Source organism: Mustela lutreola, chromosome 8 (genome assembly GCF_030435805.1).
Source record: "Mustela lutreola isolate mMusLut2 chromosome 8, mMusLut2.pri, whole genome shotgun sequence".
Taxonomy (NCBI): Eukaryota; Metazoa; Chordata; class Mammalia; order Carnivora; family Mustelidae; genus Mustela; species Mustela lutreola.
Genome location: NC_081297.1, coordinates 139,421,669 through 139,491,619, shown reverse-complemented (window position 1 = coordinate 139,491,619; position 69,951 = coordinate 139,421,669). Strand labels below are relative to the sequence as shown.

Below are 69,951 nucleotides of genomic sequence, written 5' to 3'. Positions count from 1 at the left end.
ATGCGAGGCTGAAACCCCACGACACACTGGGAGAAAATGCCACACGTGTCACAGACAAGAGACCAAACGTTCCTAAATTAAAGAAAGACAGGATAGGCCCCGAATGGAGTCAGTGGCGCTAAGCCCCGTGTCGGCAATCCAAGGCTAAGGTCTGACCTAGTTTCAGTTTCTGCCTCTTCCAGGAATGTTACCTTTGCCTAATAGGTCTGGAGTCCCTCTGGGAGGAGCAGTGAGGTGACCAGCCAGGTAGACCCTTGCCACCGTGACTTTGCCTGAAACAATCCAGGCCTCGTTTCACTGCCTTTCCCTCATCCTGCCTATAAAAACCCTCAGGGCACGTTTATGTTTGCTAGCTGGGATGCTGCCCGACCCCCAAGTCACTGGATAAAGCCAATTGGATCTTGAAATGTACTCAGGTGAATTTTGCTTTTTAACAGGCATAAAAGATCTCCCCAAAGCAGTAGGACAAATAGTCACCAGGAAATGCTAACATTTCATTCACAGTGCCTATTATCAGCCTCCTGAGAGGCCTCGGGAGCCAATGGCGGGTTCCAACCTGCCCACGGAACACCTTTCTGCTCGTTATCTCCTTCACTCCTCTGGCCCTGGATTTTGCAGATAAGGCGACGGTGACCACATCACCTATCTCTGGTCAACACCCTTCAGTAGCTCCCACCGCCCTTGGGATAACATACAAGTTCCTTCACCTGGCACACCTGGCCCTCCGCCCTCGGCCCTGGCCACCTGTCCAGCAGGAGTGCCTCACCCCACCTCTTCCCTCACACCTTGCATTGCCACTCTCAGAAATACCCCCTCCTGACCAACCAGGCACACATCCCTCTGGCCCTTGGCTCAGGGTGGTCCCTCCCTCCTCGAACACACAACCCCTTCTTCCCGCGCTCCTTTGCCAAGCCATTCACTTTTCAAGACCCAGCCCGGAACAGATTACAGACCTCAGTGAAAGAGGGAAGTCTATACGAATACAGAATGTATCATAAAGGAAGATCTCAGGGACCTTAGATTTGGCAGATTTCTCAAATACGACACCAAAAAGCACAAAATGTAAAAGAAAAAATATTAATCAGTGGGACCTTATCAAAATGGACTTTTGCTCTTTCCAACGACACTGTTATAAAACAGAAGAGGCAAGCTAGAGATTAGGAGAAAGGATTTGCAAACATATATCCAACAAAGGACGTGTCTCATGTCTCGTGTCTCTAGAATACGTAAAGAACATATGATTCGATATTAAGAAGGCAAATAAGGTGGCTCCATGGGTTAAGCCTCTGCTTTAGGCTCAGGTCATGATCTCGGGGTCCTGGAATCGAGTCCCACTTCGGGATCTCTGCTCAGCGGGGAGCCTGCTTCCCTCTGTCTCTTGCCTGTCGCTCTGCCTACTTGTGATCTCTCTTTAGGTCAAATAAATAAATAAAATCTTAAAAAAAAAAGAAGAAGGCAAATGATTTTTTAAAAAATTTTTTAAAGATTTTATTTATTTGACAGAGAGAGAGATCATAAGTAGGCAGAGAGGCAGGCAGAGAGGGAGAGGGAAGCAGGCTCCCCCCTGAGCAGAGAGTCCGATGCGGGACTCCATTCCAGGACGCTGAGATCATGACCTGAGCCAAAGGCAGAGGCTTTAACCCACTGAGCCACCCAGGCGCCCCAATAAGTTAATTTTTAAAATGGGCTAAAAAGTTTGAAGGGACAATTCATCAAAGGAAATATATGAGTGCTAAGTGCATGGCAAGGTGTTCAAGTTTATCTAGCATAGGGGAAATTTAAATTATGATGAGATAGCACTACACACCTATTTGAATGACTGAAAATAAAAAGCAGGACTTCCCCCAACTTGCTGCAAGTATAAAGCAACCAGAACTTTTACTTTCGGCTGGGGGGTAGGGAGGGTACCTTAAAATGATACCATAGGGGTCAGAATTTACCACTTTGCATAAGGGTTATTTTGAGCTAAAGAAAAACAGCGAATGCCAAAAAAGCACTATCTGCCTTCTGCCTTATTTGCCTAAAAGCAGGCTTAGACTCATAATTAGCCGAGAAGAATCCAGACTCTTAACAGCTTAGAGATGGCACCCAGAGGAATCAAAACAATAAGGCTTTGTGTATTAACCCTTCTGTTCCCTAAATTTCCCTCAAGTATTCACCCACACCTGCTGTTTGCTGCGCCGAGAAACCTCAAGCGTTTTCCTTTGTCTGCTCGCTTCTCTGCAAAGGTACTGGAAGGTTGACCTTGAACCACACGGGCTGGAACTGTGCAGGTCCACATATACGGGGATTTTTTTCCATGATAAACACGGTACAGTACTGTAGATGTATTTTCTCTTCGTTATGGTTTTCTTTCTTTTTCTTTTTTAAAAAGATTTTATTTATTTATTTGACAGAGACAGAGAGGGACAGAGAGAGAGGAAACACAAGCAGGGGGAGTGTGAGAGGGAGAAGCAGGCTTCCCACCGAGCAGGGAGCCCAATGTGGGGCTTGATCCCAGAACCCTGGGATCATGACCCAAACCGAAGGCAGACACTCAACCAACTGAGCCACCCAGGCGTCCTGAGAGTTGGCAATTTCTTAAGAAACCAAAGGGACACCTGCTGTACAACCCAGCCATTCCACCCCTAGGTATTTATCCATAAGAAATAAAAGCGTATTTCCGCACAAAGACTTGTACACCCATGTTCACGGTGGCTTTATCGCTAGTAGTCCCAAACTGGGAAACAACCCGTATGTCCATCAGCAGGTGAGTGGAGAAACAGTCATGATATAAACGTACACTGGATTCCCAGCAATGAAGGGAAAGAAACATTGTTCCACGCAACAGGACCCTTCGGGAAGCTTGAAATAATAATCTTGACTGACAGAAGCCAGATCAAAAGAAAAAAATTCTTACTAATTACATTTTTAATCAATTTTTTTGAGAAATCAACTAACATAAATCAACTAACATCAACTAACAACTCAGGTTTGTGTATATTCATAGTAGGTGAAGGCTGTTATTTATGTTAATTAATTAATGTGTTAATTAATATATTAATTAATTAATTAATTATGTTAACAGCCTGGGATGCCCTGGGATCATGACCTGAGTCGAAGGCAGACGCTTAACAACGGAGCCACTCAGGCGCCCCACAAATTTAATTTTGTACACAAGAAAGCCTATAAAAATATGGGACTCAAAGAAATGATGAAATCAGGCAGCTTTTATATCTTTCAGACAAAGAAACAATAGTTTTGTGAACAATTGACAAGCCAAGGAAGTCTGGGTTTGGAGTAGTGACTTAGGGGAAGTAACAAGCTTTATTTATGCAGTTTTCTCCGCCTCCAGTGCCCTATCTCTGGCGATAAGGCTGCCTTCTGCCCTCCTGGTACCGGGAGGGCACCTTTCACATGGGAGATTTATTTCCTGCTTTCAGGGGGACAAAGGAGATTCCGAGTGTCCTTGGCACTGGCTGCTTCTTAAGTAACTTCAATTCAAAATAATCATTATGCTGAGGGGATGCATTTTGGGGTGACATATTTTGCTCCCCTTCACCTTCAAGCACACTCAAGTTCTAGAGCAAGCCGCTGTCTGGCAGCCCTGGCCCCCTGGGGCAGTGAAGGATATAGAAAGAGCGACATCTTTCTTAGGCCCTGTCCAGCTTCTATTTGCCCAGATCCAGTGACTGAAGACGGGTGGCCAGACCAGGCAGCCGTCTGGACTCTGGAGAGCTCAGGCTTCGAGGACAGCCTGGCCAGTATGGAGCCTGACTCTGGCTCTAAGGCCTGGTTTGACCTCGTTCAACGCGATCAAGGCACTGCTAGGCGGCGGAGACAGATTCAAGCAATGAACTTGAAAAACAAATTGCTTCAAGCCCAGGATCTTGACTTAGCACACATGGGGACATGTCAACCCTCTAAGCTTTATTTCTGCATATGACTAATTGATAAGTAATAACAGCGTTAGCTCCAGGGGATGTGGTCAGGATTAAATTAGTTTAACCTATGTAAGAGCCTCAGAATGCGGCCTGGCAAAGAGGAAGCCCTCACTAAGCATTCCTCGTTCTATTTGATTCGGCAGTGGCATGGAGTTCCCCTTTCAGGATCCACCCCCAGAGCCATTTTCCTACTTAGAAACTTCTGGGAGGTTCTGAGAAGGTTGGGGTCACTAAAATCTCACAAACCTTATTCTCATTTGGGAGTTCAGAACCTCAGGGTCCTTGAGGGGCCTGGGTGGCTCAGTCGGTTAAGCACCTGACACTTGGGGCGCCTGGATGGCTCACTGGGTTAAAGCCTCTGCCTTCAGCTCGGGTCATGATCTCAGCGTTCTGGGACTGAGCCCCGTGTCGGGCTCTCTGCTCAGAGAGCCTGGTCCTCCTCTCTCTCTGCCTGCCTCTCGGCCTACTTGTAATCTCTGTCAAATAAATAAATAAATCTTTAAAAAAAAAAAAAAAAAGCACCTGACTCTTGATTTCAGCTCCAGTCACGATCTCTGGACTGTGAGATGGAGCCCCGCGTGGGGCTTTGTGCTCAGCTCCAATCCTAGCTCCGCTTGAGATTCTCTATCTCCCTCTCCCTCCACTCCTACCTGCTGCTCCCTCTCTCAAAAACAAACAAAACCCCACCAGAACGTCAGGGTCCTCATCTTAATTTCTTTCCCCTCAATAAGTAAACCTTGAAATCATTTCAAATGTCCAGAAAAGTTGCAAGGAGTAATACACAGATTGGTCACCTGTTCACATTTTGTTACATTGGCTTTATCAGTCATTCTCTCTCTCTTGATTCTAGATGCACACACACATACTCTCTTTTACATACATACCTAAATATATTTTTGGCTTATTAGAGAGTAAGTTGCAGACATCATACCCCTTTGCCCCCCGATTCTTTAGCACGTATTATGCCTCCGAACAGCCTCTTATAACCACAGTACAATTAGTACGATTGTAAGCATCGGGGACTCTAACTTCTGCACAAATACATTACAGAAAGCTTCAGTTCAAACGTCATCAGCTGCCCCCTAACTGTTCTTCCCACAGCCTGCGTTCTAGTCCAGACCCTTCGTTGCTTGAGCTGTCCTGCTGCTCTCCTGTCCACAGCCCTGGTGCTTCTGGAGAGAGCAAGATGGAGTCACTCATGTCCAGCAGGGGCCTGTGTCTGGCAATGATGCAAACCACTAAGGGTATGGCAGCTTCGAGATGTCCGGAGGCCAGATCAGCTGACACCCCAGAACTGATAACAGGCAGAAAAGCAGCGGGTCTGCAGTGGCCCAGGACTGCTGAAATCCCTCTAAAGAGGGAGGAGGGCCCCCCACCCCACCCCAAAGCCTCTTCAGGATTGAGCTCTGAGCACAGCTGACATCCTCTGCTGCTTGAGGGGCATACCCGGCAGGTGTCCTGGACTGACCCAGACGCCACCCAGGCCTTATCTCTCCTGCGAGCCCACAGAGTGACTTCATGTTTGCTGCATCTACTTCCCAGCCACTCTGTTATCTTGCCTAGCGTGTGACTTGTCTTGTGTTCTGCTTTGTGTGCGCAGAGAGAAGGCAAGTCAATCACGTCCCCCAGTGCCACTGAGTTTGGAATCCCGAACCTGCTTTCTAATGGTGTTACTCTCGCTTGATGACAGAGCAAAGCTGACATGGTAGGAGGACACAGCTGGAGTCTTTCCTAGCACGCGGGTAACCATGAGCTTGTTGTGGCTGCGACCATAGGAAGGGGCTGTTTTGCCCTGGAGCCCGTTTCAGTAGATCTGCGACTCTAGGTGGGATCACACGGGCACCCCGCGGGGCTCTCGGAGGAGCTGAGCAGGTCCGGTCGCTAAAGTGAGGCTGGGGAGGCCGGCGAGGGCCCACGGAGCACGGGGGACGGGGGGGGCGGGGGACGGTCAGGACGCGGGCTCTGCGGGCACTCGCACGGCTGCTGGCCCCGGAGTCACCGCCTCCTCCCCACCGCCTCCGCCGCCGCTGCCGCCCAGACTTCCCCCTCCTCCCCCCAGCCTCGGGGAGGCAGGCAGAGCATCCGCACCATGACTCAGCGAAAGAGGACCTCGGACCGTGACTCAGCGAAAACAGACCTCGGGACCGTGACTTAGCAAAAAGAGGCCGCGATCGTGACTCCGCGCACAGCCGGCCAGCGTGACTCAGCAGGGAAGGGCGGCCGCGTTGCCGTTGCCGGGGACAGGGTTACTCAGCGGGAGGCCGTCCCCTCCTCCCGCCCCCTGTCCCCTCCCCCCCGCACCCCAGGCTTCAGGGAGCCGGGGAGTGGCAGGCACCTGGGCTACCTGAGCAGGTGACCTAGAGCCGGTGACTCAGCCACTCCCCGCGTCGTCGAGGGCAGCATGGGGATGGCTGCAGCTGCCTGGGAGGGTCCCCGGGACCGTGGAGTGATCCCACCGGCTCCTTCGCCCCGCTCAGCCAATGCTGGGCTGTCTCAGTGTCCCCATCTTTAAACTGAGGGGCAGAGAGAGGCTCCCTTCCCTCCATGGCATTCCGTGGGTGTATGTTTTTATTTTATTATTTTTTTTATAATAATTCTCAGTAAGAACTGAATTTTTTTAAAAAGATTTTATTTATTTATTTGACAGAGATCACTAGTAGGCAGAGAGGCAGGGGTGGAGGTGCAGGAGCCTGCTCCTGCAGAGCAGAGAGCCCTGTTGAGGGGGTGGGGCTTGATCCCAAAACCCTGAGACCATGACCTGAGCCGAAGGCAGAGGCTCAACCCACTGAGCCACCTGGGCGCCCCTGTGCTTTTATTTTAAATAATCCCTTTTTCTCCCCTAGTTAGAATATGCTGCTGGGCACCCTACGCCACTGAAGTCTATGGTCCCCATCCTGCAGACAACCACTGTTGATGTTCTAGTGTATTTCTGAGGATTAGAAAAATAATCAGCTCTATCAGTCCACAGAGGAGTATATATATGAAGTATGATTTTGTGTAAGGAACAATAATACCAGGAATGTAGCTTATAAAGTAGCTGTTCCTCTTTTTCTATACAAATTCTATGTGATTGTGATCATAATGTCTACTGTATACCTTTGTCTTCCTTTGGCTTAATTAACATAACTTTTTCCCCAAATTAACAAGGCCCTCCTAAGCATTATCTCAATGGCGTCACAAAAATCCATCAGGAGACATATTCTTTCATTCAACACGGTATCCTGAGTGCCGGTCGCCTACTGTTAAAACCTTCGGGTTGCTTCCTATTTATTTTTTTCCTATTGAAGGAGAAAGATAAGGAGTATTTGAAACAATCTCAATGGCTTTCCCATACTATGGGAAGGGTGTTTTTCACATCAGAGGATTGTCTTTTTTTTTTTTTTTTTTAAACATATGTTTCTGGCTTCCCCCTGTTCCCCAAAATCTGGATGGAAAGGTAAAAACAGAGGAGAAAAAAGGTGGATGGTAAGGGATTTCTGAGACCTCAGCCTTCAACAGGTGCTGGAAAGCAGGTAAGTTACTTCTCCCTGAGGCTTACCTAAGGCTCACCATACTTCAGAGGCCTACAAACATGTTTAATGCTAATCTCTTTTAAAATCAGAAGGAACAGGAGTGCTGGTGTGTTTCAGTCGGTGGAGTATCTGACTCTTGATTGTGGCCCAGGTCATGATTTCAGGGTCCTGGGATGGAGCCCAGTGTTGGGTTCCTTGGTCAGCGGGGAGTCTGCTCCTCCCCCCCCCCTCTGCACCCGTATGTGCGTTCTCTCTTTCTCTCAAATAAATAAAATCTTTAAAAAATAATAATAAGGGGCTCCTGGGTGGCTCAGTGGGTTAAGCCTCTGCCTTTGGCTCAGGTCATGATCTCAGGGTCCTGGGATTGAGCCCCTCATCACATCGGGCTCTCTGCTCAGCAGGGAGCCTGCCCCCCCTCCCGCCTACTTGTGATCTCTCTCTGTCCAATAAATAAATAAAATCTTAAAAAAAATAATAATAATAAAATAAAATCAGAAGAAAATAAAGCACATAATAATCATAAATATAAAATAATGAATCCAGTCTGCATTGTAATCATCTTTATATTACCGTAGTTCTACAATGCAACTTTTTTAATTTAATTATTTATTTAATTATTATTACTTTTTTTAATGAGGGAGAGGGTCCTCAAAGACAAAGGTGCCTTGAGCCCAGGAAGGTCAGAATGCATCCTTGCTGGCAAGCTGGGGTTTAGGATGAGAAAGTGAGCAGTAAGAAATTGCCAGAGGTGAGAAATGGCCCGTGGGCGTGCCAGCAGGGGTGGCTGCCTGGGCCGGGGGCCTGGCTGTGGTCCTCCTCTTCCAACCCTCATTCAGATCTGCCATTCACAAGGACTCCCATCCGGCTCTGTGTGGGAATGAAGGAAGAGGCCCTTGGAGGAGAGATGGAGGAGGAGGGGTCTGCAGCAGGCAAGGGGAACGGGGCGGGGGGCGGGGGGCTCATAGGGCAGTGAGCTCCCCCAACAAGGGGTGCCCTGGCAGGTGGTGGGGCTGGGAGCTTTGCATTGGAAAAATTAAAGGATTTAATTTTCCTTTTCCTTTCTCCTAATTAACGGGAACACCAAGAACTTGGGCTACCAGGGAAACACACATCAGGGTTACAAATAGCTGTAAAGCACAGCGTAAGGAGCATCTTCAGGTGAAGTGTTTCTTGCATTTTTGATTATGGGTTTAGATGGAAATCCAAGAGCAGAATTCCTGTGCCAAGCATAGAACTATTTTTTTTAATTAATTTTATTTTTTCAGCGTTCCAAGAGTCATTGCTTATGCACCACACGCAGTGCTCCATGCAATACGAGCCCTCCTTAGTACCCACCACAGGCTCCCCCATCCCCCCCACTCCCTTCCCCTCCAAAACCTTCAGTGTGTTTCTCAGAGTCCACAGTCTCTCATGGCTCTTCTCCCCCTCCAATTTCCCCCAACTCACTTCTCTTCTCCTTCACCCAGTGTCCTCTGTGTTATTCTTTATCAAGCACAGAACTATTTTCAAGCCTTTTGGAGTCTTGGGGTGCTTGGTTGGCTCAGTCAGTGGAGCATGTGACTCTTGATCTCGGGGTTATGAGTTTGAGCCCCACGTTAGGGGGAGAGATGACTTAAAATTAAAAGAAAAAAGACTTAAAAAAAGATGTATTTATTTGAGGGGAGGCCAGAGGGCGTGGGGGGAGGAGGGAGAGAGAGAGAGAGAGAGAGCGAGGAGAGAAGCGGACTGAGCATGAAGCCTGACGTGGGGTGGATCCCAGCACCCTGAGATCATGACCTGAGGCCAAAATCAAGAGTTGGACACTCAGCCGACTGACCACCGGGGCACTGCCCCCTGTCAAGAAAGGTTTTTAGGGTCTTTTACTTAATTATAGGTAAAAATAAACGATTACTTTTTATAACTGTATTTCTTACCTTTCTATAGTAAATATGACTTTTGTCACATTCCTGGCTGGAGCTTGCTTCAGTCTGAGTGACAGCCAGGAGGAAGACACCCCCCCCCCCCCCCCACGCAACGCCAGCACTCTGCAGGATGGGCTGCTGTTCGGCTGCAAGTGAAGGCACTGAGGGGTCTGGGACCCACCCGCTAAGGAAGGAAGACCACACACCAGGGATTTAGGAAGAGGGCTGTTACCTTGCACCCCGGGCCAGGAGGAGCCCTATCACAGGTCACTTGGCATGACTTTGCCCCCGAGCAGCTGACTGGGCAGTTGGGTGTATGCGGTGTGTGCACTTGGGGTGGGGAGGGGTAGAGAGGGGTGGCAGGAGTGGGTGAGAAGGTTGTTGTTGCTGGTGCCGAAGGCGAAGGAAGCACGTGTTCTCTCTCTCTCTTGGCATGTGCCCCCAGCAGCCCCCTCCTGCCAGGAGGTCAGGCTCAGCGCTCTTCGGGGAGGAGAAACATGATTTCCTCAAAAGCCCTCTTTATGCCCCTGTGGAGTTTGGGGTGAAGCTCCAGGGAGACTTAGGGTCTGTTTTAGGCAGAATTGTGCCCCACCCCCAGATTCACTTGGGGAACCCCAATTCCCCCGCACCTTTCAGCGTAACTGTGTTTGGAGATGAGCCTTCACAGAGGAGATGAAGTTAAAACCATGCTCTTCGGATGGGCCCCGATCCAGTGGAACAGGTGTCCTTCTCGAAGAAAGACCCCCAGGCCCGTGCACAGAGGGAGGGCGTGGGAGGACCCACCCAGAAAGCTGCTGGCAAGCCGGAGAGAGACCTCGGAAGAAACCACCCCTGCTGGCGTCTGGACTTTCGCCCTTAGAACTGTGAAAAGACAAGCTCGTGATTGTTTGGGCCACCCAGTCCGTGGCGCTGGGTCACAGCCCGTGCCTGGCACACGGACGCCGGGCCCGAGACTGGAGACCGGAAGGGGCCCCGAAGGAGCCTGTTCAGCTTCTCCTTCCTCTCCTCTCCTCCCTCCCCTTTTATTTGGGAAAAAAAAAAAAAAAATGCCAGGCCTGTGAAAAAAGCGGACACAGACAGCACCCTGCACACCAGCACACCCTTCCCTTGGATTTCACCTTGTCAGGAACTGGCTGCTTTTGGGGTCTCTCTCTTTCTCTTTTATTATTTTTCCAGAATCATCTGAGAGTACGTTGCAGATATCCTGACACGTCGCCTCAAGGAGTCAGGATGCGTCTGTGTTGTCTTCATCACATTAGAGACATAATGTTGATGCTTTAATGTCCTTTACCGTCAGCCCATACTCACACTTTCCCAGGGAGCCCCAAAAATAGTCCTCTGGAGGACCCCCAGAATCCAGCCAAGGTTCATGGCCTCCTTTTTGCTGTCGTGTCTTCTTAGGTCTCTCGTGGCATTGACTCTGGAAGAATTGTTTGGAAGGACAGGCCAGTTGCCTTTGCAAAGGCCCATGTTTTGGATTTGTCTTTTCCCCCTCATGGTTAGATTCTGGTGGAACATTCCTGGCCAGAGGTCTATGGGGTGTTACATCTCCTCATCAGGGAGAACCAAGGAAGCTGAAACCCAGCTAGTTGGTGGCAGAGTTTAGATGCATTTCACTACCAGATTTTTTTTTTTTTTTTAAAGATTTTATTTATTTGTCAGAGAGAGAGAGGGAGAGAGCTAGCACAGGCAGATAGAATGGCAGGCAGAGGCAGAGGGAGAAGCAGGCTCCCTGCTGAGCAAGGAGCCCGATGTGGGACTCAATCCCAGGATGCTGGGATCATGACCTGAGCCCAAGGCAGCTGCTTAACCAGCTGAGCCACCCAGGCGTCCCCAGATTTTTTTTTTTAAGATTTTATTTATTTGGGGCGCCTGGGTGGCTCAGTGGGTTAAGCCTCTGCCTTCGGCTTGGGTCATGATCTCGGGGTCCTGGGATTGAGCCCCGCAACGGGCTCTTTGCTCGGCAGGGAGCCTGCTTCCTCCTCTCTCTCTCTGCCTGCCTCTCTGCCTACTTGTGATCTCTCTCTGTCAAATAAATAAATAAAATGTTAAAAAAAAAAAGATTTTATTTATTTGACAGAGATCCCAAGTAGGCAGAGAGGCAGGTAGACAGAGAGGGGGAAGCAGACTCCCCGCTGAGCAGAGAGCCCAATGAGGGGCTCGATCCCAGGACCCTGGGATCATGACCTGAGCTAAAGGTAGAGGCTTCAACCCACTGAGCCACCCCGGTGCCCCTGTACCAGATTTAAAAAAAAAAGATTTTATGTATTTATCTGAGAGAGAGAGAGACAGAAAGCAAACCGGGTGGGGAGGGGCAGAGGGAGAGGGAGAAGCAGACTCCCTGCTGAGCAGGGAGCCCTACGACAATTCAGGGTCTCAATCCCAGGACCTGGAGATTATGACCCCAGCCAGAGGCAAACACTTAACAGACTGAGTCACCCAGGTGCCCTTCAGTACCAGATTTTTTATTTGCCTTTATCAAGTCTGTGACTGATTGTGTAGCACAGGAAATGCGCCTTTGTGCCAAGTGGGGGGTGTTCATTAAACAAAGGAAAACAGGATCTATTGATATAAGCAGTGCTGTTCTTCCTTGTAAAGCCTGGTTAAACACACGTAGGACACAGCTTTGCTTCTCATTTGTAATAAGCCATGTGACCTGAATAAGGGTCTCGGGCGTCTGGGCCTCGGCTTTCTTATCTGTGAGATGGGGATAATAATGGTATCTCCCTCCCAAGCTTGTGTGACATGAAATTATCCATGTCAAATACTTCGCGTGGCACCTGGCCTGTAATTAATTGCTCAATAAAAAGGAATTATTCTCATGGATGTTGTTTTTTATCATTATAATTACTGACAAATAAAAGTGCTCTAGCATTGTCACTTCAGTGCTTCCCCACTCCCTAAAGTGAGGGAGGAATGGGGTGGAGGCGGTAAGAGTGAGCAGCCTGTTGCTTGACCTTGAGCAGGGCCCCCTAGAAGGAAGGATGTGGCCTGAATGCTGAGTGTCCCAGGATTCTCTGCAGGGCCCAGGACTCTGGGCTGCACAACTCCAGGGGTGCTGTTCACACTGTGACCCCTGTGAGTGGTGTCTGTGGGGCGGCCTTTTTTCCCCAGAGCCCCTGGGGGAGGTCATACTCCATGTACCTCCGGTAAAAGATGGGGTATGCCTCCAGCCTCCCCTGGAGGAGGAAGACTCATCAAATTTCCGGCGTGAGCATCTTGTGGCCAGTGTGAGACCCCGCAGGGCTCTTGTCCTCTGGCTTCAAATGTGCCGTGTTCGGGTGACTTCTCCCTGCCTAGGTCCCCAGGTGCCTCTTCCCGCCAGCCCACCACCGACACGTGTGTGCACAGAAAACCACCCTTTTGGGGCACCTGGGTGGCTCAGTGGGTTAAGCCTCTGCCTTCAGCTCAGGTCATGATCTCAGGGTCCTGGGATAGAGCCCCGCATCAGGCTCTCTGCTCAGTTGGGAGCCTGCTTCCCCCCACCCCCCGCCCGCTCTCTGCCTACTTGTAATCTCTCTCTCTGTCAAATAAATAAATAAAATCTTAAAAGAAAAAAAAAAAGAAAACCACCTTTTCCTGGGAATGTCATGTCTAGCACAGTGACTATAGTCAGCAACCCTGTCTTACATGCTTGAAAGTGGCTAAGAGAGCAGATCTTAAAAATTCTCATCACAGGGACGCCTGGGAGCCTCGTCAGTAAAGCACGCATCTGTCTCAGTTCAGGTCATGTTCCCAGGGTCCTGGAATCGAGTCCCACATTGGGCTCCCTGCTCGGTGGGGAGCCTGCTTTTCCCTCTGCCTGCCGCTCTCCCTGCCTGTGCTCACCTGTGCACTATCTCTCTCTCTGACAAATAAATAAATAAAATGTTTTTTAAAAAATCTAAACACAGAAAGAAATGATAACCCTGAGAGGTGATGAATGTTAACTACATTTCTGGTGACCATTTCGCAAGGTCCACATCTGTGAAATCATCGTGTTGCGCACCTTGAACTAGTATAAAGTTATAGGTCAATTACATCTCAATAAAACTGGGAGCGGGGAGAAAAAGAAAGGTTCTGTTGTTGGAGCAGTAGAGGGGGAGGCTTGCTTAGGACCTCAGCATCACCCAGCCCATCCGCCTGCGGCCCCTCAACCGCCCTGCTCCTTTCCCAGCTTCCCCCCTCCGAGGGCCGCCTCAGCTCCCCCTCCTCTCTCTGCACACACAGGGTGGACAAGGAGAGACGGGGTCAGGATTAGATCAGGGGAGACAGGATCGTATCGAGGAAGGAAGACTGTGGCTCACTGTGTCCCCCCACCAGAGAGGAGCGTGTCTGTGGCGGACCAGGATCCCCCCCCCGCCCCCAGCCTGCCCAGCCTGGCCGTCTTCTCAGGTTTCCCAGTGAGCCCCACGGGACAGTCCACTTTGCCGCCCAGGGCAGAGTCCTCAAAACAGTTTCTGGAGAACTGGAGTGGGTGCTTCGTGCCTCCCCCCGAGAGTCTAGATCTTTTTGGTCCCCGATGAGTCACTTACTGGGAAAGTCCCTCACCCACTGGGCTGCCTCCAAGTCCCCTGTGACAAGGGACACATCGGGGGTCTCCGGGGGCCTGACCGCAGCATGAGTGAGTGAAGGCAGCTGGGGCCAACAAGCCCCAAGCCAGGGGCAGCTGGAACTCCGCTCCAGCCAACTCTTGCCGTGGGAGACATCCTCTTTCACAAATCCTTTTTTAGGACACCCAGTGTAGGGTACTTTGTTTTTTGGTTTAAGAAGGCTTTTATTCCTTTTGTAAAAGGAGAAATGAGAAATTTCACATTGTTTTTCAAATACTGGCAATAAAGGCCATTAAAAAAAAAATCGCTACAGGATTTAACATGGACCACAGGCGGCCAGTTTGAGATGTCTGGGACTTGGGTTCCCTCCCGCTCTGCGGCTGCTTCTCTGATCGTCTGACGGGTCTGTGATTCCTGGGGAGTCCGAGGGGGGGCACGGACCCGGGGAGGGATTTCAGAGATGGTCATTCCTGCCTCTTGTTTTTTTGGCACGTCCCCCAAGCTACCCTGTGTCACCCAGCCTTCCCAGGGGGCCACAGACTTCATCCTGCCGACGATTGTGTGTGCCGAGTCCTCGGGGGACCGGTGTCATCTGTGCTGTTGTCATCATTCCACCCAAGGGGGGTTCTTCAGGGATGGGTCATCATGGTCCAGTCCCTCTGGAGTTTAGTGGCCGGTCTGGGTTTCATGGAGACCAGAGTGCTGTTTTGACTAAAGAAGAAAAGGAAAGAAAAACCTGCGCTTTCCCTGTGTGTCTGGGAAAGCAAGGGCTGTGGCTTCCTCCTGGCTGGGTCCTCAGAGTCCAGCACAGAGCAGGGCAGGGTCACAGCGATGGCAGCCCCCGTGGGGACGGAGGCAGGCCAGACGCTGGGAATCCTGAGCCTGGCCTTCTGAGCTCCGGGGAACAAGACTGAAGAAAGGGAAATCAGGATCAAAGAGGGCGAAGTATGTTTGTTTGCCTTAACCACCAGTTCGATTTTTTTTTTTAAAGTGACCTTTATAAAGGTTACTTCAAAAGTAATCAAAAGCCACATACCTTGTAGGTTGTGAAGCCCAGAAGCGGTGTTTTGTTTTGTTTTTTGTTTTTTTGTTTGTTTTTGTTTGTTTTTTTTTAAAGATTTTATTTATTTATTTGACAGAGAGAGATCACAAGCAGGCAGAGAGGCAGGCAGAGAGAGAGAGAGGAGGAAGCCGGCTCCCTGCTGAGCAGAGAGTCTGATGTGGGGCTCAATCCCAGGACCCTGAGATCATGACCCGAGCCGAAGGCAGTGGCCTAACCCACTGAGCCACCCAGGTGCCCTTGTTTTATGTTTTTTTTTTAAATTCATTGTGGTAAAATACACAGAACATAAAGTTAACCATTTTCACCATTTTAAAGCATGTTCAGTGGCGTTAAGGATGTTCGCACTATCGTGTGACCTGCACCACGATCAGGCTCCTGTACTTTTTCCATCACCCCAAATGGAGACCCAGTACAAACGGAACCAAGTTAGAGTTAATGGCTTAATTCGTGGGTTGGCGTTGGTGAAACGGGTTCCCATGAGAGGTGGTGAGTGTCCTGTCATTGGAAGCATGCAAGCCAAGACTGACTTGACTAGCAGGATGGCACCACCGGTCTAGAATGGTGCACTCGTCCTTACCAGGTTTCTCCTGGAGGGTGAGACAAAAAGGCTTACTTGTTGCTGGGGTGAGAAGTTTTGCCATGTGGGGTTTTGTGTGTGTGTGTGTGTGTGTGTGTGTGTGTGTGTGTCCCAGGGGACATGATTTGACCTCCAGTTTACCTGTGTTAAAAACACGCTGCCCAATAATGAGGCTCCATTACATCTCACACATCTCCCAGTCTCGTCAGGCCAGTCTGGGTCCAGCCCCCAGACGTGGCAAGTTCATTCACGCTTCTGCCCATGCCTCGCCTTCCAGAAATCTCGAACAGCCCCCTCCACTTCTGCAACAGGTAGGAGGGTATGTAGTGTACGGTAATCTGGGGGGTAATGTAGTCGTCGCCTCCCGCCTGCCCTTTGATGACAGACACCCAAGTTGTTCAGGATTCAGGGAAGGCAGGCCCAGGGCCAGGGCATGAGTCAGGACTGGTCTAAGGTGTGGACGCTGTGTATTTTGCAGTTATGTCATTCCTCTTTGCCAGTACAGTCACGGAGGTGAATTCCGAGATGGAGGAAGGACATGGTCAGGAGGTTTGAAGTGACTTGTCCTGAGCTGAATCCTGAAGGGTAAGTTAGTTCCCTGGAATAGGTAGGGCAGTTCTAGAGGGAAAAGCATGTGCAAGGGGCCTGTGGTCAGGGTGTGAAACATTGGTGGCGGGAAAGCCAGCCTGTGTGTGTGTAGAGTGCAGAGATCTGGAATGTGGCAGGGCATGGACACTGCCCCACTCCCACCCCAGGGCCTGAGAGGCCAGGCCAGGAAGTGGGTCTCAAGCGAAGGGTTTTAGGTGTGTGTATTGGGGGTTGGCTTGTGGGGGTGTTGTGAAACCCAGTCAGATTAGTCTTTTGACATTTATTCTGGCTGCGTGTGAGGAAGGCGCTGCAGGGAGGGTGGAGTTGGTGCTCCAGTCCCCTCTCTTCCCGCCAAGTCCAAGTCCAAAGCCCTCTGAAGCTCTCTCAGATCCTGGATGCTGATGGTTTTGCCAGTTCCACTGTCCCCATGGCTCCTGCTTCTTCCTCAGCGATTCTGCTTGTCCCCTGCTGACTCAGATGTGAAACTTCCCCCTTCTCCATTTACAAAATCCTACTCTTGCCAAATACTTGTGAGCGGAGGGTTTACTAAAGACCCTGCAGTCCCGGAGACACGTCCGTGTGGCAACAGCAATAACTCTATTCTTCATACCTTTTCCCAGTCTCCCCGGTCTTCCCTGCACCCTCCCCTGGCTGTCCAGGGGCTCCCCTGCCCTCTTGCAGGAGGCCTCAGGAAACCGGGGGCTTCCTGTCACACACAGAGTGGTTCCAGTCTCCCCAGCCCCACCCCCCCCATCAAGCTTACACATCTGAAGTCATCGTTCACAAACCTGAAGGTGACGTCGGTTCATTTTCTCCAACCGCAGCCTTCAACCAGGCCCAGCCTCCCATCCGCAGCCTTCGTGACGCCTCAGGGAGTTTTGTGGAACTTTCTGGTCACTTTCACAAGTGACAAAGTCTCATCCCAAGCTTGTCCTCCTGTGATTTGACATCGCCTGCCTACCTGCCCCTCCGTATTTCAGGCCTTGCTGGAGGGACAGGGCGGGGGGTAGAGTGCCTGCTCCTTTGCCCCCCTTGGCTCTGTCCTTCGGGTCCCTTTCTTGTCTGGTGGGCTGTGGCAGGGAGGAGGGGCCTCCCGTCAGCTGGCATCCCGTGGTTTTTGCTTTGACACTGCTCTCTCCTGTGGGGGCTTGATGTCCTCCATATGGCAGGTGTCTATGCAGGCTCTGAATGCACAGGGGTGGGGAGTAGAGGTGGGTTGAAGAAGCTTGATCTACATCTGTGTTCGCTGAATGGAAGCCCAGAAGGCACCTGGACCAGGGGTGAACAGAGGGCAGGGCGAGAATGAAGGAGGGAGGGAGCTGGGGCTCCGGCCAGTTCAGCCTAGGGGGTCGACTGCCCTCTCCTGGCCCAGGAGCTCTGAGCTCTGCTGCAGCATTGAGAGAAAGCCCAACAGTGTCTGCTCTTGACCCTCAGCTGGTCAGCCATGGCCAGTAGCTTCTCGGAGAGTCAAGGCGCCCACCCTAGGGCCGCATGTGCAGCGTGCAGGGACCAGTGCTGAGGCCAGGCTGGTCCGGACAGGTGGTGATGACACATGTGGCCAAGGCGGGTGGCAATGTGGCGCCCCCGGCCAGGGTGAGCCCCGCTGTCCTCAGCTCCTGTCAGTGCAGGTTGGGGTTCTGCCCCCCACACAGTGGATGGACAAACAGGCAAGTGGTAAGTTCCCAGGGACAAGGCTGCCTGGAGGGCCGCTGCTGGAAGGAGAAACTGCCCCGTGAGCCACGTGGGACACACAGTCCGAGGACAGTGCATACAGGAAAAAAAATATCTATTAATTCCTCCATGCACTGGAAAATGTTTTACAGACAACAAACCAAAAACAGACCAGAAAACCTAAATCCAGGGTCCTTGGTGGAGAGCTTTACACCCCGCCCGGCCAGATAGTCTCTGGGGTGTAACATTCTTGGGGAGCTTGGGGCAGAGGGAGGGTGCCCAGAAGGGTTTCGGGACAGCGACTGCCAGGGCCCTTATCCCCCTTACACTGTTCCCTGCTAGGGCGGTCCAAGGGAAGGTCCGCAGTCGTAGTCCCGCTCCGGGGGGGCAGGCCCCTTCCCTGCAGGTGGTCAGGAAGCTTCTCCAGACGCAGTGTCATGGTCCCACCCACCAGCTGAGGACCCCCGCCTGCATTTACCCGGTGCACAGGTGGGCACACACAGGCACTCACACACACTGTAACTTTGCTGGCTCCCAAGCAGCCCCAGCCTTACCTCTCCTCCCACAAGGACCCTTTCTCCCCAGAAAAGAGCACTCAACAAGGCCTGTCTGCTTCCGAGCCATGTGACCTTGGACTAGTCCCCTGACCCTCCTGAGCCTCACTTTTCTCCTCTTTAAAATGAAGAGTACTTCTCTATCCATCTCAGGAGCAGCAAGGGCAGGGTCCCACCACCTCAAGGTCATCCCAAGGGCAAGGAGCATCGACAAACCCCCTAGCCCTCCTCCCCAGTGGATCAGCTGCTTCCCCTTTCTGGGGGCTAGCTTGGGGTGGGGCCACGGGCTGGGTGCAAGGGTGTTCCCAGCTTGGGTTTCACTTCCCTCCTGCCTCGAAGAGAGCAGGGCCAAGCTCCCCAGCCGGACCCAGGAGCCCCAGGTCAGGCTGGAACAAGGAAGCCTCCAGCCACCTTGCACTGGGTGGGGAAGTGGCCCAGTGTTGAGGGAGGCCCCTCCCTGTTTCCCTGTCTGTGGTATCACAGTGGTCGTGGTCCCCTTGACTGTGCCGTTTATCACTGGGGATTCTCAGCCTGGGTAGGTGTGGACTTCTCCCCTGTGTTGGCCAAGTCTAGGGGTGCAGCCTCAGCATGGAGCCAGACTGGACAGTCGGGGAGAGAGGAGTGGGGAGGGGCTTACGGCAGGGGCAGGGCGGGGCCACTTCCCTGAGTCAGAGGGAAGAGGGTGCTTCGCCGAGTGCGGCCCCGCCCCAGGGTAGGCAGAAGCAAACCCCACAAACTCACGGGCTTGGGTCTGCTCTAAGACGCACCAGGTGGTGTGGGGACCAGGACAGCCCGTAGCCCAGGCTCTATCCAGGCCCCTGTGACCTTTCCTCTACTCTCCCAACCCTGTTTGCCCTTGGCCCCAGTGGCTGCTCCTTTCCGGGTCCTCAAGGCCAGTTTGGCCCAAGGATGGATCTTCTAACCACCCTCACACCTCTCCTAGGGGCCGGAGGCAGGGGAGTGGAGGTGGGTGTTCTATAGGGTCACCGTTTTGCAGAGCCCGTGTCCCTACACCCAAACAGGTAGGCCTGGCCAAATGGGCAGGGGGCTCAGAGGGTTTCCGTGTATCTGACAGTGCTGGGCTGAGTGTGCCCCTCCCCTGATTTAATCTGAAGTCCTAGCCCCCCAGGACCTCAGAATGGGACTGTACTTGGAGAAGGGCCTTGAGGGAGGGGATTACAGTTAACTGAGGTCATTAGGCTGCGCCCTGATCTGACCTGGCTGGGCCTTAGGACAGTGCAACACAATACCTGGAGACGGTGTGACATCGCAGGGAGAAGACGGGCCCCCGGGTGGACACCTGTGGTTGAAGCCCCTTGGTCTGTAGTCCTTGGTGGTGGCGGCCCCCCTCAGCACACCGACAACACAGGGTTCTGGGTGCTTTCTGATGCAGGAGGCAGGCAGCTGCTGTGTGTGGGTGTAAATTTCAGAGCCGCACAAATGTTCGGATGGTTTGTGGGGACAGTGGGGACATGGATGTCACTCAAGAGGCATACTCAGACCAACCTTCTTAGAAGCAAACCTCCTCATGCTCCTTCTGCTCCTGACCCAACAGTGACTTGTAAGCCAGTAGCTGGGAGCAGGGCCTGGCAAGGCAGGCAGCCGCCTAGGGGTGCAGGGTGGGCTGCCGCGGCCCGGAGTGGGGTGCTGGAGACTGCGGGGTGAGAGGGGTCTGAGCAGGGGCTCTGGGGGTGCTCCACGGTGAGGAGCACATCTGAAGGGCAGGGCCATGGGGGCAGCAGGGATGGGGCTGGGTTCTGCTCTGCCGAAGGGAGCAACAGATAGGGAACACCAGGAGGCATCCCACGGGGCTGGATTGTAATCGGAGAGGCCGGTGTGAACGTGTTTTGCTGCTTGCACAGGCAGAACCAGGTACAGGCATCTGGTTTGCAAGGCCTGTCCACTGGGAAGCGCAGGGTCAGAGCGCCCTGTGCTTTGTAGGATGCGCTGGCAGCTTCTGATTCACTGCCTCCGCCCCCCACTCCCAGCCTGCACCAGTCGGGGCAGGAGGCAGATGGAAAGGGAGTCTGTGTGATTTGGATGTGGAGACAAGGAACCTTGGTGGTGGGGCCCCTGCCCTCCTGGCAGCCACCTTGTCCCTCCTGGGGTCAGCACCTGGGGAGAGGGTCCACCTCAGCGGTGTTGGACCCCAGCCCTACTTGCCACTGCAGGCCCAGTTCATGCAGCAATGCTGCCATCTTGTGGCCACGCTGGGACATTGCCCTGAGTCCCTGCCACTACTGAGGTGGGGGATACCGGGGAGGGCTCTGCAAACCATCCTTGGTCAGCTGAGCCCACATGACCTCTTGGGGCAGCAGCCCAGGCCTGGCAGAGTGGCACAAAGGCACTGTCGCAGGAACTGGGCTTGTCCTGGAGGCAGCAAGCACCCTGGAGGGCTGGGGTCCCTGAAACTACTCAGGAGTCTGAGGGGTGGTGCCTCTGGCAGGCTGCCTGGAGCAGAGGCTGCTCTGCATGGAAGGGGTACCATCCATGGCAATAGCAGGGAGTACTTTCCTGACAGGTTCTGTGCAACTTGCCATTTCCATTAGTCCTTACCACAACTGCAAGAGGGAGCAACTGCTATAGGCCAGTTTACAAGTGAAAAAACGGAGGCACAGAGAAGTTAGCAGTTTGCCTAAGGTTACAGAGCTCTGAAGTGGCCAGGCCTGGATTTGCTGTTAGGACAGTTGGAGAGACTGGATGCTGACCCTGGGGCAAGGGGTCGGTCAGGAGGTCAGTGTCTAAGCTCAGGGTGGGGATCTGGAGGCTCAGGGAAGCTGGGGGGGGGGGGGTTCTGCATGGCGGCTCTGGTGTGTGCTTCCCTCAGCCCCCAGGGGCTGCCTCCTAGGAGCCCCTTCCCCTGCTTGCGGGCTGGGCTCCATTCAACTTCCCTGTGTCCCTGGCCTGATGCCACCTTCCAAGGCAGCTGGGCCCAGCTGGTGCCTCATGAATCCTGGCCCACCGCCCCCACCGCCCCCACCAGCAGCTGGCCCTCTTTCATGCAGGGCGGCATGACTTCCTGCTGCTGCCTGAGTGACAGTGACGGCCTGGAGCCTGGGCCTGGGGCCTCAGACACACACACACACACACACACACAGTGGCAATAGCTGTCTCTTGGGAGGAGGAGTCCTTCGGAGGGGGAGGGAGGGTCCCCAGTGCTGAGCCCCCAGCAGGGGAAGCCCGGAGACCTTCCTGCCGGCCCTGCCACCCAGCCCAGCTGACCTCTTTAGTCTCGTGGTCTCGGGCCAGTCAGAGACCCTCCTCGACCTCCCAGCCCCGCCACTGTCCCCCATCAGCCTCCTTCCTTCATCCCGAGCTTTTCATATTTCTGTCTTTGCTGCCCCTTCCCTGCCGAGTAAGTCACCAGACTGGCACAGGGCCACATTCGCCTCATACACTCAGCGCTTAGGATGTGCAGCTGGGGCTCAGGGGACCCCACAAACAGGGAAGCATCAATGACTTGGCCGTCTAGCCATCAACAGGGCCACAAGCCCCTGGAGCCAGCCACAGAAGGTTCCCTGGGCTTCGGGGGCTCGGAACTTCATAAAATCACAATTCCCCACAGGGGACCCCTGAAACAGTGCTGTCACTCTCCCGGGGGACAGATGAGCGAGGCAGGAAGGTGTCGAGTAGGGAAGGAAAGGCAGCGGGGTAGAGGACCGGGTCCCACTCTCCCATTACTTTGTGGGTGACTAGGTAAAGCCTTGCTTCCCTGAGCCTCAGTTTCCCCACCTGTAAGCAGCGATCAAAACCGTCGGCCACACACAGGGCTGACGTGCCCGTGGAAAGGCCCAGGCCCCACTGAACGAGGTGGAGAGGGCTGCGGGAGCTGCAGGGGAGAGGGAGGGAGCCTGTCTCTTCCCTGTCCTGTGAGATGACCTCCAGGCTCCCAGGTCAGGCCCGGGGACAGACATTTGCGAGCGGGGGATACACCTGCCCGAACTCACCAGGATCGTGTGCCCCCCTGCACACCCCCCCACAGATGCAGGCAGGCATCTGTGTCAGCGTGTGTGGTCATCAGCCGTCTAGCCAAGCCAGCAGTGGGGATACGAGCCATCTATCGTTGCCACAGTACTCTTGTCTGACCCTTGGATGCCGCCGACCTCAGGCACGCAGGGACGAGCTGAAGGTTCATGAGACACCAGAGAGGAAGCTCACCCAGACCTCAGCTCCCTGTGCTGGACCCCGGAGCGCTGCTGCACGGTTGCTGGGACCAGCAAGGACGAACCGAGGTGCTGGCATGAGCGCGGACCCGAGGAGGCAGCAGGACTAGCAACATAAAGCTACCCGGGGCCATTCAGAGGAGGCCAAAGTCACCAGCAGCCGGTCCCCTCTGTGTGCTGAGGCAGGCTAGGATGGACGGGGTGCTCATGCCTGAGGGGGTGCAGGGAGCCGAAAAGGTGGCACCACAGTGTGGTGCATGAACTCGGGCTCCCTCCCGGCTTTCAGAGCAGCAGGGGCAGGGCTGGCAGGGCTCTGTCCCTTGGCATGGGGGTTACCTACCCAAGGACCAGCCTATGTCCAGGAGCCACTTAACACCTTGTTGAAACCAGAGCCTTCCCGTTGCCAGGCTCAGGCACAGCTCAGATACGCAGGAGGCAGGAGGCAAGCTCAAGTCTGGACCAGCTGAGCCCGGGAGGCATGGACGGCAAGGGCCCAGGCAGCCTCCAGCTCCCCGACGCCATCAGACCAGGCTGACGGCTCTATGCCCAGGACGGTGGCATGGCCCCTCTCTCCTTGTCCCCAGAAGAGGTGGTTTAGGTTGAAGAGCTCAGAGGAAGGTGTGGCTGCCACCTGCCTCCAGGCTCGGCTCCTCTGTAAGCTCTGAAGCCTGGTCCAGGCAAGGAGACCCGGGGGAATGGACAGGCCTAGAGGTGTCCCCGGAGTTCCCTGTCCCATGTCCACCTGGAGGGCTGGCAGGGCCCCTCTCCTGCGTGCTTAGCTCCAGGCCACCCCTCACGTCACAGGTGCTGTCTGCTTGTCACTGATGGGAGCCGTGGCTGCTCAGAGACGGACCCGGGCCACACTCCAGGTGCCCCTGGACCCAGGCATTCTGACTTCTGTTCTTTTCCGCAGGCTAATCTTCCAGGCTGGCCACTTGCTCCCACCTCACAGCAGCCCCTGTCCCTTCCGCCACTGAGGTCTGGGCCATGACGTTCTAGCATGCCTTAAAAGCAGGGACTCTCGGGGAGCCTGGTGTGTAGATTCCAGACTGGAAAAGGAGGTTCTCCAAGAACAGACACCCTACGCCCAGCCTGTGGCTCAGCTCCCCAGGCTGTGTGCTAAATCACCCCAACTGGGCCTCAGTGCTTCCATCTGAAAAATGGGGACAATGCACTGACACACAAGGAAATGCCCAGCATGTGAGCAACGACTGCATCTATGCCATGTTCTCTGGGCGGAGGCAGCTCACGTGACCCTCTGAATCAGATATGGCTTCTGTAAGAGGAGATGCTAACTTCCGCCAGCGTCTTGGGACAACGCCGTGTGCCTGGCCCTGGGCCTCGGACAGGACGCCCACACTGTCTACACCCACTCCCGTGCGCTTCCTGCTGCTGGGCAGGAGCTAGCCTGAGGGGGGACGGCAGGGTGGAGGTGCCCTTCGGGTGGAGGGATGCCAGCGAGCAGTGCTGCACCTGCCCGTCCCTGCTGAGGGTGGCCCTAGGTGCCCAGTGGTAGCACTGGGGCCTGCTGCTCCTCCCACACCATCTGCAGGTGCCTGTCTTCTGGACGGCCCCCAGCCCAGCCAAAACACTCCCCGTAAGCCACTTCCCTGCTGGAGACCAAACAGCATTGTTAGCAGGGTGCTTTCCTACCTTTAATTGGGGATACAAAAGGCACCTCTCCCAGTACAAGAAGATAGATCCACAGGTGGGCGGGCCCCGGGCCCGGTGGAGCCCCACCCGGGAGGAACAGCAGAAGGACGGAGGAAAAGGCAGTAGAGTCGTGGGGGTCACGGGTGCTCCGGGCGGCCCTGGAAGCCTCCCCTTTCCGGCCTGAGGAGTCTCACCCCTACCATGTGCAGCTTCGTACCTGGCCGGTGCGGCTCGGCACCCCCTCAGCAGCTGGCCAGAGCTCCATAAGGTAGGTGCCTGGAAATGGCCCAGGGGCTGTGACAGAAGCTTCTGCTGTCTCTAGCCCCAGCCAAGGCCTCAAATGGCAGTGTGGGCACCTGTGGGGATGGGTTCGGGGGGGGATCACCCAGGGCAAGGAGTCACAGCAGGGCAACTGAACTGCTGGCCTGTCACAGGGCCCCCCGATTCTCAGCCAAGTAGTGGTCGGCCTGGGAAGGGAAGGAGGCAGAAAACGGCCGAGATCCCAGCGTGGAACTGACCTGTTACCCTGATTCATCCAGCTGCCTCTCCATAGCCCAGGTAGCGAGGCCCAGCCACAGCTGAGTCAGCCCGGCCTCGAGGAGAGTAGAGGGGTAACAAGTCAGCCTCAGAGCAGCCTTAACACCGAAGGAAGGAAAGAAGCCCCAGCCGAGGGGTGTGGGGGCAGCAGGGGCTCGAGCTGCAGGCACCAGGCCCCACGCTCATAAGGCAAACAGCGTGTCCTCGTCTTTCTTCTCCTGGGTCTTCTTTCGGGGGGCAGTGCCACGAGGGAGCCCCGGGGGCCCCTCGGCCGAGGGGCTGGAGAGGTTGGGCAACCGATCAGCTGCTTTGGCCCTTTCTTCCAGGAACTTGTCAAATTCTAGAGGAACAAGAGAGGGGCTGGGGGTGGGTACTGCAGGGTAGGGGTGGGGGACGGGAGAAGGGGCAGGGCGGGGGCGGGGCCTACTACCTTCGCTGGTGACGCCCTTGGGCTCCTCTGCATCATTCCCCTGAGGAAGCAGAAGGAGGCAGAGGTTAGCCACAGTGGTCCTGGTGGGGCTGGGCAGGCACAGGCTGCTGAACCCGAGTGGGCCAGACTCAGGCTCCAGCTGGGCCCAGGACTGGAACCTCAGTCCCACCCGCTCCTGAGCTGCCGTGGAATGTTGCATGGAGTGCTGAGCCCAGGGTGCAGGGTCCCAGAGGTCCTAGATAAGCAGCGGGTCCTTTCCTTCCAGTGTGTAGAGAGTGGACAGACCTGCCCTTGTGGTGGAAAGGGACCCAGAGACGGAGACCACGCAGGCTAAAGCTGGGGGTGGGGTGCCTTCTGCCACCAACTGACAGGGACCCTTGCCTGACCTCAGGCAGAAACACGGTCTTAGCTGCTGGCAGAAGGCAGCCTCTGGGCCTGGGAGTGCTCAGGCCCTCAGTCTCTGGTGCCCAAAGGTGGGGTGGCAGAGGTGGGGTAAGGAGCCCTGGATGGGAGAGCCAAGGCTGGCTGCCCCTTCCGATCTCTGGGGGCTGTGAGGCTCTGCAGACAGCCTGGGCCCCCGCTACTTCCTGGGCTCAGCACCCCTCATGGCTGCTCCTCAGTCCCCACACCTGGAAGGCGGAGCAGCCGGTGGTTTCTCTCGGACAGGGGGGGGGGTCCCCGGGCTGGGGCAGGCGCAGGGCTTAGTGTGGTCACGGTCACCCATGGACCGTCCCGCCTGCCCTCCAGCTGGCTGAGGTTCCCAGGGACCCACTGTGGCGACAAGCTCATGAGAGGGTCCGCTCCAGCAGCCGTGAGGTGCTGGGCCCAAGACCTCCTCTAAAGGGAGAGCCCAAAAGAGGGTGGTCGGAGGCGTCCCACACTGGTGCTCCCTCCTCACCAGCTGCTCACCCTGCACCTGTGACAGTCACCTCCCCACAAGAAAAAAAGGGAGCACGCTGTCAGGTGTGCGAGGAAGGCGCTTGACCTTTGTTTCTGGGCTGGGCGGGCCCCTGCTTACCACGTCAGTGGACAGCCACTGCTCGATGTCCTCCATGAGGCAGGCCTGGGTGACAGGGATCTGGAAGGAAGGGGACCGGGTAAGGCAGTGAGGAGCAGAGCCCTGGGTGCCACGATGGAAGGCCCTGGCAGTTTGGGCCCCCCTGGCTGGCCGGCCTAGAGCAGTCACCCCCACCCTCATGCCTCCTTACGAGATGGGCCACACACGGCCCACACCCTTCTGGGGAGGCCGAGAGCCTCGTCTCCCCTCCAACGTGGCTCCTGCCCAGCTGCCCGGGACCCACAGTTCTGCCCGCGGTGCCGGGCTGCGGGCAAGGGGGACACAGGGACACTAAGCTAGGTGGGGAGCGGGGGCTTTGAACAGCCAGTGCCCGGGCGTGAGCAGGGAACAGATCACCCTGTGGCCACATGCCAAGGGTGCTGCGGAGGTGCCGGGCCGGAGGGCGGGCGGGCTGCCGTCAGAGCAGGGCCTTAGCTGTTAAGGAGCATCCGACGGAAGGGTATTTGAAGCCCGGGGAGGGGCCGGCCGTCAGGGCTGGGGTAGGGAATGTTTGCGGGCCAGGGGCAGCCAGCCTCCCGCTCCCAGGCCCTCTGTGCAGACTCAGAGCTCATGCTGGCCGGGGCATGGAAGTGCTGAGGCGGCTAGGCCGGTGCACTCAGGGGCTCACAGGCTACCTACAGGACCGGTGGCTCTGTGCCGCAAACACATGGGTTTTGCCACAAAGGCTCCTGCACAGGGGCTGCGGCTTCCTTCTATGGTGTGATGACCCAGTGGGTGGTCTGGGGACAGAGTCCGAGACTGCAGTCTGGCTCGGCTCTTACTATGGGGCGGCTTGGCCGGGTTACTTCCCTGACCTGGCCTCCCCCCTCAGTAGAGAAGGCGACGCGGTACCTACCGTCCAGACTGCTGTGGGGACAAAACGAGGGGATGGAGAGGAGGACTCTGGCACAGACAAGGTGCTCGAGAAGCGCTAGTTACTATCTGGCACAGACAAGGTGCTCGAGAAGTGCTAGTTACTATTTAGCTACTTTAGCGAAGACAGGGAGTGACAGTCTTTCTCCAGCCAAGCCAGTTCTGTCCCCAAGCTCTGTCCCCAGCACCCGAGGACCCCAGGGGCAGCAGGAGAGCCCAGCGCGGAGCAGGAGCCCACTTCCCAGCGGCGGCAGCGGCACGTGCTCTGGGCTGCCCACACCAGCTCCCTCGCCCACTCAGCCCTGTGCGGGCACACGGCCCACAGCCAGCAAGCCCCCGTCACCTCCCAGGTGCCAGATGGGTCACCTGGGCCTGGCTTCCGAGTCAGGAGCCAGAAGTGGGCACCGAGGGGCCGTGGAAGCAGGAGCAGAGGGGGCGGGACCGTGCTGATGCTGGGTGGGGGACACCCACAGCTCCCCTTGTTCTTCTCTGTGTCTAATGGCGCCACCCCCTCCGACAGCACCACTAGGTGGGACCCCTGCCAGTGGCAGCCTCCGCGCTCTGTGTCACCGGCCTGGCCTCTCCTCACCATGCCTTGTCTCACCATCCAATCACTGAGGCTCTTCTCACCGCTGCCTCCCATCTGGGTGAGAGAAGGTCAGGCTGAGTGTGGAGAGAAGGGGGGGCCGGGCCCCGGTGTGCCCGCAGCCCTCTCCAGCGTGGAGGCCTCTCTCAGGTCGGCAGGCCGCTGACTGCCTTCGGAGGCTGTGTGTGTGTGTACGGGTGTGTGCACGCACACGTGTATGCACACTTGTGCAGATACTGGTGCCATGGCGCCGGGTGGGAGAGGGGACAGGAAGCAGCAGAGGGTGTCTCACCGTGGGGTGAACCACAGCGGCCCTGGAACCCCAGAGTCTTGAATATGCTGGACAAAGCTCCTTCCTTTCCAGAATGATCTTGGGGGGGGGCGGCGAGCAAGCCCAGAATGGCGGAGTGGGCACTGTCAGCCAGTCTGCTGGCTGGGCAGAGATGCCGATGGGTGCGCCAGATCAGAATGCTGGCTTACCCAGTGCCCTTGTGTTTATCGATGGGCCAAAAGGACTCCTGAGGACCCAGAGGGGACTGGCAGCAGAGAGAGGCTGGAGTCCCGCTTCTCGGAGCTGGGACGGACCAGCCCAGTACCCATGGTGGTGGGGCTGGTGAAGCCCAGCAGCAAACCCTGGCTGCCCCCGCCCCCCTTCCCAGCTGGCACTAGGCTCCCTTCTGTGCTCTGCTGCTTGGAGTAATGGCCAGACAGTTCAGTGGGAGAAGGCCCACCCGCACCCAGCCAGACGTACCCGGCTCGGGAGCAGGAGTCTACGGACACTTTCAGCAACATCGCACCCTGATCTGATAGAAGCTGCTCAAATCTCTCGAGCAATAAGAGAGGAATAAGCAATCATTTAGCAGCTTCTGCTCTCCTGCAAGTAGAGGTGGGTGTAGGTTTCCTCCTCGTGGCTAGCCGCGGGCGGCACAGGAGCCGGGAGATCCGGGCTCCAGCCCTCGTCATGCCCCTGACACGTGTGCCTCTGGGCGAGTGACACCTGTCTCAGGGCAGCAGCTCCTTCTGCTGCAAAAGGAAGGAACTGGCTATGGAGCTCGCCTCTGTGCGTGAGAGGCCAGGTGGCCCGAGAGGGAAGAGCTTCCGGCAGGCCTCCCGAGTGTTTGGATGCATCTGGATGCCAGGAGCCAGATCTGCTGGAGTGCTCACCTCTGTTCCTTGGGACTCTGCAGGCCATCTGGGGCCCTGACTACCAGCACCGGCTATGGAGCCAGAAAGACCAACGGCTGTGAGATCTCGCCCTGCTAAGCCTTGGTTTTCTCATCTGTAGGTGGAGGTAACCACCCAGCAGTGCTGGCAAGACCAAACACCTATGCGTCAGGTGCCACGCTAGAAATGTTACACCTGCTGCCTCCCTTGGCTGTTTCTGGATATCTGTTTCCTCATCTGTCAAAGGGGATAACAATATGCCCTACAGGTCTGGGTGAGGACTCAAAAAGGGGGACCCAGAGGCTCTGGCACAGGGCACAGATCCGACAGACGACTCTCACAAAGGAAAATCACGGGAGGCTCTGAGACATGGGTGTGAATGCGCTCTGCTTGGCGCCTGGCCGCACAGTGGGCACGGGAGGCATGTGACGCTCTAGCTGCTCCCGCCTTCACAGCATGCCGTGCCTCGCTCTGCTCTGACCTGGGAAGGCCCCCTGGGATGTTGGGGACGCCTCTGGGGAGTCTCTGTGACACTCCATCCACTGGCATATGGGGCAGCTTCTGCCTCCTAGCTGCTCTCCCAGCTTCCACGCTGGATCCTTCTAAAATGGACAGATACATCTTCCCCTCTGCTCAAGACTGACCATGGCCTCCACCTCACACAGTGCTTCTGGCTGCCCGAGGCCCATATACATCTTCCCCTCTGCTCAAGACTGACCATGGCCTCCACCTCACACAGTGCTTCTGGCTGCCCGAGGCCCTCCCGTTCCCGCTGCCCCTCCGGCTCAATCTGCCGGCTCCCAGTCCCACCCTGGACTCAGAGGCCTGTGCCATCCGGGCCCTCTCCTCTGCCAACCCTTCGCTGCCCCTGCCCCTCCGACCCCTGGGCCCTGCCATTTCTAGCTGCCTCCCAAGGAGCTACTCTGTCCGCTAATTGGAAGAGGAACTCTTGCCACCCCAAAGGCATCCAGAGACAAATTCAAAGGGACGAGAACTGGCCTTTGAGTTCCTGCCTAGTGGGCGGGGTCACCCAGAGCGCCCTCCGTCCCTGGCACGCGGCTGTTGCTCTGTGCACGGCCAAGCCCTGTGCTGGAACGAAAATGGTGCCCCTGAGTGCCGCCCCCCAACCCGCAGTTTTAGGTTCTGTTCTCTCTAGAGAGGCGGCGAGGCAGGATGCTGACAGAGCTACGATGCTGTCAAGCACCTTACACGCTCCCAATCACACATCTCTCGCTGTGCAGGTTAGCTGCGTGCCTTGGGACGCACAGCCGGGAAGCCGTGGCACTGGCATGAGAACCCAGGCTGGGGGAGTCCAGCTCCCCGGCTCAGACTCACGTCTGTCCGAGTCCTTGCTCTAAGCCTTCCCTGCTGGGTGAACTTGGGCAGATGACTTGACCTCTCGGGAGTGCTGCCTCAGCTGAGCCGGGAATTACCACCTGAGTGGCAAACAGCCCAGCACACGGCGGGGACTGGTGGGCACTGGTCTTCCTTCCGGACAACATAGCAACAGGACACTCTGCTTACCGCTCCAGTGTTCTGCTGCCGGGCATCCAGGGCTCCGGCCAGGCCATCTGTTGCTTGGGGGGCTTCGTATTTCACCCTGAAACACAGAGGTCACCATCGCCATGAGTGCGGCCCTTGCTGCATCAGGCATGATGGGACGCAGGGGTGGGTGGGGATGAGCTGGACTCACATCCTGGGTGGACCTGGGTCACGGCCGAGTAGAAAGCGGCTCAGACCCCAGGGAGGGCTCGGACTCTGCAGGCCCGCCTAGGCAGGGTAGACCTGGGCTCAGATAGAAATAGTGCCTGTGCCCCCATGCCCATGGAGAATTCCTACCTCCAGACCCTTCTTGGAGCAGCTTCTACTTTGCAGTGTAATAAATTGTGGTTCTGTATAAGGCTGCCTTGGATGGGGAGTTCCCTTCTGCTGCTGAAACAGCTGTGTAGACAGCTGGGTGGGGCAACAGCCCTCATGGCTTCCTGGACTGGCCCTGCCTGGGGAACACCAGCCAGCCGAGTGGGCACAGAAGGCACCCAGCAGCTGTCTGCTGTGTCTGTCTCAGGTGGAGCCAGAGGGGGACTCAGCCCCGACTCTGGGGAAGAGCGGTTCTCCCTCTGAAGCATCCGCCAAAGGATGGGAGGCCTCGGCACCGGCCTGGTCCGATTTGGAGAAAAAGAAGTGCCCAGCACAATCATTGTCACAGGGGGAAAGCCCTGCATTTAGGGCTGGGCCAGGCTGAGGCTTCAGGAACCGGGACCCCATCGAATGAAACCCTTGCAATGTCAAATGGCCTTCCTGGGACCAGGGGGTGACAGGCACGCCACAGGGCCTCTTGAATAAGACCCTCCAGTTCCCAGGCAGCCATTTGACGGCACTGCCATCCACTCCCTCCAGCAGGATCAGACGTTAGCCAGGAGAGTGCCATCGTTAGCCGGCACGTCCCCCGGTGACGTGGCTCCCGTCCCCCGGGGGGCTGGGGGTGATCTGCAGGGCTGAGCGGGAGCCGACCAGAAAGTCGGGGTGGAGGGTGGTGCGCTCAGGCCCTTCTTGGGCTAAACCTGGGCAGTGAGAGCTGGTGAGGAGGAAGTGATGGCTGAGACCAGGTTGTGTGTCCAAGTAGCCCTGTCTCTCTCCCTCTAAGACACAGCTGGTGCCACACTGTGGAAAAAGCCAGAATGAGGCAGGTCCAGCCCTAGGAACATACAGAAACCGATACTTATCTTCACTCAAAAGAACTAGATGTTCTTTCCTAATTATGTCCTCTGTGTTTGTGTCTCTCCAACCTACCTGGCCCTGCTGACGAAGCCTGGCTATCCCTGGGGCCAGGCACAGGTTAGAGGGAAGGAGGAGCTAGGGGACGCCTGCGTGGCTCAGCTGGTTAAGCGTCTGCCTTCAGCTCAGGTCATGATCTCAGGGTCCTGCTTTGGGCCCCCTGCTCAGCCAGGAGCCTGCTTCTCACTCTGCCCTCCCCCTGTTTGTGTTCTGTCAAGTAAATAAATAGAATCTTAAAAATAAAAAAAAAAGAAAAAAAGGCAAGAGGAGCCAGGGAGGCAGAGGTGTGGGCCAGACACCAGGTGGGCAGAAAAACTCTTAGAGGATTCAAGAGCCCCGGATGACAGGGCGAGAAGTGGAGTCCAGAGGCGAGTCAGGGCTAGAAGATCCAGCGGGGGCCGAAGGAAGGGTCTCCCAAGCAAAACGAAAGAAAGAGGAACCCGATGCTAGTGCACTCTCCTCCCCGTGTGCTGCCTTCTGTTGTGATGGAAACCAGTCCCCAGACCATGACCGAGAAGGTACTGGATATGCCCTCCCCACAGCATCTCATGCTCTCCCCATCTCAGAGCCTTCGCACACACTGTTCCTATAGCCTGAAACGGCCTTCCAGCCTCTCATCCCTGAGGTCCAGCCCTGAGCACCCTCCGTAGAGCCACCAGCCACCACGCGTGCGTCCATAGCCCCTGGCACACCCCTACAGGATAGTGGTTAGCACCGCATGGCAGTGCTCTGTGCACCTTACTCCCTGCGAGACGGTGGGCTCTGGGCAGCAGGCGCCGGCCGGGTGTGCTTTCCTCTGCCCCCCATGGCTCTGCTCCCTAGGAGCGATGGTGCAACAGCAGGCCTCAGCCAGGCCAAGTGCCAGGGGCTCTCCGGCACGGCCCATGTGCTGCCCATTGGGGCCTGGTGGGCGGGGCCACCCTCCTGGGTGCAAGTCCCACTGGACTCATTAGCTTCCACATGCACAGCGGCCTCGCGGTGCCCCAAGCTCCATGGCAACCATGAGCTGCTAGTCCCTGAGCACCGGAGACTGGGTGTGCAGACCGTCTAGACTAAAGACACGGCTCAGAGCTTGGGCCGCCTCCAGTCAGCGGGCCGGGCTGAGCCACCCCATGGAGCCAGGCTGGCTGCCCCCTATCAGATCGGACATGGACGGGGTGTGGGTCGGGCATCCCTGGGCCCTGGGAGGCTCACTGACAGTTCCCAAAGACAGGGCACAGTGGGGAGGCCAGAGGCCATTCAAATGACTGGGATGACCACTGGGGAGCTAGGGGCAACTGCTGCAGGGATCCCTTAATCCAGAACTTTTCTTGGTTGTAAATCCTGGCTGTAAATCCACAGCTCAGTCCTGGGTCCTGAGCCAAGGACTGAGAACACCCAACAAGCGGCTTCCCCTGACGAGACTGTATGGGGCCAGGCTGGTGCAGTGGAGGCAAGGGGCTGGCCTTGGCTGCTGAAAGCACCTCCCTGCAAACACTGTCGCCAGGAAAGGACAGAACTCCAGCTCTGGTGCAGAGGAGTCTGACCCAAGTGGAGCAACAGGGACTCTGGGGCAAAGTCAAGAGTAGCTAGGGATCATGAGAAAGAAGGAGACAAGGCCCTGAGGTTTTACTGGGGATCCTCCCTGCTCGCTCTGGAGGGCTTGGGGTGTGGCCTACAGTGTAGTGGGGAGGGGGGTTGGGCTGGAGATGGTTTGGGAACCAGAGACCCTGGGTTCACAGGAGGTTGTCGCATATCAACAGGCTGACTTGGGGCAAATGACCCAGCCCCTTAGTGCTTTGGCTTTTTCCTCTGATCAGATTAGGTAAGATTCTGGCACACAGCTCTTCATCAAACCACAGGGGGCCTTTCCCCCACCCAGGCCTGCCTGTGGGGCATGAAGTCGGGCACTAGGCTGTCTGGGCCCACGAGGGACTGATCCAGGGGAGAGGAACTCTGCCATCCTGAGGGTGTATAGGCAGGGGGCTGTGTGCCCTTCCACGTGGCATGCCAAACAACAGGGTTCAGGGGCCCAGAGAGGGGGCAGCCCAAACTGCGGGGGACAGGGTAGGGCTGGGCCACTCACTCTTTCCGTTGGTCAGCCAGAGAGCTGCCCCGGGTCAGAGCAAACATGTCGAACTCGCCTTCCAGTTGGCCAGAGGCTTCCAGAGACTGCAGGCCGGCCCTCACGCTGCTGGAGCCCAGGTCTGCAGGGACAGAAAGGTACATGAAGGGCCTGCCACCTGTTCCCGCGCACTGAGCAGTGGCCGAGCTGCCAGGCCCAGGGAGGACTCTGGAGAAGCAGCGGGGGTCGGGAGGTGGGAGGACAGTGGGGACAGTGCGGGAGGAGGAGGAGGCAGGCCAGCTGTTGGCTCAAGGACTGTGGGCACGTGACTTCCTCTCCCGCAGGTGGAGACACAGGCCCCCGTCCAGGGCGGCTGTGCCGAGAGCAGGCAAATGCTGCCCGGCGCGCGTCTGGTGTAGGACGTGGCTGAGCGGGGGGCGAGCGATCAGACGTGGGGCCGAGTTCTCACCCAGCCTAGCAGCAGTGGTTCAGAGGGGGCTCTTGATCCCTTCCTCGGGCCTGGCACAAGCAGGCAGCCAGCAGCAGGGAGACTGATCGCAGCTGGTGTCTCGGGGCGGGCACCCTGGGCCTGGCACTGGTCTGGGCCCCCTTCATGCATGTGCTCATGACCCAGTCCTCACGGCGACCTGCGAGGAGGGGCCCACTCCTGCCCGTGACACAGGAGCGAAGGGGGGTGGGACGTTCAGGCAACTAGCCTAAGCTTGCCCGGATGGCTCCAGTCACAGAGAATTCAGTGTTGAGGGGCGACCATGGAGCACTGGACTTCTGAAGTCCGTGGGCGATTAGGAACTGGGGGCTGTGAGAGCCCCACGTGATCGTTCCTGGGTACCCAACCTCGCAGTGGGGTTCAGCTCAGCAAGGTGAGGTCTGGGCTGACGTTCTGCTGCTGGCACTCCAGCTCCAACAGTTTAACAGGAAAGCACCCCCAAACTACAGGGGTGCCCCCAGCACCATAACGTGCCCTCAGCCTGCACCCCCACATGGCACTTACTCATTCCCGCGAGCTGGGATGAGAGGCTGCTGGTGACCGCCTGGTCAGGGCCCATGTCGATCAGGTCAGCCGCCGCCTCGGCCTCTTGCGGGGCCTGAGGAGAAGGGAAAGGCCACCGTTGCTCGAGGATGTGCCATGAGGGCCCCAGAATCTACGACTAGGACTCCGGGAGTCAGCCCCACTCTGCCTCAAGCCAGGCTGCAGCCCCTGGGAGGTTGGGAAGACCCTAGGGCATCAGCAGAGCCTTAGCTACCTTAAAGGAATAGTGACACAAAAAGGGAGAAGGGGACTTCTCTCGGGGCCTGGCTAAGAAGGCACAGCCCAGGCAGGATGTCTGGGGACAGAGGTGAGCACAGCCCTCCTCCTCCTTCCCATGAACACGGGTGTGATCCGGTCCCAGAAAAACGCCTTTACCTTGCCGGTCTGGCCTGTTCGGAACCGTTCAAACCTACAAAGACAGAAACAAGCCGGGTCAGGGAGACGGGCCCCTCGGCACAGCCCAGGCAGAGCTCTTCACGCTGCCGGCCTCCAAAGCCATGGCAGTGAGCCACGATTAGGGCGACAGATCTAATTTATGCCTGCTGCCCCTGGGGAACTGTTAACAGTGCCCCTTGTTCACTTGCCAGGCTGCCCCAACTTGAATGATCAATTATCTGGCCACTTGTCATGACCAGCAGTAAAAGAACGGATAGAAATAGGCTAGAACAGAGCGGAAAACGGGGACGCACAGCACGAGGCAAAGCTAAGTGCTGTTTTATCAGTTGTGTTGGGTGATTTGCTTACACACTTGTGTGCACCTGTCAGTGGCTCTCTGAAGTGCTGTCAGAAGGCATGCACCTTGTATGTGGCTTCCTGGAGCCACTGGGACTGGCCTTCGACTAGCCCCTGGGCTGCTGAGGAGCTGGAGAAGGCTGTGGTCGGCTAAGGCCTGGCCATGTCACTTACTGAGTCATTTCTGAACCTCAGCCTCCTTGTCGATTACCAGGCGGTGACAGCCGGACCTGCCTCCCGATGGGAGGACCCACAAAGACCCTGACTGTGAGTAGGACAGTGAACTAGGAGGCAGAAGGCATGTGTCAGGCCTGTGGCTGTCAGGGGTCCTAGTCATCCCCAGATTGGGCCCTACACCCCAAAATGGCAGAAAGTGACTCTTCTATTCCACTAGGCCAGGAGGCAGGAAGGGCCAGGCAGATGTGGCCCAGAGCAGCCAGCCCCCCTTCCCCTACTCTCATCTGACTCAGAATCACTCGGGTCTGCTACTGCAGAAAAAAGGGAAAAAAACAAAGGCTGGAGAAGGCCGGATCACTGTCTTGACCAGACAGACACCCCTGTTTGCTAAGTGCTTACAGGTATCACCGCGCGGACTCTCAGTCACCCCACGGGGCAGATACAGACAGCCTGGCACCCCTTCTCCCTTCTTTGGTAAGAGCACCCAAGTGCCCTCTGGGGATGTTCTTCTCCCATTTCCTGGGGTCTGGGTGCAACTGCCCGCGAGGGGCCCTCTTTCCTTCACCAACTGTCAGGTACAACAAAGTGAAGCAAATCCGTTTCTCCTGGAGAGCGGACTCTTGAACAGAATGATAGAAGTGGACAAGCGTCTGGGGCCCATTTCCTGATGGCCACACCCTGGGGACATGGTCCGGGAGTTTCTGCCCCGAGACCTCCAAGCCACCCTGGATCTCTCTTTCCTGCTCTGAGGGCAGGACTCGCTGTCTGACTCTTCTCCGGATTCTGCAAGCTCTCCTGTCCATAAAGGATATTGCCCTCCTAAACTCTCTTCCTGCCTAAGTATGTTTGTGTGGTGTGCGAAGAGTCCAAGAGCCACAGTTAAGTCACCGGCCCATAGCCCCAGAGCCAGGCAGCGGCTGAGCGAGCTGGGACAGAGCAGCCCCCATGCAAGGACGTGGTGGCAGGGCACGCTGTGGTGAGGAGAGGACAGGTGGCCGGCAGGCTGCGTGACTCTCAGGCCCACCAGGGAAGAGGGGAGGTCAGACCAGTGGAAGGGAAGCCAGGGGAGGGAGTGGGCTGGGGCAGCTAGTCAGAGGCAGGGGAGGTGGTGGGCTACCGTTCGTGGCGCAGGAACACGTTGTTGAGGTTGTCGTTGACGATGAGCAGCTCCTCGGTGAGCTGCTCGTTAGCGATTCGGGGGATGAGCTCCAGGACCCGCTGCTGCATGGCTCGGCATGTCCGGTTGAGCTCCTGCGGAGGGAGGAGGAAAGATGGCCACGGCCCCCGGGCCCAGAGGGAGGCAGTCACTGGGGGCCAGGCTCCAGCCTCTGTGCCATCTCAGATGACGGAGGGGCTTCCAAACCGGACTCCAAGCTCCGCAGGATGGACAGCCGTCGGGGTTCCACAGACACCCTCTGGATCCTACCTTCAAGGTCCTACACCAACACTGAGCACATGGGAGACAAGCCACTCAAGAGATCATGCAGCTGGTTTAGCTTGGCTGCGCGCAGGCCTTCCCACGCTGCCTTTGCTCAGGTGAAAGCCAACAGCGCCAGCGGTCTGCGGAACACGCCGCAACGTCTCCGGGTGACTGGGATCTTTTCGTAACCAAAACATAAAAAAACCTGAACCAGGTCTCTCCAGCTGTTAACTGCAAACCCTGATTTGGTATTTTCCTTCATTTTTAAAAAAGATTTTATTTATTGGAGACCGAGCTAGAGAGAGCGAGAACATGCAAGTACGAGCGTGCCGGTGCCAGAGCACGAGCTACAGGGAGGGGCCGAGGGAAGACAGAGAAGCAGGTTCCCCGAGAAGCTTGGAGCCCTAAATGGGGCTCGATCGCAGGATCCTGAGATCACAACCTGAGCCGAAGGCAGACGCTTAACTGACTGAGCCACCCAGGTGCCCCTTCCCTAATTTCTTTTCAAATACTTTTTACTTTGGAATAGTTTTAGATTTGCAGGAAAGTTGCCAAGACGGTAGAGTTCTGGTAAACCCTTCACTCAGCTTCTCCGTGTGGCATCTGTCAAGACGAAGAAGTTAACACAGACCCAAGCTACGAACTAAACTCCAGAGTTTCTTCAGGCTCGCTGTTCTCCCGCTAATGTCCTTCTGCTCCAGGATCTCATACTGCACTTAGTTGCCATGTCACTGACTGACTTTTAGTCAGTAAATTATATATTTAAACTCCTTTTGGAAAGAGAAAAATACTAAAAGCCACAGCAGTGTAAGTTTTTCATTTGTAAGACGGACTCTTTCTTCAGGTACCAGTCACTAGGCGGGCAGGTGTCTGAGTCACGGTCTGCAGGGGCAAACAGTCGTGACTTTTCTCCTGCGGGCACCGTGAACACCAGACACTGCCCCACACTGACTCTGGTTCTCTTCTGGACCCTGCTACCCACCCCCTCCTAGAATTTCCTCATCTGCCTTTATCATGGCACAGGGCGGGCCCAAGTGACTTTCAACACCCTGTGGGTCTCCCTTCTCTTCCTCCTGCCACTGAGCACGCTTGTGGCTTTGTTCCTACTTCCTACCTCAACACCCCCCTTCCCTCGCCCGAAGAGCAGACGAGCAGCAGCTGGAGCCAGGCTCCTAGATTCAAATTCCAGCTCTGCTGCTTACCAGCCACGTGACTCTGGGCACATTACATGCTCTCTCTTCGCCTCAGTCTGCTGATCTAGAAAATGGGGTAACGACAGTACCTGCCTCTTGTGGGGTGTGGGGATGTACGGCAAGTGTCCACATCAGAGCCCAGCATACCCAAGGGCTCACTACTTGTGCGCTGTCACCATGAAAACCAAATCACTCCCACCTGGTGACTCCAGGGCCTTGGGGTCCCAAACCTTTCTTGGTACCTCTAGGAACTGACCTCCACAGGTAGGGTAGGGCCTTTGGTGGTCCCCAGCTGGGGATGGGGCTGTGGGAATATCGTGGGACACACGGAGTGAAAACCCACAGCTCCCACCGGCCCCGGGGCCTGAGACCAGCTGCCTTCTCCTCCCAAAGCCGGAGCTGCTGCCCCGCCGGCCTGCTAAGCTCTGTACTCTGAAAGGGGGAAATGAGAACAACCCTACGGATGAGGAAACTGAGGCAAGAGGAGCTATTCTGTTCAAACCAGAAAATGCTAGAGCCCTGAGTTCCAGTGGGAGGGAGTCCAACGTCCCTGGTTTCAACCTCTCACACTGTGACCACGGAGTTCCCATAAGCTGTGAAAACTGCAGTGGAGCTGGGGGAGAAATGCGCGCGGGCGGATTTCCTGGTTTCCCTCAGGAAAACCTGGGGGCGGCCAGCTGCCTGCTCACCTGCAGCAGCTCCAGGTCTGCCGGCTCCGCCTGGGTGGGCACCAGCTCCGTCAGCATCTCCGACATCACCCTCACGTTCCCGCTCACCATCTCGAGCTCGCTGCGCAGCTTGGCGATCTGAAACACACCGGCGGCCCTGGTGAGCTGAGCCAGGGGTCCAGCGCCACCATTGCTATACAGAAGAACCCGGCACCGTGAGCCGGGGCACCTAGAAGAGCCGACCTGCCAGCACACTCCAGGCTCCTTAGCCACAGCCCTGCACTAAAAGGCCTGTGGTGGGCTACCCTCCCCCAACCCCCCAGCCCCAAAGAGGTGCTACCAACCGTTACCATCTCCAAACTGGGAAGCCTGGTTCAGGGAAGGCCCAAAGCAGCAGAGCGAGAGTAAATGCACCACAGAGTAGGGCTGGAGTGCGCCAGCATCTCCTGGGTCCCAGGCAGCAGCTAACAAGGCCCTGGAGGGCAGCTCCCCGCCACGGGGAGAGGGGGGAAGTCAGCAGGCCCTCTTCCCTCCCTGGGGCGACAGGATCTCACTGTCTCCTAGGACGGCAGGAGTTTACTCCCCCATCCTGTCCTGTGAGGACGGGATTCTGTCTTGCTCCTGGCCTGCTTCTCCTGGGCTCTTCCAAGCACCAGTCCCAGTGTCACCACATCCCCCGGGCCTCCCACCTTGAAGATAACAGGGAGATTTAGCACTGGTTCAAAAGATGATAGCTGGTGTTCAGTGATCAAAGGGTTCCAAGGTCTTAGCTTGGGGAATTGGTGTAGAGGAAGCAGCAGAGTCCCCACGCAGGGGAGGGGGTGAAGGGTCTTACGGTGTGGGGCTCTGTGGGGTGCTTGGTTCCCTCAGGAGCACTGCGGACTCTGATGTCCAGGAAGCCATCAGTATGGTGGTTCTCAAATTAATCTGGACAGAGAGCCCTTGGCCATGGAGTACTGCGTGGGTCTAGGACTAGGCGGCCTACGTTCCGAGAAATGCACATGACCTCGCTGATTTCAGGAGTGTCACCATGTAAACTTCCCATGCCTATGAGAATCGCTGCCATTTACTGACCACGTACTAAGTGCCAAGCATTTCACTTTTATTGCTCATTAAACTACCAGTCTTACGAGGCATATATTGTTATCACAGCCTCTACAGGAGAAGAAACAGGGATACAGACACAGGTGGTACACATCCCCTGCAGCTCATGGACACCTTCTGAACCCTGCAAAATGTCTGCTGTCTTCGGCCTGTCTAAGGAACGCTCCCGGTATAAATGAGTGGGAAAGCTACTGACCACAGGCCCCGTGCATCCGGGTCAGATGGGACCTAATTACAGTGGAGTCTGGGAGTGACGTCACTGCATGCCTGAAAGCTTTAACACACCCCAGGAGATAAGAGGGGAGCTGGAAATGAACTGCTACTGAGTTTGGTTTTGCAAGAGTCTTCTGGCACTGGATGTAACCAGTCTTAATCCATGCAGATGCTAGACTTCAGGCAAACTGGTTAAAACCATAACCTGGTAACATAAAATCTGGATCACAGGGTGAGTTTACAGTTTGCATATACCTTTAATTATCTGTCCAGTCGGGAAAATTTTTCTACTAATACCTGTAAGTCTGGGAGGTGATTTTATAACTTGCTTTAAGGTATCAAATACAGAGGCCTTTCTTCAGATAGGCTGGGGTGGGGAGGGCTGCTGGCAGGTTTGTTCACAAATCCAAATGGGACTGTACAGGAAATCAGCAGGTGCGCTTCGGAAGGTCAAGTTTCACTTTGTTTCCATCACACACCCGTGTGTCTCTCTCGCCAGTCCCTGTAGCAGCTAGGCTTTTAGACTCAGCTGCAAGGACAGCTCTGAAGTTCTTACCCGCCTCAAAAGTGGGCACCCCACCCACACAAGGCCTCAACCCGCATCCAACAGCCTGGGGGCTAAAATGAGAGCACGCTGGGGTGCCTGGCGGGCTCATTTGGAAAAGCGTGCAACTCTTGATCTCGGGGTTGTTGAGTTCAAGCCCCACGTTGGGTAGTAGAGATTACTTAAACAAACAAATAAAACAAGCCCGCACCCAGCGGACACTGGCCATGGCGTTGGACACCCCTTGTTGGGGTGTGCAGTCTCAGCAGGGGGCCTTGCCCCCCTGTTCCTGGCAGAAGAAACTGAGAGACAGAAGCTAAGTCAGTGGCCGCGAGTCTCTGGTGGGTGAGCCTGCAAAGCTCCTCAGAAAGCCTGGGAACACCTGCTCATACCCCGGCCCCCGGAATCTCACACTATACCTCAAACCTTCTTCTTGGGGCTTGGTGGGAAGCATTGTGGTGGAAAGGGTTTAAAAAATTGTTTTATGTGCACATGGTTTAAAACTGTTTTTAGCCAGAGCCTCTGTTCAGATGGAATCCTACGTAAGCCCATAAAGGAACCCCACAAGGTAAATGGAGATGCTGTGGTTGAAGAGGCTGCCTGCTGGGGACTCCCCACCTCCACCCACTCCAAGGTGCTGCCTGAAGGGCTCCGTTGGAACACAGTTTGGAGAACGGCTGGCCAAGGTGCAGGATGGAGCCTGCTGGGAGTCAGGCACACCCGAGTTTGTGTCCTACCACCATCTCCGATGAGCCGTGTGTGGCTCTGGGCAAGTGAGCTTATCTAAGCCTCCTCTATGAAACAGGAATAATTATTATCTGCCCCATGGGACTGCCCTTCGGACAGTAATTTTCAGACTGAGAGGGGCCCTCCCTGACCCACGTGGCTCTGACTCAGGCTTGTTTATTTACCTGCTCAGGGGTTGGAGTGATGGGGGTGTCGCTGGGGAGTACGGCTTGGATGGGCAGAGGGGTGGTGTGCTGGGTGGGGTCCCCTCCGTGGCTGGCGTCTGTGGCCACAGAGTTCTGCCCTGATGGTGCCTCTGAGCTGAACACGGTCTAGAAGGTAGAAAAGGGGATCAGTGCGGCCAGTAAGGGAGGAGGGAGCTCCCCCGACTCCCCTTCGCACCGCTCCCACCAGCTGGATCTCCTCACCCTCTGAGGCGTGTGGATGGGTGACAGCATGTCCAAGTCGGTCATCGGGAACTCCAGACCCTTCCTTCGCAGGTCCTCGTAGACGGCCACCACACCTGTCAAGTCGGGCGAGCTGCGGAACGCGTCAGCCCAGGACTGAGAGGGGACAAGGGGACACGGCCAGTAACCTCTGCTCACCATCTCCCCTGCGGGCCTGCCCACCCGCCTGCAGAGCAGAAATTCCCTCGCTGACTTGCTGGTCCTTAGACTTCAGTGCCCGGACAGCCCCCACCAAGCCAGGCCTCCCCACACTCGGAACCTCCAGTCAGCGGATGACCAAGACACCCCGCAGGACAAGCACACAGAAGCAAGGGGACACAGAGCAGCAATGGCGGGGGCACCTTTTTCCCCGGGCAGGGCCCGGAGCTCGGCCCAGTGTGCCTGGCCACACTCACCTGGATGAGGTTGAGAACCTTGTCGTGCACAATGGTGGGCGGGTTGTTCTTGGGCAGGATGGTCCTCACCAGCACACCCTCCACGAAGTCCTGGCTGGCCACCAGCAGGTGGAAGCGATGCCCGCAGTTCTTGACACAGGTTTCTAAGACCTGGAGGCCGGGAGATGCCCGTGAGCACTCATCCGAGCACCAGAGGGTTGTCCAGGACCCCCACCCTTGCACTCTGCCTCCATCCCAGAGGATAGGCTGAGTCCAGGTGGGGCTCCCTCAAGGGAGACCCTGGAACACGGAGACGAGGGAACAGTGCCCCGATTCGGGGGCTGGGGTGCTGGCTAGTGGCCCCCCGCAGAGTGCCTCAGTGCTTAGCCTGTCCTGATGCTATTTCCAAGAGGACCATGGCCCAGAGGGAAGGTAGCTCTCCAAGTGGAAACCAAAGCAAACTTTGATGCTATTTCCAAGAGGACCACAGCCCAGAGGGAAGGTAGCTCTCCAAGTGGAAACCAAAGCAAACTTTGTAATCCTACGGTGACCCTGCAGCCCCAGAAAGAAAGGAACCAGGCTTCCCTCCCTGTTCCTGCTCCCTCTCACCGGCAGGAGGGGCCTTGTTCTTCCGGGGAGCTGGATTCCTGGATGTTGTAAGCCCTGCTCTCGTCTCCAGCCCAGCCCAACCCCTCCAACAGCCAGGATGCCCACTCCCACCTGGTTTGTCCTCAGCCACTGGCATTTGCTTTATGTTCATTTCTCAAGGTCCCAAGTGCCAGTCAGCAGCACCCGGTGACCTGCCAGACTTTCTGCCTGCCAACGTCTGGCTTCACTAAACTTCTGTGTAAGCTGGCAGGTCTGGTGCAAGCTCTCCATGTCTGGTTCTGGAGGGATGTGGGCCTCAGTGCGTCTGCTCCCCGTGCCCACAGGCTGGAGGGAACTTTTCCAAACTGCCCCTCTCGCCACTCCGCATCCGCTGGCACTCTAGACAGTACAGTGCTCTCTCTGCCCACAGACCTTTCCTTCCCAGCCCTTGGGAGAGGAGCCGCAGGGTGGCTGGAGTCCTCCTGGGCCTGGGGGACGTGTGGTTCTACCACAGACGGACAGACGGACGGACGGGGCACTCACCGTGAGAGCCAGCATCACCTCGTGGAAGTTCTTATTCCCTACGATTCTCTTCTTCACTGCTCGGAAGGCATCTTTGGGACTGGGCAGAGGGACAAAAGGAAGGATGTATCAAACTCACGGGGCTGCCCACCTAAGATCAGAAGAAACTGGGACACGGGGATGGTTTTTATTTATCTGTCTTCCCTGGGTCCTGCTTCCTGTTGAACACAGGGATTCTAATCACAACAGAAACGGACCGTCCCACCAAAGTCCTCTGTAGATCATAAATACTTGGCAGAGATTCTGTGTGTCGACCCTGGACCCACAGCACCTGAATCCCCTGACCGGGAGGTGTGAGGATATGTAAAAAATGTAAAACCCTGGGCTCCCACCCCTGACCCCTGCCTGGACCAAGCTCTCAGGGAGGCCTCCAGGGCCCCCCGTATATACTGAAGTCTAAGAACCAGTCAGCTGCTGGCACAGAGTCCCAGTGCCCCATCCTGGCCACTTCCTCTCTCCACCCACCCTTCTCCTCGACTAAGCAGCCACACGTGCCGGCACTGTGCTGGGCCACGCGCTCCAGGGAGACCCATGCCAACATGGGAGAGAAGAAGAGCCTGCAGTCCGAGTGGGTGGGTGTTGGGGAGGGGGGCTCAGAGGAGTCCTCTCTGAGGAGGTGGCATCACAGCTGGGTGTGAAGGACAAGATGGAGCCAGCTGCAGGAGGGCGGGCCAGGGAAGTGGTTCAAGCAGAGGGAGGGAGGGACAGAATGGAGGCCCTGTGGGGAGGGAGAGGGAGAGGCTTGGAGGGTGGATACACCTAAGTGCAGGGGGAGCCCGGAAAGCCTTGGCGGCTGCCTGCTCCCCTAAGCCCCATATGTTGCCCATACCGCCTCACCCCTGCAGCCCGCCCTTGGGCCTATACAGGTGAAATCCACGTTGACCTGACTGCTCTGGCCTAAAAGCCTTGTGGCCCCCAACTTCCATGTCCACCTGGTGAAGGCACAGCTAAAATCCGCCTTGACCACGACTCTTTCCTAGTCCCCCATCTCTGTGTGCACTGCCACATGGCACCCGCCTGGGGCTGCCAGGCTAAAGAGGCCGCCTCCGACGGGGGCAGGGTGGGAATGGGGTCCCCTTTTGACACTCTGCCTCCCCAGAGCCCAGCTTGCTACAGGACATGAGCAACATTTCCTAGGCCGCTGAGTGGCCCTCGGGGGCCTGTCCTGCTGTCTGCCAGGCATCGGCCTGTTCAGAGGTGAGTCCGTCAAGGGCAGGTCAGGGAAGGCAGGAACCCTGACATGAGTCCCCCAGCATGAGTGAAGGCGGCAGGCAAGGTGGGGAGGTGCCACGGAGGCCTATCAAGGCTGTGACCAAGGGGACATGCACCATGGTCCCTGACACGGTGGGCTCCTGTACGGAAGTGTATAAGGGCAGTTTTCAACCCGATGCCGTGCGGCCCCTCCTCACCCTCAGGACTTCTCACCTGTGGCCACTTCAGCTCTCTAAAGGGACTTGTCACCGCTCCCCACAGAGTGGCCCAGAGAAAAAGCACGGCTTCCGGAATCAGAGGTCCCGGCTTAGGTGCCATTGCTGTGGGCCCCTTGTGTTTAGTAGCCGGCTAGAATCACAAAGCAGACGACAAGGAGGCCACAGCCCAATGGAGGGGGTAGGCCAGAGACTCAAGTTTAGATGACAAGCGTGGGGAGGCCGAGGGTCACATCTGCTTTGCTCACTGCTGGGTCCCTAGTGCCTCATGCAGTGCCTGGAACACAGGAACTGCTCAAGTCAACAGCAGGCACTTGAACCCAGACATGCACGAGCCCCCCAGTTCCTCCAACATTTACAAGGGCACAGGGACTTGCTGCCCTGAGGCCTTCTCTGCGGATCTGTGGGCATTTCTGCCCCCCACTTTCATCGTGGTGGTCCTGCCACCATCGTCTGCCCACCACTCGCCAGCTTACTTGCAGGAGGCCAGGAGTGGTCCTAGTGTCCCCCACCAGCGGCTTGGCAAGCCCACCGAGCTCCACAGTGGACGCTGGAAGCTGCCTGCCTCCAGCTGACCTCTCTCCCCACAGAGCACTGCCGGGCTGAGAGGGACCTCGCAGGCCGAATGGATCATCCCATGAGAAATGCAGATGGAAGTGAGAGGTCTGCTCCGGGCGTTGATTCTGATTTTCCTGAACAAAGGCCTTGTCAGGCAGTCCTTCCTGATCACTGTGGTCTTCACACCACATGCTGCCCTTCCTGGGTTTTCCTAAGAAGCACCATGACCCTGCTTTCCTTCTCTGCTCCCCCTAGGACCTTGGGCTTATTGCTGGAAGAATCTGAAAGAGCTTTACCTCTGACAGTAAAGACCTAGGGAGGCACGGCGATTTGCCCAAGGTCACACAGCTGGTCAGTGACAGCTAGTCAGAGGCCAAGTGTCCAGGGCCACGATGCCTCCTCCATGGCATATGCCCTGGGTGACCTGCGTACCGGATATGTTCAGCAAAGGCTAAAGCCGACGGGCTCTCAATTCTGCTTTACTGTCACTGCCTTCTCAGTGTGCCCTGACCCAAATCTTAAGGAAATGAAAGTCTGGTCTTGCTCACAGAGAAAGCTGGGAGTTCCCCTGCCCTTTCCAGGCCACAGAATGCAGAAAGGTACTTGGGGCCATGTCCCAGTGCCCAGGCGGCCAGCTGGCCTTGTCCCAGGAGGATGTGGCTCAGGTGACATTCTAAGAGGTCCAGTTGGTCAGCTGCCACTGAGACACACGCGTGGGCTGGAAGACCCCAGGGGCATCTCTCTCTCTCTCATCTAACTCATGATAGGGTTGGGGGCAGCTCTTGGTTTCCAAATGCCTAGGATGCCACACTGCTGCCTAGGGTGGGACTCAGATGACATCTGTCGCCCTCCTGGAACCAAGGGCCACCAGCAGGGCTGCCGCCGGCCAAGCCCGTGCCCCACCCCGGCCTCCCGTGTGCGGGCCTCACCCTTCCTCTGTCTCGTTGATGATGTCGCAGATCTCCATGTTGAGGGCCCAGTCCTCACTCTGCAGGGAGCCATCTGTCGCCTTCTCTGTGGAGAAGAAACCACAAGTCACGGTGTGGGGACACCCAGACAGACGAACTCAGCTGTGTGCAGGGCCAGGGCGGGAAGAGCCAGGGAGGAGGAGGAGGATGACGGATGGTTTCTGGGCACCCCAGAAGGGCCTTGAGGATGCAAATGGCTACCTACCTTGTCCCGTTTTGTCATTTAATGTGTTTTCCGGCTGTACTTTATCTCTATGTTATTTTTACTTTTTAAATTATGTGAAAATGCACCGGGTATTTGCCATCTTAACCAACTTTTAGTGTATAGTTCAGTGGCATTGAATACACTCAAGTGTCAGGCCATCATCCCCGCCGCCGATTTCATCTTCTAAATCTGCAGCTCTAATGCCCCATTCTCCCCTCCCGCAGCCCTGGTTCCACCGCACCACCGTCTTTTTTTTTTTTTTTTTTTTTTTTAAGATTTTATTTATTTATTAGAGAGAGCGAGTGAGCACGAGCACCAGGGAGGGGAAAAGGGAGAGGGAGAAGCAGACTCCCCGCTGAGCAGAGAGCCCGATGCGGGGCTCAATCCCAGCACCCTGGGATCACTACCTGAGCCAAAGGCAGACGCTTAATGACTAAGCCACACAGGCATCGCTCCACTACACTGTCTTTGCAGTTCTGACTCCCCAGATACCTCATTACATGGACTCATACGGTACCCGTCACTTAATTCTCATGGGGCCGGGAGAGCCACTGACCACTGAGGCGGCCTCAGTTCGGTTCAGTTCACCCATCCAATAAGTGGGGCCAGGAGTCCAGCAGGTCCAGCCTTAGGGTGCTGGTTTCTGACAGGACACTGTGGAGATGGTGTTTTGTTCCATTTTTGTAAATCAAACGTTCCTTCTTGATTCTCTATCAACTTTTGGCAACCACTCACACGGTTCAAAATGTAAAAGGTTCCAAAGTGGCACATAATGGAGACTAAATCCATCTGCTTCCCCTGCCCCAGGCCCACGTCCTAGGGGCCCAACAGGACCAGTTTCCTCTCGAGCCTCCTGAGACATAACCTATGAAGCGAAGGGCCCAGGATAGACACCCGCTGCCCCACAGAGCTGCCCCCAGAGAGTACAATAATGCCAGCGAGATGTCTGCGTGGCTCTTGCCACAAAACAGGTGTGCAGTAAGTGCGGCGGCTCTTTTTACATTCAGGTGAAGGTCACATCTGATAAAATTGGCCATTTTAAAGTGTACAATCCAGCGGCACTTAGTGCTCTCACACTGCTGTGCAGTCATGACCTCTGCCTACTTCAGACTGGGCCAAAGCTGAGGGTAAGATGTCCGGGCCACAAAAGACTCCACTCCAAATCTGCTAGAACTTGTACAGGAATTCAGTAAAGTGTCAGGATATAAAATCATCGCACAGAAATCAGTTGCATTTCTGTACACCAACAATAAGACAGAAGAAAGAGAAATTAAAGAGTCAATCCCATTTACAATTGCACCAAAACAATAAGATACCTAGGAATAAACCTAACCAAAGAGGCAAAGAATCTGTACTAGAAAACGACAAAGTACTCATGAAAGAAATTGAGGTAAACACAAAGAAATGGAAAAATGTTCCATGCTCATGGGTTGGAAGAACAAATATTGTGAAAATGTCTACGCTACCTAAAGCAATCTACACATTTAATGCAATCCCTATCAAAATCTCATCCATTTTTTTCAAAGAAATGGAACAAATAATCCTAAAATTTATATGGAACCAGAAAAGACCTTGAATAGCCAAAGAAATATTGAAAAAGAAAGCCAAAGTTGGTGGCATCACAATTCCAGACTTCAAGCTCTATTACAAAGCTGTCATCATCAAGACAGTGTGGTACTGGCACAAAAACAGACAGATAGATCAATGGAACAGAAAAGAGAGCCCAGAAATAGACCCTCAACTCTATGGTCAACTCATCTTTGACAAAGCAGGAAAGAATGTCCAATGGAAAAATGACAGTCTCTTCAACAAATGGTGTTGGAAAAATTGGACAAGCCACATGCAGAAGAATGAAACTGGACCATATCCTTATACCACACACGAAAAGAGACTCAAAATGGATGAAGGACCTCAATGTGAGAAAGGAATCCATCAAAATTGAGGAGAACACAGGCAGCAACCTCTTCGACCTCAGCCGCAGCAACTTCTTCCTAGAAACATTGCCAAAGACAAGGGAAGCAAAGGCAAAAGTGAACTACCGGAACTTCATCAAGATCAAAAGCTTTTGCACAGCAAAGGAAACAGTTAACAAAACCAAAAGACAACTGACAGAATGGGAGAAGACATTTGCAAACGACATATCAGATAAAGGGCTAGTATCTAAAATCTATAAAGAACTTACCAGAGGCGCCTGGGTGGCTCAGTGCCTGCCTGCCTCTCTTGCCTACTTGTGACCTCTGTCTGTCAAATAAATAAATAAAATCTCAAAAAAAAAAAAAAAAAAAAAAAAAAAGAACTTACCAAACTCAACACCCAAAGAACAAACAATCCAATCAAGAAATGGGCAGAGGACATTCCTGCAAAGAAGACATCCTGATGGCCAACAGACACATGAAAAAATGTTCCACATCACTCAGCATCAGGGAAATACCAATCAAAACCACAATGAGATACCACCTTACATAGGAAATGACAGATGCTGGCGAGGATGCGGAGAAAGGGGAACCCTCCTACACTGTTGGTGGGAATGCAAGCTGGTACAGACACTCTGGAAAACAGCATGGAGTTTCCTTAAAAAGTTGAAAATAGAGCTACCCTACGACCCAGCAAACACTACTGGGTATTTACCCTAAAGATACAAATGTAGTGATCCGAAGGGGCACGTGCACCCAAATGTTTATAGCAGCAATGTCCACGATAGCCAAACTGTGGAAAGAACTTAGCTGTCTATCAACAGATGAATGGATAAAGAAGAAGTGGTATATATATACAATGGAATACTACGCAGCCATCAAAAGAAATGAAATCTTGCCATTTGCGACAATGTGGATGGGACTAGAGAGTATTATGCTTAACAAAATAAGTCAATCAGAGAAAGACGATTATCATATGATCTCCCTGATATGAGGAAGTTGAGAGGCAACGTTGGGGGTTTGGGGGTAGGAAAGGAAAAAAAGGAAACAAGATGGGATCGGAGGGAGACAAACCGTAAGAGACTCTTAATCTCACAAAACAAACTGAGGGTTGTGGCGGGGGGGGGTGGTAGGAGGGGTGGCAGGGGGGGCAGGGGGAGAGGGAGGGTGGTTGGGTTATGGATACTGGGGAACGTATGTGCTATGGTGAGTGCTATGAAGTGTGTAAACCTGGTGATTCACAGACCTGTACCCCGGGGCTAATAATACATTATACGTCAATAAAAAAATACTGCACTGCATATTTGAAAGTTTCTAAGAGAATAAATTTTAAAAGTTTTCATCATAGCAAAAAAATTTCATAATTACATATGACAATGGATGTTAAGTAGACCTACTGTGGTGATCATTTCACAATAGACACAAATATTTAACTGCGATGTGGTACACCTAAAACGAATGTTATGTGTAGTTATAAACCTTCATTTTTCTTTTTTTCTTTCTCAGTTCAACATTTCCTTTCCGTCCCCTAATGGGTCTTTTTGTCTTTTCTATGATGAAATCAGCCCATTTTGGAAGCTTCTGCTCTAAATTATGGTGGTAATCAGAAAACTCTCTAAGCTTTGCTTTATACCTCAGGAGCTTTTTCTGCTTCTAAGATAAGTGACAAAGGAGTTACACAAGAGCATTTAAAATTCTTTTATGGCGGGGGGAGGGTGGTTGGGGGAGGTAGGGAGGGAAAAAATGAAACAAGGTGGGATCGGAGGGAGACAAACCATAAGAGACTCTTAATCTCAGGAAACAAACTGAGGGTTGCTGGGGGTGGGGGGAGGGGGGGAGGGAGAGGGTGGCTGGGTCATGGACAGTGGGGAGGGCATGTGCTATGGTGAGTGCTGTGAAATGTGTAAGCCTGACGATTCACAGACCTGTACCCCTGGGGCAAATAATATATTGTATATTAATAAAAATTAAAAAAAAATTCTTTTATATTAAAAAAAAAAAAAAAAAAAGATGTCCGGGCCAGTCAGCTCCAACATTCTTGAGCTCTCAAGACCAGGGTCACTCCCCTCTGAGCTCTTCTAGAATCCATCCTCAGGCAGCCCTGTTTGTTTTTAAGTAGGTTTCACACCCAGTGTGGAGCCCAATATGGGGCCTGAACTCACAACCCTGAGATCAGACCTGAGCTGAGATCAGGAGTCGGGAGGCTTGAGCCCCCCAGGCACCCCATTAAATAAGCTCCACCACAGCACAGACAGTCTGGTCCCCTGCTTTTTGGGGCCAATATTTTATCACACAAATCACCCCTGACTGGCACAACTGTACCCTAGTTAGAACTCTGGGACAAGACAGGGCTGGTCAATGTGTATGTATGTGTGCATGTGTGTGTATCTTATGTGCGTGTATTTTATGTGTGTGTGTGTGTGTGTGTTAAGATTTTTTATTTGACACAGAGAGAGTGAGTGTGTACAAGCAGGGGGAGCAGAGGCAGAGGGAGAAGCCGGTTCCCCGTGGGGGAGGGAGCCCAATATGGGACTTGATCCCAGGATCCCAGGTGAATGTTTTAAGGTTCAGGGAGTAAGACCCTGGGTGTCCTGACGCTGGGCGCTCTCCAAGTCCCCCTCTGTCACAGCCGTCTCCTCTGGCTCCCGCACCTGGCCCTGCAGGCAGTGCCCTGCCAGCATGGTGCCGTCACCCATCTACCAACAGCACCCGAGGGAGCAGTCACGTGCGGCTTGCTGTCCCGCGTGACTGTACAGCCGCCCTGCACGGGAGGCCCTCTGGCTCTGTTCACACCGACAGCTGAGGTTCTGGTGGGGGTGAAGGGACCCCTCACTTGCTGTACAGCTCCTCCTGCATCAGGCCTGCTCTAGGCACCGGGGATGGAAGCAACAGTGGACCAGACACATGCGGTCCCCTCCCTATGGTGCCCTGAGGGGCTGAGGCCTCCTCTGAGCCCAGGCCCCGTGACCAGGCAGGCAGGCCCATCCCGCAGGACCACGCCGGGGCTGGGCTGGCAGTCAGCTTCCTAAAGCTGTGGCTTCTGTGACGTCAGTTTTGAAACTGGCCTGGCCTCGGTACTACCTTAGGTCCTGCAGACAGATGGATGCTAGGGGGGCTCAGGGCACAAGCCAGGCCGCTGGGGCACCCAGGGAGGGACCCAGTGGCAGTGCGGGGTGCTCTTCTCCCTAGACTATGGCTGCGGGAGGGGATGAAGAAGGGTTCCTTTAAAAGGGCTGAAAGGTGGGCGCCTTAATGCCACAATGATGCCTGAGTGTGGCTTCTTTGTGTCTCTGTCTCACTCCCCACCCTTGGGGACTACACACTTACTGCGCCATGTGGGAAGAACCGAAGAGAGCGGGACAAGTGCCTCTCTGGGCAGAGGGAGCCAAGCTCCATTCTGGAGAGTCTGGGGGAGAGCGGCTTATCAAGTACGTGGAATGTGCTGCTCCTTCAGAAACCACAGCTCCGCGACCCCCAGTCATGTGGGCCAGAGGACAGTCATCCCTGGCCTCAGGCCACAATGCTCTGGCCACTCCGGCTCCTGAGTCTAACCTACCTGATCCCTTCTCGCCTTGCCATCTGTCTCTGCCTGGCCAGCAGAGGGCACTGCCTCCGCCCCTCCTGCCTTGCTCCTTCCCCTTCATGCCCCCTGCTACCCAGGACTGACCTTTCTGAAACCTGGAAGTGACCCTGTTCCTCCCATGCCCCCAGTCCTCCGAAGGCTCCCGAACCCCAGGATCGGCCCACATGCCCTTCCTTGGCAACGGTGCTTTAAATGCCCAGCTGGCTGCTGATATACGAACATAGGTGAATCCTCCCGACGCCACACGGTGTGCATCACGGCCCTCATCTAGCTGACGAGGAAACAGAGATGCAGTGAGGTCCCACAGTGGTCCTCGGGGGGAAGGGAGCTCTGCCACCCCAGGAGGGCAGGCGTCCTCCTGCCCCCTCCTCCTGGATCCCTGGCTTTACCAGCAGGCCTCTTTCCTCAACTAGACCCTCCTGGCGACCTCTAAAAATGAGGGGCACCTCTCTTCTCCTGGGGGGGGGGAGGATCAGCACGGTTTTAGAAGGGATTCGGGTCATTCTAGAACCATAGGCTTGCTGGTGAGGGGCAGCTGGGGTATGTATGAGGCAGAGGAAGGCCGAGGCAGGGAGTCAGGCAGGGGTGGGCGGACCCAGAGCACCAGGTCTGAGCCCGGCCCCACGGGGCTGACAGTTCTCCAGGCCTGATTGCCAGCAGTGGGCAGAGCCATGCCCAGAACAGTCTGCTAGGGGGTGGGGCGGTGGGGGTGTGCTGGCTGTCAGCCTAAACAGGGAAAGGAAGAGGAGGAAGTGGCAGAGGGGACACAAGACCCACCCCGGCCATCTCAGCAGAAGAACAATGTGTCCAGAGCAGCCAACTCCCTGCAGGTGTGGGAGACTTTTCAGACTTCCTTAATGAACATTTCCACGGGGTCGGCATACTCCATAAAAGCAGAAATTTAAACCCACAGGAATCTGGGGATATCCGTTTTGTTTTTGTTTTCAACCACAAAAGTAACCCAGCTCGCTATTTTGGAAACAAGGAAGAAAAATACTGGCAGTGGTGACCAGTTCCAGAAGAATAACCGGCTTCCCGTCCTCTGGGCGGTGGGTGGTGACCGTCCACGTCCCGGGCAGCTGTGGGGCTCCTGTCCCCAGCTCCTGAGGACGCCAGGCCCTGCAAACCCCTGCTGGGGTTCAGGCTGCGGAGCTGCCATCTGGGGCCGGCGTAGTCTCTGTTTTCTCCCCTCGGAGACCCACGGCCTGCCTTATAGGTGCTGCGACTTTTCAGCCACACAATGCATGCACGACGTCAGGCAAAGAGCAACCCCAAGTACTGCTAAGCACTGTGGCAATGACCTGGGCTGAGAGCAGGCAAGAGTGGCCCCAGAGACATGCCAGCTCTGGGCCCCTGGTCCCAGCCTGCTCACTCCTGGGAGGGCTCCGAACAGCTGAAGACAGTGGCCTCTGTGGCTTCTTCAACTGCTTTGGAGAAGTCCGCGTCTGCGGCGGCTTTGTGCCATGCACTCTAAGCCCGCTGACCGTTTGCTCCCACGTCAGCCTTGAGGGGAGCGGCCTAGAGCCTTCTCCCCACCACCCTGCATGTTCCAACAGTCACCATCACCAAGTCTGGGAATTCCAGCTGCTCAAGGCATCTCTGAGTTGTCCCCAGTTCTGTCATCACTGTGAAAGATTTCAGTCAGGACCTGTCACCTCCCCCAGGCCTGGACGTCACCGCCACACTTTTTTCTTCAAATGTAAACCCAGCTAGTACTTTCTCCTATCTAAAAACTGTCCAGGATTCCCTCATGCCCTCAACTGCCTGGGGGTCAAAAACCTGAACTCTTCAGGGCAGAGAGGGACATGTGGGACTGACCTCCGCCACAGCTGGCTGTCTTCTCCTCCCTTTGGGGCCTTGTTTTTGCTTGTGCCCGGCATGTCTTTCTTCCATTTGGTCAGGCACCTGTGTCACAGGTGACGATGACAACCATCACCACCAGTAATGGACACCATGTATGGGACACAGCACTTGGCACAAATCCCTCACCATGCCCTTAAGAGGATGAGTAAACTAAGGAGCACAGAGAAGTCAATGACTTGCCCATGGTCACACAGCTTATATACTGCAGAGCAGAGATTCAGACTCAGCGAGTTCTGGTTACCAAATCCATATTCTTCACCACTACCTTCTGTGCCTCTAGAACATACTCAGCGCTTGCTGTCATCCAGGCACCCGGGAGATTCTGCTGAGCAAAACCAAGCAGCTCCTGCCCTCAGCACATTCATGGTCCAGTGGGAGGTCACAATCGCCATCGCAAAGGTGCAAGGGATATGACAGAAAAGACAGGGCGCTGAGCTAAGACAAGGTATGAGATCTCACATGCCAACAGAAAGGAGATGAGCCGGCTAATCCCGGCTCATCTTTTAAGGCTCAAACCCCAGTGCCAGCTCCTCAGTGTATCAGCCAACGGGGTGGACTGTGTCACTGTGACCTGGACCATCATCCCATAGGGTGACAGTAACAGCAGGAGTAATAGTGACAAAATGACTGGCATTCACTGAATGTCAGCTTGTGCAAGCTGCTCAGGAGGCCTCCTCTCAGGTCACCTCCCCACAGTCCCTACCACGGAGGGGGCAGCTGAGGTCCCCTGCCCGGAAGGCGAGGAGCACGGGGCTCTGAACCCCTGCGCCTCTCACTCTGCTTGGGCCCTTCAAGGCCTTACCTCTGCTGGGCCAAGACTAGCGGCTCCTTCTGTGTTTGCGGAAGGCCAATGGCCTGGCCCTCAGACCGTCTTGCTGCTCGGCTCGGCTGAGTCCCCGCCCCTGCCTCCCGGCCCCACCTGCCCAGGTACCACACACTGTATTTCTGCGTCTGTAAGCTCCCTTCCCCCTTTCCACTTTGAACCCCTCTCATATCGGGGTGGCTCTTACAAATGATGGCCTGACAGCTCAGCTGGGGCAGTTTTTTTCTTTTCATTCTCCGTGGTGTCTTAGGTTCAATGAAATGTGGCTTGTAAGCAGTGGGGGATGGCCTTCAAGGCCAATGACAACCGCAGACCTGTCCTCACCCTAGGCTACGACCCAGCCTGGGGCAGGCTCCAGACCTGGTGGGGAGAGACGCAGCCGGAGTCAGCTGCCTGTGAAAAAACAATGACGTGGCGGGTCGGCTCGCATGTCTGACCATCTTTCCACTGGAAACACCACCCGCTGATGCCTCCCGAAGGAGCCAGCGATCCCTCTGCGGACTTCCTTCCAGGCTTTACTGTTAAAACACACACACACACACATATATATACTTTTATATACTGGTACTGTGACTACGGCTTGTTTGTTTCTATATTTAATTTTTAATTTTTATTTTTTTAAAGATTTTGTTTATTTATTTGACAGAGAGAGATCAGGCAGGCAGAGCAGCAGGCAGGGGGTGGGGGGGAAGCAGGCTCCCCACGGAGCAGGGAGCCCGATGCCGGGCTCCATCCCAGGACCCTGAGACCATGACCTCAGCCAAAGGCAGAGGCTTAACCCACTGAGCCACCCAGGCACCCGTTTGTTTGTTTTTAAATAAGAATCCTATTCCCTACCTTATAGAGATATACTGAAATATTTATGAGTGAAACGATCTGATGTTTGGAATCTGCGGTCAGTAACACCCGCCCTCTGTTCACTTCCCTACTCCCCACCCATCCGCATCTGCCTCCATCCCCTGCCTGGCGCCCCTTAGCCCACTCCCCCTCCCTTCGACTTGCTTTCTCCTCACCTTCTTCCAGCCCATCTCCCTCACATCCACCTTTTTGCCCTCCCATGACATTCTTGGAGCCGTATTATCTGTCCCTCTGTGGCAGGTGCTAGAGAGGCAAAGATGAACAGAACCCTGGTCCTAAAGTGGTCACGGACGACAGCTGGACAAACGCTTTCAGAGCTTAGTGACATGACGGAGGCCAGCTCGGGGTGCTGGAGAGCCAGGAGACACGCTGAACACCCGCAGAGGGAATAGGGAAGGTCTGAGCTGAGCACAGAGCACAAGGTGCCGGGCTGGGCAGGGGGGAAAGAAGGTTCTCGGGAGAGCAAAGGCACTTGCTGAGTGAGTGAATCCATGACGAGTCATGGAGGATGTCGGGAAGAGGAGGAGAAAGAGGGGCTTGCAGGCCAGTCTCAGGTACTGGGGACAAGTGACCCGAGGGAGGGAGAAAATCCAGGGGGAGGGAGGCAGCCGGAGGAGAAAGGCGAGGCTGCTGAGATAGAGGGAAGTCAGCCAGCGGCCCAGGATGGCCCAGCCCCAAGGCAGGCGCGGACCTGTGCCAAGACCCCCGGCGGCAGAGACTGTGCAGTCTACCCAGCAGTCGCCCTCCCCTCCCTGCTCTGGACGCCAGTACTGTTCCCCTTCGCAGCACCTGCTCCAGAAGTAGGTGAGCCACCCTGTTCTGGTCCCTGGGGGGCAGGGGGCTGTCTTCCAGACTGTGGTGGGGAGATGCATCCCTTCCGGAACACAGAGGCACACCTCACGGAGGAGAAAGCCTTTTCTCCCCCTTCTCCTTTCCTCCCTTCTGGGAGGCTAGCGAGGGAACGTGGTGCCTGTAGCTTGAGCCCAGGTGGTGATAAGCTCAGGACAAACACCTTGGATGTTTAAAGACACTGTTGTGCACACCCCAACCCTGCAACTTCAAACCAAACTCGGCTGTGGGACCTGAGCTAAGCTGGGCCGCCCCAGGGCTGGGCAGGAGGGCTCAGGGTGGAGACCCAACCCAGGCCTTCTGTCCACACCCCGAGGTCCTGCTCCTTCGGGGCTCTGTGCTGCGAGCGGGCCCACCTTCCAGGAATGTGCTCCTGCCTGTCTCCCCACCTTCAATCGTGCTCCTGAGTCTAGCTCAAGGTCAGCTCACCACATGGGGCCTTCCTGGACCCACTGGAGGGCGGGCTCCTTCCCTCCTGGGGCCAACAGCATTTTCACAGGCCCCAACTGTTCAATTCTGCTTGGTGGGGCTGCTGAAAGAACTGCAGAACTGATTTCTTTGTTTCTGTCTCTCCCATTAGGCATGTGAACTCAAGGGTGGAGATTATCACCAGTCAGGAATTCGGTACATCAGACGAGACCCGGCCCCTGATAAACCTGTGGTTCATGTTTCTGAATAACTAACTGAATGAAGGATGAGGTCACACACACCGGGATAATAAACCTTTGTCACACTTTAATTTAAATGTAATACTCCCCACCCCCCTTCCACCCCCATTGATCCCTTAGAAGCTATTGTGTAGAATCTAATCTTTCTCCCAATTGGCAGTCCTTTGACTACTTTTTTTTTTTTTTTAAAGATTTTATTTATTTATTTGACAGACAGAGATCACAAGTAGGCAGAGAGGCAGGCAGAGAGAGGAGGAAGCAGGCTCCCTGCTGAGCAGCGAGCCTGATGCAAGGCTCCATCCCAGGACCCTGAGATCATGACCTGAGCCGAAGGCAGAGGCTTTAACCCACTGAGCCACCCAGGTGCCCTTTTGACTACTTTTTGAAAAGATTTGTGGGGGCCTGGGTGGCTCAGTTGGTTAGGTGACTGCCTTCGGCTCAAGTCATGATCCCAGGATCCTGGGATCGGGTCCCGTGTCAGGCTGCCTGCTTCTCCCTCTCCCTCTGCATGCTTCTCTGCCTGCTTGTGCTCTCTCTCTGTCAAATATATAAATAAAATCTTAAAAAAAAAAAAAAAAAAAAGAATTTGTTTTAGAGAATGAGCTCGGTGCCTGAGCAGGGGGAGGGGCAGAGGGAGGAGAGGGAGACCCTCCAGTGAACTCTGAGGAGCCCAACACAGGGCTCGATCTCATAACCCTGAGATCATGACCTGAGCCAAAATCAACAGCCGGAGGCTTAACCAACTAAGCCAGCCAAGCGCCTCTCCTTTCAATATTTTTAAAAAGTACCATGTCTCCCTTTAATCTGTCCTCTACACTAACGTCTTCAGTTCCTGTGACCCTGCCATCCTAGATGTGATCTCTAGAGCCCTGCCATTCTGACCCATCCCACTGGGGTGCAGGCCAGCTCAGAGTCCTTTTGGAAATGCAGCAAGCGAACTCACTCAGCTGCCCACACTGGATACTGTATTTGTATTAACACATTCTATGACTTTGTTAGATATTTATTAATTCCACCCTGTGGAGCTGACTCCTACAGAATTTGTCCTTGTGGAAGGCACTCACTCTCCACCGGCTACAGCTTTTCTAGTCTCCCTGCAGCTAGAAGTGGCCAGGTGATGCAGGTCTAGCCAGCTTCTGAGCAAGGTTCTGCTCCCCTGGTAAGAGGGGCAGGGCGGCTGGCCTGTTCACCTGAGCCTCCTGCCACACAGGGACAAGTGACAAGTATGAGGATGAAACCAATATGCTAATGGGGGTGGGGTGGGGGAGAACTACAGAAAGAGCCATTACAAACAAAATCATTCTAGATGGATCCAGACATTTTCACTCAAAAGGAAACCCAGCACCCTCCTTTTAATTCTAAGGGGAAGCAATGAGGCGAAAAAAGAGTGGGATCTGGACAAAGACGAATCCCACTTTAAGTCGTGACTCACTGGCTGTGGGACCCTGAATGAATTCCCCTTTCTTTAAAAGAATATTTAGTCATTTATTTACTAATTAGTAAACTCTACCCCTGAAGAGGGCTCAAACTCATGACCCCAAGATCAAGTATTGCCTGCACTACCGACTGAGCCAGCCAGGCACCCCTATCCTGAATGAATTCCTTAAACTCTCTGTACCTCAGTTTGTCCCCTGCAGAATGGGGATAAAGTAAACAGTCGCCTTCCAGGGCCGTGTGAGGAGGAAATAAGAGAATGCATTTCAAGTGTGAGTATCCTGCCTCACGCACACTGGTCATGAAAACAAATGTTATCGACTACCAAAATACCAATAAAAAAAGTTTGAAAATTTCAAGCACTCCACAAAATAGATTTTTTTTTAAAGTAGGCTCCACATCCAGCATGGAGCCCAACATGGGGCTTGAACTCATGACCCTGAGAGCAAGACCGGCGCTGAGATCAAGAGATGGATGCTTAACCGACTGAGCCACCCAGGCGCCCCAAACAAATGAGATTTTTAAATCACATATATAGAGAAGCCATTTCTTCTCGGCCAGCAAACTGTCTCGAGGCCTTCGCCCCAAATGAACAAGTCTCTCCAGACCCAGCATGGAAAGTTCTACCAGTTTCCTAAGCTGCTGAGCCGTCCTTCCTCAAAACGCTGGCTCCCTCTCTCCTGCCATTCTGTAACCACAGGCCACAAGAGGAACTCTAAAATACCTTACCGAGGGCATTACTTCTGCAACCCGCAATTTTGAAGTTCACGTAGCTAACTATAGCAGCTAACTGAAGAACAGCTTCAGTTACGAGGAAGATGGTTTGGTAAAACTGTCCCGTACGAAGGAGCAAGGCCGTGAAAGCAGAAGTTTGACATGGCTGGCCAAGGTGCCTGGGACATTCTTTTCCCTTCTTCTGTGAGTGTAAAAGACGTTCCTGACGACACCCTCTCCCCTCCCTCAGTCCTTCCTCTCACCTCTTTTTACCTACTGAGAGAAATTTATTTTACTGGATTGGCTCCAGTTGAGTGTGGAGGCTGGGCAAGGTCAAAGTTTGCAGGGCAGGCCAGCAGGCTGAACACCCAGGGAACAAAGGCAGCTCGAGTCCAAAGGCTGTCTGCTGGTGGAATTCTCTCATCTGGGGAGGCCAGCCTTTCTTCTATTAAAACCGTCACTTTGTTAGACGAGGCCCACCCACACTATGGAGAAGAATCTGCTTTACTCAAAGTCTACTGACCTCATTTGAAAAATACCTTCACAGAAACATCTAGAATAATGTTTGACCAAGTATCTGTGGATACCATGGCCCAGCCAAGTTGACATATAAAGCTAACCACCCCACAGTTTATACCACATCAATGCAAACAAGTTGCCATTGAGCAGGGGCCACCTCTGTCACTTCTTAGGTTCTGTGGGTCTGAGCCTCATGTAGTCTGGAGGATTCTGTTCTCTCCTTCTCTCACCCTCGTCCCTGGCTCTCCCCTTCCCTCCTCCTCCATCAGGAGCAAAGCCCAGCTCCTCGCCATGGATCTTACAAGGCAGTTTGGCTCTCCCTAGTGCTTTTCAGTGTGCTTCCCCATGTTTGCGGAGGCAGGAGTCTCTCAAAGCTTTTGTCATTTGCCTGGGGGACGCACAGAAAGGGCGGGGAAAGGGCAGAGCTGGTACTGACACTGGATCTTCTGAGGCAGGATCCAAGTTCTGACCTTGTTCAGACTGCTGTCATCAGAGTGACCAATAGCGCCACACAGCATACATTAAGTGGGCTCAGGGGCAAACGTGGACATTTTTAGAGGTGCACAGTTACTTTAATGTGGAAGAGAAAAATAAATGTGAATTCCTTCATGATTTCACGGATAGAATTACACAGGATGAGGTCATATTAAAAGTGGCGAGCCTGCGGTGCCTGCGTGGCTCAGTGCATTGAAGCCTCTGCCTTTGGCTCAGGTCGTGGTCTCGGGGTCCTGGGATCGAGCCCCACATCGGGCTCTCTCTGCTCAGCGGGGAGCCTGCTTCCCCCCGTCTCTGCCTGCTGCTCTACTTGTGATCTCTCCCCCTGTCAAATAAAAAAAAAAAATCTTAAAAGTGGCAAGCCAGTAAAAGGAAAACGCTATGAAAATAAAATGAAAGGTGACACAGGTCAGACATAAATCACAAAGGTGGTGCATGAGGGACAGAAGCCTGCGGGGTGCTGGCCTAGACCTCCTTGGTAAGGTGGTAAAGAGTTAACTTGTCCTTCATCCCTGTTTCTCATGGGGGGGGGGTGGCCCCATGCTAATTAGAAGACACTGAAGGTTTTGTTTGTTTGGGTTTTTTTCTAAAACCAGAAGTGCGGAAATCCGGCACTTGACTCTTATTTCTTTGAGCTCAGTGAGGGAATAAAACCTATTCACCAGTTCTATCCCCAGGGTCAGGCAGAGGCCTTAATTCCCAAGGAAGAATGGGATCCACCCCACAGCCTGAAACCCGACCTAGGAATGTGGCTGCCATCAGCCAGTGACTGCTCATTGCCCAGGGACAGCACGGCCAACAGGGGAGCTGCACTGGGGCCACAGCCGTGGGTTGAAACCTTGGCTCTGCCACGAATTTACACTATGCCCCAGCAACGATGGTAACGCCAGTAAAGAAATCACAGCAGCTAACAGCTATGGACTCTTACAGTCTGGCAGGCATGGGGCTGCGTGCCGCCCAACACAGCCAAATGGCAATCCCGAGGGGTACTGTGTAAAACATTCTTGTTTCACAGCTGTGACACTGAAGGCCATGGAGGTTCTGTAACTTGCCCCAGGTAACAAAGCTGGTGGAGGCTGAGCCAGGACTCAGACCATTCGGTGGCACTCAAGGCTCATCTTGGATGCCTAACCACGCGCACCACACAGCCGGTTGACCCAAAGCCCTTTCTAGACATTGTTCCCTGTTGTCGTCCGGACAGAGACGTGGATTAAGTTGGCTCCAGCACTTAGAGATCAGGGACTCAGAGCTTTAAGACCCAAGACCTGAGCCCCCCCACCAGCTGGGCACACTGTGGGAAGTAGGAGGGATTCAGACTTGAGAGGCCCAGGACAGGAACAACCTTGGGCATCCACGAGGTGGGGTTCTCCGGGACCCTACTCTGGGGAACACGCCTTCCATTATTCTACATCTGGCCAGCTGGTCTGATCCAGATCAGCAAACCATGAACGCACGGGCCAGTTAAGTCTGCTTTTGTATGGCCCACAAGTTAACAATAGTTTTCACATTTTTAAATGGCTAAAAACAAATCCAAAGAGTATTACTTCATGACATATGAAATTCACATTTTAGTGCCCACAATCTGACTGGAGCACAGCCATGCCTATTCGCCTGCACATGGTCTGTGCTGCTTTTCTGTTACAATGGCAGAGCTCAGTGGTCACAACAGGGTCCACCAGCCCACAGAACTGTAGACATTTACTTTCCAGCCCCTTCCAGAAAGTTTGTGGATAATGGGCTAGTTGCTCCTGGCAGCCACTGTGGGAATCCTCCTGACAGCCTCCCTCCGTCCGGCCTCTACCTTCACCCTCTAGCAGCAATGCAAGGGGCGAGGGCTGCGTGTGCAGACCCCCAGTTCCACGCCGCTGACGTCGTTCTCTGCCCTCCAAGTCTACGGAGCCGTTCTATCACTGCTCTCCAGGTCGTTAGTTCCTTCTTCCCTCCAGTGCCTGTCCTTCCCTGTGCTCATCTGTCCCCTTGGCTGTTCCTCCTTGGTGCTCTGAAGTAGAGGGAGAACGGAGGTAGTATGTTGCACACAGGCTATGGGCAATGGTGAGGGGACATGCCACAGTTAGGAGTGGAACTGGAGCTGGGCCCAGGTCTCCTGCCTCCCAGTTTGCTGTTCCCTCGACATTGCTTGAGCAGTGAGTCTGGCTTCCAGGTCATCTCTCCCAAAATGGCCCTCCAGAAGGCCGCAGGTGTTCTCTCTACTAACACCTGGGGTCCCCCCTCTACGATTCCTCCCTGTAGCTCCCCTGGCTTGGCCTTTGTGGATCCAAGGGCAGTTCTGCCTACCTTCAGCCCCTCTCCCGTCCATCCCGGGGCTCGGCTTAGGCTCGGAGCTCCCTGGCATGTCCAGCAACCACCACCTCCAGCCCAAGCACCGGGGGCTGGTCCTCGAGGACAACCAATGTTGACAGCATCTGGTGCACATGGCATGCTTTCTGAGTCAGCTGGGTCTCTGACTCAAAGTGCCAGGGAGGAGCTGACGGTCAGAAATGGGCAATGGGCTTCTTGGGTTGCCTTCTGACATCTGTCTATAAAACAACCCATAGGATCTGTCCTTTGGGGATACTGGAAAGGGTTTTGAAATCCTTGCAAGGAGAGAGCTGTGTCAACACCACTTCACACTAATGATCTGGAATCCTCTCAGCCACAGGCTGCTGCTCCGGAAGCTCTCCTACCGAATGATAAGGCTGAGTGACCCAGCAATGTGCACAGACTCACGTAGGTCCTAATCAGCAAAGCTAATCTGTGGGTAGAGCAGTAACTGTGGCACTTGGAGGGCTGGACTAATATAAATTCCGAATACGCACTGATCAGCCAGATACAGCCTGGCAAGGGTTAGGAGAGGATGGAGGCTCTGGATCCCGACCCCAAGCAACTGTGAAATGCTATGTTCCCTCACACTTACTTTTGTGAAATGGAAAAAACAGCAAAACCTACAGTATCACTGTGAATGTTTTGTTTTTTTCAAAAGATTTTATTTATTTATTTGACCCAGAGAGAGAGAGAGATAGAGCGACCCCAAGCAGGAGGAGTGGCTGGCAGAGGGAGAAGAAGCAGGCTCCCCACAGAGCAGGGGGAGCCCGATGAGGGATTCGAACCCAGGACCCCAGGATCATGACCTGAACCGAAGGCAGTTGCTTAACCAACTGTTAATAACCATGTTAATAACCAGACATGGTCCCTGGTGCATGGTATTTGCTCCCAAGATGTTATTCTTTTTCTCTTTTCTTCCCTCCTACTATGGGGCCAGGGGCCATGCCGGGTGGCATAGGTCCTGACCAGTGAGGTCCAGTCCCTGCTCTCAGGAAATTCAGTCTAGCTGGGGACACCCAGACACACAAGTACTACAGCATGGGCCACTGCTCTGTCAGCGTGCGATGGTGAAAATGATAAACACAACGATGAGGACAGCAAGATCTAATGTTTCCCGCACACTCACAATGTGCCAGGCGCTCTTGTGGGAGAGGGAGTGGCCTGCTTCATTCTCACCACCACCCGGAGAGGCGGCAGTGGAGCCTCATAGCCCAAAGGCAGAGAGTGAGGAAGCCCAAGGAGCGGGGGAGATGCAAGGGCACGAAAGCAATGGCTGGATCTGAAGCAGGCAGGAGAGGAGGAGGGGACAATGCCTGAGCCTTGAAGGAGGCACACTGGAGCAGGCCCCCGGGCAGAGGGAGCGACAAACACCAAGGTGCTTGGGTGCATGGGAGGAGGAGGGCTTTGTGAGTTGAGTGACACTCACCCCTGATAAGCATCACCGGCACTCGCTGTGCTCGGGGATGTCACCTCTACACGGCCCTACTCACAATAAGGGGATGGAGATGGCAGCCTGGAGGTTCTTTTCCTCCTCCGGTTTATAGAACTACTAGGTCACCAACCATCACCGCCAATCAGCAGTCCTTCCCTCTCTTTCTCTAAAAGAAACATATGGAATACCAAAGGCATTTACTCAAATGGCAGCGATTCTTCATTTAATTCTACTTTTAGAGCCTCTTCAGCTTTGGTTCAAATCTCATGGGTTCTAGGGGGTTCATCACAGCTTCACTACCAATTCACCGGGGGCCTGGGCGAGTCAGAGTCTTCTCCTGCAGAAAATGAAGGGGATGGGCTAGAATGGAGCTTTCCAACATGTGGTTTCCAATCCAGTGGCATTAGCATCTCCTGGAAATTTGTTAGTAATGCATATTGTAGGGCTCACTCCAGACCTACAGAGTCAGAAACTCTGTCTTTAACAAGTCTTCCAGGGTATTTTGAGTAGAACCCTGAGTTAGAAGACCCCCAGGGTAAGGACCCTTTCAGTAGTAAAATTTGGTTTGGGCTCTAAGCTATCATAACAGTAGTATTTTCTCTGGGCAGACTGTTTCTTGTGTCAGGCAGGCAACCCTCAGGATAAGAAGAGAAACTCTTTTCTTTGACAAGCTCAGGCCCAGAGCCCAGGTGAGCTTCTCTAGAAAGGTTCAGACAATGTGGCTGACTTTGAAGATCAGATTTCTTTTTTTTTTAAAGTAAGAAGTCTCAAAGTTGGCATGTGATGAAAGCAGTGGTATCTGTTTTTGGAGAAATAAAGATGAGGGGAGAGCTGTGTTCTCTTTTCAGCTCCAAAACAATGACTCATTGCTGGGTGTGTGTGGCCGGGAGCGGCAGGGTGTTCCTCAGAGGGCAGCTTCCCCTCTCTGGTCCAGGAGCTTTCTGGCCTGTAAAGAAATCCTGGACTTCCACCCCTCTCTTGGATAAATTTGATTACAAAACCTCAGAAGAGCCACAGACAGCCGTGGTGCCAATTATGTCGCAGAGCTGGGTTGACAGTGAAGTGGGTTTGGCTTCCAAGATAGTAAGAATGGAAAGAATGTCTCAAAGTTCCAATTTTCCTAGTCTGGACTGAACACTAACGGCCATCAGGAGGATGAAGGAAGGATTTCACAGTACTGGCCACAGTTTCCTAATTCGAGCGGCCCGTTCAGACTGCCCTTGGGGAAGTGTTAGCTGTTTGGGCCAGGGCCTGTGGTTCTTCCCCCTGTTGGTGCACAGCAAGGAGGACCTGTGACATCCACTGCTCAGCTATTTCCAGATTCCCCACCCTCATTTGGTACCTCAGTAACAGAGGATGAGTATTACCACTTTATTTTATATAGCAAGGCCTTGTGCCAGGCACGGTTCTAAGTACCTCACAACTATTAACGCGTTGAACCTTCACAACAACCCCACAAAAGCAGGGACCATTAATATACCCTTAATTACAGGTGAGGAAGCAAAGAAGCAACGTCACAGAGCTAGTAAGTCTCCCGTCCGCAGAGGGCAGGGTAGTCAGGATCTGGGCTCTAAGTGAGCCTGTGCCTCGGGCCAGGCTGCTTGGCCCACCCGGCCACCGAGAAACAGAGAGGCAGAATCAGGTGTTCTTGAGGTCGCTTCCAGCTCGGGGAGTCTGTGACCGTGCGGTCGACCTGCTGCTGGTCTGGCAGGTTCGCCAGCGTCTGGCCGGGCCCCGGGCGCAGCAGGGTGGCCTGGCCGGGTCCCCTCAAGTCGCCAGTCCAGACGCCAAGCCCTGGTCTCCTGGTCCTGAGAGAACGGACTTAGAGCCCTTCTCCGGTATCCGTGTCCCGAGAGCCCGGAGAGCCAGGAGGGAGTGGGCAAGAGCCCAGGCGCCACGACCCGGGCTGGGGAGGCGACAAGGGACACAGGCCAGGAGCCCCCAAACGGTAAAACCAAGCAGCCCCTTCCACCCCCAAAACTTTCTCCCTGGATTCACGACCCCAGCAGCCACTCATTGGCTGAGCCGCGGCCGCCCGGACCCGCCCTCCCTCTTTAGCTATTGGCTGGAATGGACATCCATCACAAGTCGAGACTCCTTAATGGACCATGGCTTTTGTCAATCAAGGTAGGCGGGAGGCTGGGCGGGGCCAGGTCGGGGAGAGACACGCTAGCCTCGCTCCCCTCCAACCTCCCTCGGGACCGTGGTTTGAGACCTGGAGGCGCCCCGGGGGACCGAGGCCGGGTGCGGGGCCCTGCGGCGGGGCTAGACGGGCCTCTGGTGACTCACCGATGCGCTGTCCCACCGGAGAGCTGAACGGGTTCCCCAGGAGAAAGTCCATCGCCGCGGCTGCCACAGCCACCAACCGGGGGAATCAGCTGACAGCAACCGCCAGCGCCGCCGATCTGTCACGTGACGTGCCGGACGGTCCGCGAGGAGGCGTTCGTGGAGGCGGGGCGTAAGGGAGTCGAGCCTGGACACAGGCCCCGCCCCTAACGTGGAGGGTAGGGCGCCCGGAGGCGGAGGGCGATGACCTCACTGCCACTCATTCGGTGTTTGTGGACTCCACGCACCGCGTAGGCCTGGGGCGGATTTGGGGGCGTGGCTTAGAGATGCCACGCCCCGGTGTTTTTTTTTAAGGGCGTGACCTACCACTCGAGCGCTTCTGTCCAGCCGGGCGTCAGAGCAGGGAAATGACTCGGATAAGGTTACGTAGCAAGCTCAGACCAGTTCTCACTCCAGTGACCTCACCAGACTACAATGGCGCTGACAGCGTCGTCTGGCCTGTTGTCTCCCTGCCCTGATAGGGCTCTTCCTATCTGATGTCCACGCCTCCCTGCGGCAAGTGCAAGTTGCTTGCCCCCCACATTCACTTATCTAAAATTGGAGGCATCAGCGGATTGCTAGCCCTTGACACAGAACCAACCCAGTGATCTGCAGCGAGGAATGGGCTAGAGCCCAGAGTGGCAGAAAGCACCTAGATGTAGCTACAAGTGGGGCCTGGGACCCATCTCTACCATTTACTGTGTGATTCGGTCCGCGAGCTTCCATTTTCTCCAGATGCAGGAATTAGATCAAGGACTGTATAACTTTTCTTATTTTTTAGGTCACAGGCTCCTTTGAGAACTTGAAGAAAACCACCAACCTTTCTGAAGAAAAAAGGGCAGAGATACAATTAAACTTCGGGGACTTTCTGGGGTCCCCGAAGTACAGCAGTAGACCCCAAGTTAAAAATTTCAAGAATCTCAAAGGCCTTTCCTAGTTTTAGGATTCTAAGATCTTCTTCAACCTTTCTATGAACCAGATATTAGATCAGATCTGACCCATTATGTTTTTTTTTCTTTTGATCATATGTTGTCCAAGATACAATAACCGCTGCTTTGGTAGTCTGGGCTCCTGCAGGGTATTTAATTGATCAGGTAATTGTGACTTTTTAATTTGAAAGGCTAGTAGCTTGTACAAATTTAGGATGATGGAGAACCTAAATTACAACTTAATCACTTCCTTGTGTTAACTTGTTTGAGCAGCCACAGGGGCTGGTAGCTTTACTGTACAATATAAGAACTTTATGGAAGTCATGTACCCTTGTGCTGGGAAGTGTTTTTTTTTTTTTTTTTTTTTTTTTTTTTTTTTTTTTAAAGATTTTATTTATTTATTTGACAGACAGAGATCACAAGTAGGCAGAGAGGCAGGCAGAGAGAGAGAGAGAAGCAGGCTTCCTGCAGAGCAGGGAGCCCGATGCGGGGCTCGATCCCAGGACCCTGAGATCATGACCCGAGCCGAAGGCAGCCGCCCAAACCACTGAGCCACCCAGGCGCCCCTGGGAAGTGTTTTAATAAGGCTGATGAGACCTATTCATAAATGCCCTTCTCCCCACTAGTCTGGCTACCCCGTGAGGGCTGGGATACTGTCTACTTTGCTTGCCACTATTGTCTAGCTCGGTGACTAATACATGGAAATTTATTTTTAAAGATTTTATTTATCTGAGAGACAGAACATGAGTAGGGGGAGAAGCAGAGGGAGAGGGACAAGCAGAACTCCCTGCTGGGCAGGGCTAGATCCCAGGACCCTGACATCATAACCTAAGCCAAAGTCAATGCTTAACTGACTGAGCCACCCAGGTGCTTAAATCAATCTACCAAATCATGGTATTTGGATTATAAAGGGGGGAATGTACATTAAGATGACTTCCATGTCAGGGACCTTCCATGTATTTCTTCATTAAAACATATTGCTCAGTTGTAAGGTTATTTTAGCATAAACTTCTTTTGGATTCTTCCATTAGCAACCTTTAACATGCTCATGTTGGTGGTGATTTACCTGAATGAGGTGCCTGCCTCCTTGCACCACTCTGGTTTCAAGTGATTATGGACAGATCTTGGCTTTATTGACAAGAATAAAACAGCCACAAGTTCTATCCTTCATGGTGAAAAAGCAGAAACAATCCACATACTCCCAAACAGGCAGTGGAATCCTATCACCTCCATGAAAACAGAATATTATATAGCTCTTAAATTAGAAATATGGGGATTTGTCAACACAACAGATAGGAATGTAAATGGCAAACATTAAGTGGAGTACAAAACTGATTAAAACTATGTTTTAAAAGTGATTGCTGGGGCACCTGGGGGGCTCAGTCATTAAGCATCTGCCTTCGGCTTGGGTCCTGATCCCAGAATCCTGGGATTGAGCCCCGAATCGGGCTCCCAGCTTGGCGGGAAGCCTGCTTCTCCCTCTCCCACTCCCTCTGCTTGTGTTCCCTCTCTCACCGTGTCTCTGTCAAATAAATAAATAAAATCTTTTTAAAAAAAAAGTGATTGCTAAGGGGCACCTAGCTGGCTCGGTTGGTAGAGCATGCGACTCTTGTTCTCAAGGTCCTGAATTCAAGCTCCATGTTGGGCATAAAGCCTATTTTAAAAAAATATATTTTATTTATTTGACACAGAGCATGAGCAGGGTGGGTGGGGGGAGGGCAGACTCCTGCTGAGGAGGGAGCCCGCGATACAGGGCTTGATCCCAGGACCCTGAGATCATGACCTGAGCCGAAGGCAGAGGCTTTAACCCACTGAGCCACCCAGGCACCCCCTTTCAAGTTCAAAAGTCAAGAATCTCTGCCTCCAAAGTTGACAGACAATAACATAAGGAAAGTGAGGCCTGTCTAGTGAAAGCCAGCCAGGACAAGCAGACATTTGAACAATGGAAATGTCTTGGTTAGTCTTCCTACAATTGCATTTGCTCAGGACTGTGGATTAAAGAGGATTCTGATGGATTCTGTACATGAATCAACTGTGAAAGTGGTTTGGGGCAGAAGAGAGCCTAGGCCCTGGGTCAGCAGTGCCAGTGTGCTGCTTCTGGCTTTGCCATTTACTAGCTGTGTGACCCGAGGCAGTGCACTTTTCTGCATCTCTCTCATTTGTAAAGGGTGGTAACCCTCATAAGGCTCGTGGGAGGATTAAGGGAGAGAAAACATGCAAATCACTCCTTCCTAGTCACTCAGCAGTCTTGGTCTCTTTCTTGTAGCCTCTCCATAGGTCAGCCTTCCCATTGATCGAATATTCCACTATTCGTGACTAGTAACACCTTGGGTTTGCATTGAAATTTGTACCTGGAGAGGTCAGATATCCATATATTAAATGTTCACAGAGTTACTAGACACTTATGTCAGGCTGGCCGGCCACAGGCTTGGGGGTGGGAGTGACCTTAACACTATTTTACTGCTGGGACTTCAGACGCCCATTAAGGACTAAGTGACTTATCCAACATCATTCATTAAGTCAGGAGAGGGCTGAAACAGCATGAAATATATCACATCTAAGCACACAGTTCACATGTGACCCTTAATACACAACTGCTACTTTCTTGTGTTAGGCCAACATAG

The 69,951-nt window shown here is 54.5% G+C and overlaps 1 protein-coding gene across 2 annotated transcripts; it reads right to left on the bottom strand.

Annotated features, from left to right (window-relative positions):
• Positions 1-24,773: 24,773 nt before the first annotated feature.
• TOM1 (target of myb1 membrane trafficking protein) lies at positions 24,774-66,528 on the bottom strand. 2 transcript variants are annotated; one of them, XM_059186808.1, is made up of 16 exons: positions 66,363-66,528; positions 46,357-46,441; positions 43,404-43,482; positions 42,294-42,443; positions 41,860-41,994; positions 41,617-41,763; positions 38,866-38,982; positions 36,681-36,814; positions 35,030-35,063; positions 34,616-34,709; positions 33,625-33,745; positions 30,309-30,384; positions 27,624-27,677; positions 26,123-26,182; positions 25,105-25,144; positions 24,774-25,014 (listed from the first exon to the last, which is right to left on the bottom strand). In XM_059186808.1, the coding sequence occupies exons 1-16, from the start codon at positions 66,412-66,414 to the stop codon at positions 24,857-24,859; spliced, it is 1,536 nt and encodes a 511-aa protein (XP_059042791.1). In that variant the 5' UTR covers positions 66,415-66,528; the 3' UTR covers positions 24,774-24,856. The 2 variants fall into 2 exon arrangements, with proteins under 2 accessions (XP_059042791.1, XP_059042792.1); XM_059186809.1 differs by lacking the exon at positions 27,624-27,677 and having other exon boundaries at positions 66,363-66,525.
• Positions 66,529-69,951: the final 3,423 nt, after the last annotated feature.

Bases quoted from the DNA above. Each gene is read 5' to 3' on its own strand.
- TOM1 (XM_059186808.1), bottom strand. From the start codon at position 66,414: ATGGACTTTCTCCTGGGGAACCCGTTCAGCTCTCCGGTGGGACAGCGC. The intron at 41,995-42,293 runs GTGAGTGTGGCC...GTCCCCTCTCAG, and splicing joins AGGTTCTCAACCTCATCCAG to TCCTGGGCTGACGCGTTCCG. The intron at 26,183-27,623 runs GTGAGGAGAGGC...CCTTCCTTCCAG, and splicing joins GGATGGTGAGACAAGGCATG to ATCCCTGTCACCCAGGCCTG.